Raw genomic sequence first — 66,646 nt, 5'->3', positions numbered from 1 at the left:
GGGTCAGACAAAGAAGTTTCGGGGAGACTGGGGCAGGACGGTGCAGCTGCCGTGTTAGCCAGGAGGTACCCGGGCCCGGCAAAGAGGACCCAGGGATATGCAAGGAGGGGCGGTCACTGGGGCCTGGACTGGGCCAGCAATCTGGGTGGAAAACGGCTCTGGGCGGCCTTCCAGGTTCCACTCCCAGCCCTGACAGGCAAGGGCACCCACAACTTCCTCCTGCCCCCGCTGTCCCCGCCATGACATCCCCTCTCAGTTTCGGTTCTTCATGAGGGGCTGCCAGCTGGAGGAAGGAAGGACCTCGGCGCAGGGCTCAACGCAGCCCTCGGACTCACCCCCACCCCAGCCCGCCTTGCCCGGCCAGGGAGGCACAAGGAAGGGGCGCGTCTCTGCCCCCGCGCCCGGGAGTGCCTGGGAAAGTCAACAGTGACTCAGGGCAGCCGCTGTGCCCTGGTGCAGTGACTATGACAGGGGATCCCCAGGGTGAGGAGCCCTCCTCTCTGGGTCCCCGAGTCTCCTCCCTGTAGGGACCTGCCGACAAGGGCCTATCTGCCTGCTGACTTGGAGCAAAGATAAGGAGCACCCTGACCTCTTCTTCTTCAGATACCTTAGCTGACAGCAGCACCCTAGATCTGGGGCGGGGGAACGGGGTGCGCCAGGGGACGGTGCAGAGAGACTTTCTCACAGAGAAAGACAGGGGCCTGATTTGTGGGAACATGCGTCCCAGTGGCCTGGTCATACATCCACTCAACTCACATTTGCAGACAGACTGTGCTGGTGGTCATGCTAAGGTCATGAACGAGGAAGCCAGCCTGCCTGGGTATGAATCCCAGCTCAGGCACTGACAAGCTGAGTTACTTTGGGCAAGTCGCTTGACGTGCCCAAGCCGCTGTTTCCCCATCTGTGAAATGGGCATAACAACACTGCCTACCTCGTAGAACTGAAATGAGTTGATATATGTAAAGGGTTCCAAGCAAAGAGTTTAAAACAGCCCCTGGCTATTCTAAGCGAGCTCTCCATCTTAATGCCCCATCCTTAGCATCTGGGCACAGCTGGGAACCGGTCTCCAGCTGTCACAGAGCTCCCAGCCAAGGGGAGGGCAGACAGACTATAATAAGGATCTGAGTAAATAAACAAGATAGCCATAGTGCAAGTAATCAGAGGTTTCTGACAGGCAGTGAGGGAAGGGTTGTGGGTGTCAGGGAGAACTGCTCCAAACGGGGGCTACTTGAGCAGACTCTGGAAGAACGAGAAGGCAGAAGCTGCGTGGTCGTCTGCAGAAAGCGTATTCTAGGCAGGGCTAACAGCAAGTGCAAAGGCCCTGAGGCGGGAGCTGACTTGGCATGTCTGGGAATAGAAAGCAGGTGATCGTGCTGGATTCCATCGCAGGGGCTGTCCTGTGTAGTGAGACCTCCGTACTCATCAGCTTCAGGACTTGTCAAACCCTGTACTCGCCAAATTCTGACGAGAAAAAGATGGTTCAGCACTGGGCGCTTGTTTGGTACTCACCAGTTTGGGCACTCACCCTGAATTCCAGAACAAATGAATGATGAGTCCCTGATAGGATGTGTAGCCGGGTCCCTGGCCTCTGCCCCGTAGAGACCAACAGCATATGGTCCCATCTATGGCAACTAGGAATGTGTCCAGACATTGCCAGCGGCTGCAGTTGAGAAGCGCTGGATTAGGGAGAGCAGGGTGGTGCTGAGGCAGCCGTGGGGCCTCGAAAGCCACTTAGGGGAGCTGGATGAGGAGAGGTCCCAGAGGGGTTGGGCTGAGGCTGGGGCTGGTGAGGAGGGGACCTGGCCCCTGCCCTAGCCCTGCCAGGGTGTGGGCCCACCCTGGCTCTGCACCAGCTCCCTCCATGTCTGAGGTCAGCCTCCTTGCCCCTGTCCTCCCCTGCTCTCAGGGCATACCCCGGGACCACTGCCTGGGCTCCCCGGCCCTGAGCTTGGTCTCCTTCAAGTAGACCCCACCCCTAGGATACACATGTAACAGGTCCTCAAAAAACTGCATTAAGGATGGGTGACCTCAGATGACCTGATGGGGACAAAAAACAGACGTGAGGGGGCTTCCCTCAGTTCCCTGTTGGGGAGGGGGACGTGTGAACAGAAAACCCTGTAGACTGACACCCCTCCCCTCCAGGGCCTCCCTGTCCCTGCTCTCTGGCTCGCTCTTTCTCAAACTCAGCCTTTTCCTGGGCCTCTCTTTGCCTCCCCACCCCTGGCCCGACAGCCTCCATCACCCTCTCTCTATCTGTCTGCCCCCACTTCCACCTTGTCCCTCTGTCTCTCCGTCTTTCGCTGTCTCTCCCCTCTCTTCCTTGGTCTCTTCCCCTCCCTTGGTCCCTGGCACTGCCCGCCTCCCCCCACAAGTCTGTCTCTCTCCCCCCGGAGTGGCTCCAGTGGTTTGGACGAGCTCAGCTCTCTTCTGCCCAGATGACCTCACTTCCCACCGCACGCATGCACACATGCACTCGCTGTCACACTCAGGCACACACACACACACACACACAGGTCTCTGGCTGGGTTTCACTCTGAATCTGAAGGGCCCCAGCCCCAGCCCTGGTCCACCTGGCCAGGTCCCTGCGAGCGAGAGAGCAGAAGGCCCAGGCCGGGCTTGCCGCAGGGACGCTGTGCTCTGAATGCACCTGGCCCGCACCCTTCGGGGTCTCTCTCTGCACGGCTGCCCCTTCCCATCAACAGCCCTCCCAGCTCCTCGGCCTGAGGGGGCAGCTCATGGGTCAGGGTCCCTCTTCCCCCTCCTCAGGAAGGATGACCTGTCACCACTGTCCCCCACCCACCTCTCTGCCTTCTGCTAAGGCTGCTGGCCCTGGCCTGAGAGCTACAGACCTCAGGCTCAGCCACCAACACCCTGGGTGACCTTGGGCTCGTGACTCAGTTTCCTCCTCTGTAAGAGGGAATCTGGACGTCAGTCTAGCTGTTCTGCTGGGAGAACAAATGAGCTAATTCAGCCTGGTGCCCGGCATGCAGCAGGCACTTGGCAGTGGCAGGCATGAAGATTTTTGTGGAGAGTCGCCCGCCCGCCTAGCCTCTCCAACCCCCCGGTCTGCACCTTGGGCACCTCAGTAGTTAGCCCCCCACTGACGGCCTGTCTCCAGGAGAACTTCCCGGCAGACTTGGGGGGTCAGAGGGAAGGGGGAGCCAGCCTCCTGCCTTCTAATTTAGATTCCTGGGTTTATGGCAGGAAGCGCAGCGAGGCTGATGCTGTAATTAAGGCGATTCCTGAGGCTGCGGGAGGAGGCAGGGAGAGGAGCCCACCGCAGGGCTGGCCCCCCACTTCTCCCTGCCCCTCTGCCAGGAGGCCCGGCCTCAGACCTACGCAGCAGCTCTGCCTCAGAGGCCCCGCTCCCGCACTCCATTTCACAGCCCAGGAAACCAGAGACAGGCCGTTGCACACCAAGGGTCACTTAGCAAGTGGGGACACATGCCTGAGCCACCCACCCTTGGGGGCCCGTTTGCCAGCTGCAGTCCAGCCCAGAGGTGCGGGGAGAGTCTAGACACGTGGCTTCTTTGTTCTGTCCACCCCTAGACCCCCGGTTCCATCTTCCCTGAGCCCCCCCTCCCCCCGCATTCCTGAGGTGTCTGGGTGGAGTCTGGCCAGGGCTACAGGCAGGAGGGGCAGGTCCCCCGCCCAGGGCCCAGGGGTCAAGACCAGGGCAGCTGGGCCTGAGCACTCTCCTCCAGGTGGCCAGGGCGGGGAGCCTGGGGCTCAGCATTTCTGACCGTCCTTCCCATCCTTGGGGCCTCAGGGCTGGAGCTGAAACCCTCGTTCTGCTCCTCACCGGCTGACCTTGGGTCTGCCCTTTCTGAGCCTCAGCCTTCTCATCTGTCCACAGGGGAAACCTGTCCCCCCGGGAGGCCCCGCCTCCCTGCCCCAGCTGGGATCCGAGTGAGATCCCACCAGAGCCTGAGTGCGCCCTGCACCAGCCCCCACTCTCCTCCCACCACCTGCGCAGCAGGCTCTGCGGCCATGGGTGAGCCGTTGCCCCTCCTGGACGCTGCACCTTCCTCTGTAAAATGAGGGCCTTAAACAGAGTCGGGGCTCAGACTCTGGGGTTTCACATAGGTTCAAAAAATGGGGTAGGTGTGGCTGGGGCTGTGGCTCTGCTCTGCCAAGTGAGGGTGTTTATAAAAACATCCTCGAGCACAAAGGCAGGAGCACAGCCAAGGTGAGGCAGGGCGGGCGCCCTCGGCAGCCTCTCTCCTTCCCAGCCAAGCTGTGACCCCGGGCTGGGCTGTTTGGGGGACGTGTGTGGGTGTGTGCATACGTGTGCATGTGTGTGCACACACGTGCTTATAGCGGGCAGAGGGAGTTGCCGAGGGGCAGGGGTGCACTCCCACCCCATGAAGGGGCGGGGCTACCGAGTAGGCTCCGGGCAGGGCCAGTGCCCCGCTGAGCCACCCTCCCCCTGCACTGACCCTGGAGCAGGGTATCTGGGTCTGGGTTAACAGATACGGATCAGGGTGGGGGCGGAGGGGGTGCCAGGCATTCCTCAAGCTGGGGAGAAAGGGGACTTTGTTGCCTGAAACTGAGCCGCCCCCGGCCTCTCGTGTCCCCCAGGAACTCTGCCAAAGGTAGAGAAACCCACTTAAGCGAGAGTGGGGTGTGCCGAGGCCTCTCCTGATGCTGCTCACCCCCCCACCTAGCTGCCCCCTGTCAGCTGAGCCCTCCGCCCAGCCCAGGGCCTAAACAGGTCTTTGAAAGGCTGCAGATGCCAGCCTGGGAGGGGGCTTGGCTGAGGGCTAAGCCCAAGGACAGACGGTGATTGGGGTGGTGTTAGGACTGGGAGACGCCCTGCCCCCACATCCAGCTGGGGTACGGCGAGGGTGGGCTCTTGGCGAGGAGCAGTATGGCGGCACTCACACCATCCCGTCTAGCCCTCACGACAATCCTGTGAGGGGCTACTGTTAATCCCGTTTTACGGGCCAATAAACAGAGGTTCAGTGAGGGGAGGGCATGCAGGTTAGTGGCCGAGGAGGAACTGCGAATAGGAAGGGCCTTGAGGAGTCCCACCCCCTCCTCCCTTACTGACACCTGGGGGGGGGGCCACCTAGCCATCCCCAAGCTAGGCCTGTCTCTCTGACTGCCTGTCCAGCATGGCCAGGTCTGGGGTTGGCACAGGCCACACCACCTTCCAGGGTTCCAGGGTCAGATGGCCTGTAGCGCACACCAGTGTGGCTCTAGTAAGTGCTCACTGGGCCCCGGCTGGTGTGGCTCAGCGGACTGAGTGCGGGTCTTCGAACCAAAGGGTCACGGGGTTGGTCCCAGTCAGGGTACATGCCCGAGTTGTGGGCCAGGTCCCTAGTTGGGGGCCTGTGGGAGAGTATCTCTCACACATTGGTGTTTCTCTCACTTTCTCCCTCCCTTCCCCTCTAAAAGTAAATAAATCAAATCTTTTTTTTTAAGTACTCATTGATGATGCTGGGTGACAAGTCCTGTCCCTTCTGAGGCCTCAGGTTCCCATCTGTGCCCTGAGGCCTTGCCCCGCCCAGGTCTGTCTTCCAGGGGCTTTTGCCCCCTCTAGTTCCAGCTGGCTCTTCCTCCATCTCCCAGCCCAGGACCCTGGTGTCTCTGGGGGCCTCCCTCCCTCATCTCACAGGCCGACCGTCATGCCAGGACCCAGGAGGAGGTTCTGTTTGTAGCTCCTCCGCGCAGGCTCTGGCCCTGGTCTCAGGGCGACATAGAGTGGGAGGTCTGGGGCCTGGAGCCCCTTTATTTCTGTTGTCCCACTTGCTGGGAGCCCAGAGAGGGGGGCTGGGGACAGGGGACAGCGACTGGTGGCGACAGCAGGGCTTCTGGCCTGACCTAGAGGCCCAGCTGGGGGAGACGGCGGCTCTGGAATGCACAGATTCCTGCTGTCCCTCCCTCTGCCGCCTGCGATTCACTTAACACAGGGTTAAAGCCCGGTGCAGCTTCCTTTGTCCCCAGCCCAAGCTTAATAGGATTGGGCGGGGGTGGGGAACGGGCACTTCCCCCTCCCCTCCAAAGACACAAAAGGGCCCTGTGACATCATGCTGCCCCCTGCTGTGATGTCAGAGGCCACCACAAAGGACCTTTCCAGACAGATGGCTAGGGGTGGGGTGGGTGGGGGCAGGGGTGGGGCGGGTGGGGGGCAGGGCAGGAGCACCTGCGTACTTGGTGAGGGACCAGCCTGCACGGCTCTGGTCTCACAGATGGCCGGCAACACTTTGATGACACTCAGATGATTATCAGTCAACACACACTTTTTCTACAAGGGGACCACACAATTTCGAAGAAAATGAAAGTTGACATTTTCTTTCCCATCCTTCCCTCCCCCTAGTTAAGAACCATTAGGATAAGAATAATGCCCTTAGCTGGCTGGGCAACAGGCCTCTGGGTTCAGGCCCCTCAGCCTCCCTGCACCCTTGACCTTCCCTGCTGCTCGGGCCCTTCCCTCAACGCTGCAGCCACACTGGCCTTCCTTCAGCTTCCAGGCTACGAACACCCTTCATCCTCCCCCATTACCTCATCCGTCAAGTCCTCTCAGACACCACTCCCTCCAGGAAGCCTTCCCTGACCTGCCCCAGACTAAGTTCCTCTTTCTCTGGGTCCCATAGTCCCCATGCTCCTTGAACCATGGCGTTTATATTTTGAGTGATCTCGATGTTTCCACAGGCCTCTCTCCCCGGCGGACGGAAACCTGCGAGGGCCCCTCTGACTTCCCTCACTCCCCACTCTCCCCCTAGCACCAAGCACGGGTCTTTGATTCTGTTGTCAAACGTGGGGACACCCTGGGTGACTGGGGACCCAGGAGCCATGACAAAACAGACCTGTCCTTGCCCTCACTGGACCAGCAGGGGCAGAAGGTGGGGTCAGTGACAGACAGCCACCACGGCCAGCCCGTGAGCCCAGAGCAGCGAAGGGTCAGAGATACACAAAGGACACGCAGCAGGGAGGGGAGCACCTGTAAGGAGGGAGAGGCCGGCACCCTCTGCGCTGGGACACAGGAGCTGAGAGGTGAGAGGAAGCCGGTGGGTCGTGGAGAAACCCCCACCCACCGTGGGCCCTAGAGAGTGCTTAGGCTCAGCTCACTGCCTCTGAAACCCATCAGTGCAGAGGAGGGATCTGGGCTGGGGCCTGGTTCGAATCCTGCCTCTGCCACTTTCTAGCTTCAGAGCTTTGGGGCAAGCCCTTCACTTCTCTATGCCTGCTGCTAGGGTGACCAAATAAAATGTCATCCAGAGAGAGACAGAGTGAAAGGCCTTATTTTTAGAGAGGGAAAGGGAGGGAGAGAAACATCAATGTGTGTGTGGCTGCCTCTCGACGACCCTCCACTGAGGACCTGACCTGCAATCCAGGCATGTGCCCTGAGCGGGAATCAAACCAGCAACCCTTTGGTCCACAGTCTGATGCTCAATCCACTGAGCCACATCAGTCAGGGCCATGGAGTTCTTGAAGAAAGTAATAAGGAGAAGGGAACTGTGCTGCTCAGGGGAGCGAGCTGGACAGACAGACACCTCCAGGGTCGTTCCGCCCTGCTGGATCCGTGTGCTGAAGTGGGAGCATGGGGAGGGGAGCCGGATTTTTCCCAAACAGTTGGCAACAAGGCTGGTTCTTGAGGTTTCTTGGAGGATGAAGCATTTGAGTTGGGTTTGGAAGGGTGAGTATATTTCCTACAGGCAGAAGTAAGGCAGGGTGGTGTGGGCAGGGGTGGGGCTCAGATGAAGAAGTGGCGGCAGGTTTGGGGGTCTGGATGGAATGAGTGCAGTGGGAGGGGTGCGGAGTTTGGGGCAGTCAGCAGGGTGGCCTGAGGGCTTGGGGGTGTAACTGTCTGTGCCCAGATGCTGGGACGGGTCTGCCTGGACCCTGAGGCCTGGTCCTTGAGGACAGGAGCACTCCACTCAGCAGGAGACCTGGTCATGAGCGGCCTGGCTCTGCCAGACCAATGTGGGGAGTGCATCCGTCTGTCCAGGCTGCCAAGGCTGCTGGGGAATGTGATGAGGCTGCTGAAATGGGGCCCAGGCCCAGAGGGAGAGGGCGCCCCCACCCCTGGCAGGGCGGGCTACGGCCACAGCTTCCCAGAAAGCCAGTCTGGTTCTGCCGACAGAGAGAAGGGCTGGGAGGGTTTGGATTGGAGAGCCAGACCCCGCAGGGCTGGAGCGGGGCCTGCTGCCTGGGGCTGCGTGGGAAGAGGGTGTCAGGAGAGGGGAGCAGGCGAAGCCAGGGTGGGGGCAGGAGCCCCTCATGCCAGCCAGGACAGACTGCCTCGAGCCCTCCGTGTTGCTAAGGGGGAAACTGAGACCCAGGGACACAGGGTCCCTCAGCAAAGTCAACAGAAGACAACCGATAAAGCCCTTCTCCCTCTTCCAGCAAAAGGGTCTTCCTGACGCCCTGCCTCCTGAGGACATCCGGGACCCCCAGATGTCACCCCCTAGCTGTGGGATCTTGGTTGGATACCATAACCACACATAGCCCCAGTGTCCCTGTCTGTAAAACAAGGAAAAATCCATGTGTTGAAGGGTCACTGATTCTTCAATATGACATGAGGGTGTCGGGCTTGGCACGCTGTCACACAGTAGGTGTTCAGAAACCCTGGATCCCTTCCCCTTACTTCCTGTGTGGCCCTGGCCAGCCAGCAGGAGGCGGAAGCTGGTGTAGCGCAGACCCCACACCACCGATGTCTACCGACCAATCTGGTTCCATATGCCCCACGGGGCCCTCGGGGCCCCAAACTCTGGCCCCTCTTCCCCTCATTCATTCGTCTGTTGAGCAAACAAACAAGATCATGGAGGGTCTACTGGGTGGGAGACACTGTTCTGGGGAGGGGGCAAGGGGGGTTCACACAACCTCCACTCCTGCAGCACCCACTGCGTGTCAGGCCCTATCCTCCGCCACCAGCCACAGCTGGAAGTGGGGTGTGGCAGAGAGCTTGCCCAGTCCTCTAGGATTTACTAATTAAATAGGAAATCCAAGGCTGGTGCCTGGTGACACAGTTTTGCCACGCGGACTGGAAGCAGAGGAGAAAGATGGTGACTCCCAAACAGGCACCCTCCTAATTGCTGCTTTGGTCTCCTTTGGGGCTTTGTTGGTGCATCAGGAGGGCTGCCAAGGCCCTGCAGCTCAGAGCCTGGAAGGGCCATGCGCTGCAGGCCCCCTTCGCAGCTGAGACGACTGGGGTCCGAGGTGAGGGTTCTGCTTGTGGTGGGAACGAGAGCAGGGCTGGTGTCATAGGGCTGCTCATGACAGGAGAGCCGGGAACTAGGGCAGCCTTGGAGTGGCAGGAGGGCTTGTCCTTGTCAAACGCGGGTACCCAGCCCTATCCACCGAGGTCTGGGGCATGGAGGGCAGGGACAGGCTCTTCTGGGGACACTTCTTTCCCCCTCGCCTGGTGGACTCCTGTTCAACATTGGTCTCAGCTTGGATGGTCCTCTTCCTACAGGAAGCCTGCCTGAGTCTTCCAGGCTGAATCGGGTCTCGGCTCTGGCTCCTGTAGCTCCTCTCCCTCTTAGCCTGAGTCTTGGTGTATTTGCTGTGGCCCCTCCCACCTGCCTGAGTGGCCAGTGGAGACAAGGACCTTCCTTACTCTGTCAGGACCCCGCCCCCCGCAGGGCCCCACCTGGCACAGAACAGGGGGCGTCCACCCGAGGGACGGAGTCAAGCAGCACACCCGCCTCCACCCTCTCCTCCCTCTCCCCAATCTGGGTGCCTGGGTGGTGGGGCGCTGTGGCATCTGGAGACCTGGGGCAGGTTTCCCCCAAACCGGTGCCTCTTAGACTGCATGTACGAGGTGGCCATGGTAAAGAGGGAATGTCCTCACTTGGCATCTGACAGCGGCAGGTGGGCTCTGCGGGACCTGGGACCAAGAGCACCGGGGCTGGTGGCTCTGGCGAGTTACCTAGCCTCTCAGTGCCTCAGTGGTCCAGTCTGAAAAATGGTGATACTGGTGCCCGCCCGCCTTGAAGGGGTGTTGAAAAGATTAAGTGAATAAACGGGCAAAGCACGGAGAACGGTGGGTGGCACCCCGTATACCTTTTCTGAGCGTTTGCTGACACCCGATCTCAAATTCAAGCAACATACTCCTGCTGCTCTGGGTTGGTTTGTTTGTTTTTTCCCCCTCCCGTTAATGTTAACTCGGTTACCATGGTACCGTGGTTACCTGGTACCATGGTGGTGTTGCCAGGCTTCTGCAATGGGAACAAATTTTTTTTCAACCCTTTCTGTGCTTCCTTTCTTCATAAGGGTATCCCTAGGCCAGTCCACAGGCCAAGCCGGGGGGAATTAAGCTCCACCTGCTGGAGTGGAGAACTTGTGTGGATTATTTGGAAGTATTTTCCTGGTCTCCCCATGTATTCGTTTCTTTAGTCATTCTTTGTATCGGTATGGACTCATGTACCTGTCTTTTCTGCTTTGGCTTATAACCTAATTCTGTTATGTGTTGGTCAGTCGGGCCTTGGTCATTTGGGATCTCTTTCAGGTGGGCTCCTGTGTCTGACAACCCCCATCTGCTTATTTTGCAAGCGTTTCCTGTCTCTCTACAGCTATGAAGTGCTCCAGACCCATCTTGTATTTTTCCTGCCTCAGCCCTGGAATCGGCCCTTTCTCTAAGGGGCCCTGGTTTCTTTAATTAGAGAGTGGTGTTTAGGAGCCAAGATCTGGGGCCTGGATGTGCTCATTCCTGCCGGGGTATCCCCGCTCCTCAGCCCCCTAGGGGACAGAGCTGGGTTTGTTTTAACTAAGTTTCCCCTCCTGCCAATTGTGGGGCCTGTTGGAAGCCCCAGACAGCTGCCCACCAGCCTTGGGACGCAGACCCCAGTCTGCAGCCCAGGCCTGTGTGACCTCATGTGCCCCAGCAGGGCCTTCTGTCAACCAGGGCTCTGAGGGAGAGAGCACATGAGGCCACATTCCTCCAGGCTGAGCCACTCCCTGTGTCCACTCCTGCTCTCCAGCGGGGCCACTGGGCGGCTGAGCTGCTTTGGGAAGGGGACTCGGGCCTGGCCTCAGGTGCCGCAGCAGCCCAGGCTGCCGTGGAAATGCCAGCTTGCTCCCTCGAAAACAACGGCTCAGCCACAGTGGTGGCAGCAGACGGCCCAGAAGCAGAGCCGTGGTCTCACACAGGCCAGACAGGGCACGAGCTCGGTCCCAGGAAGGCCCGACTTGGCCACATGCTCAGCGCGCCCAGGTAGCCCAGCGCCACCAGGAGGAAGGCCCCCTGAACCCGTCCCTGTGCTCCCCTACCTTCCCAACCCCAGCCCTGCCCGACACCCACGGGCGCTCAGTGGGCCAGGCCAAGAGTGGCTCCCCATGGAGGTCAGGGGGTCCAGGGGTCCAGGCAGAGTCTCTGGCCAGCCTTGAGACGCCGAGGCAAGCCGAGGGCAGGCCTTCAACTTCGCCAGAAGTCTCTGCTCTCCCCCCACAGGCTGGGAGTCAGGAAGCCTGTCACGTGGGCCTATCTGTACCAGAGACTTGTCTGGAGCACAGGAATCACACCTCTCCCTGCGTCAAATGCTCAGGGGTTCCTCACTGCCCTCCGCTTAAACACTCTGCTCCTGCTCTTGGCCCTGACCGCGTGGCTCAGTTGGTGGGAGCACCATTCCGTATACCAAAGTGTTGCGGGTTCAATTCGGGCCAGGGCACAAACCAGGGTTTTAAGCTTGACCCCTGGTTGGAGTACATAGGAGAGGCAACTGATCAATACTTCTCTCTCACATCGATGTCTCTCCCTCCCTTCCTCTCTCTCTAGAATCAACGAACATATCCTTGGGTGAGGGTTAAAAAAAGAAAAAGCTCTGCTCCCAGATTTGACTTAGAGGCCTCTGGGGTTCTCTTCAGCACCCACATCCCACCCTAATCACGCCAGACTGCTTGTGGGTTCCCTGGCACAACCACGGCTCCACCATTTACTTTGCCTGCATCACGCTCTTTTGCTGCTTCACTGGTTAACCCCTAGTTGTGCCTGAGGTCTGGCCTCTGGGATCCCCTCCTCCAGGAAGCCTTCCTCCTGTGCCTCAGTCCATCCCGGCTCACCTGGGCATGTCCCCCGGTCACTTGTGTGCCACATCTTCCTAGGATGTGAGCAACCTCTGGCATTGTAGAGAAGGCTCAGGGTTTGCAACCGGAACTCCGGCTTCCCCCAGGGCCTCTGGTCCTTCCAGCGGTGTGGCTTACAGCCAAGTCACCCCCATAAATTCGACTTAAAATTTTAACAAAAGCAAGTCACTGCCCATCTCTGAGCCTTGGTGCCCTTTGTGAGAACAGCACCTAATCGGGGTCTCCAGCCCTGCTTTCAATCCCAGCTCCTGTCTCCAACTTGCTGTGAGGCTTCAGGCCAGCCCTGTGGCTAGAGCTGGACTCAGTTTCCCTCTCCTGTAAGCTGGGGCCGCCCACAGAACTCAGCGTGCCGAGGCTCCAACCAGCCAAAACTTGTGAAAGGCTTTCGTCAACCTCAGAGCCCAACCCGGGCAATTGAAGAACGTATTTCACAGCTCCGTGGAGACATGTAGGAGGGGGGCGGGCGGCTCTCACCGATCTGCGCCGCCAAGCCCCCCAGAGCCCACAGATCAAAGGTGACAGGCCTGCTGGCAGCGGGGCCGGGCCTGGCTGGGCCTGCTCCCTGGCTCGCTGCCCACCTCCCACCCACCCCCACTCCCAGGGTTCCATGGCATGTACCTCGCAAAAGAAGTTGTTTAAACACGCAGGGTGGGGGTGAGCCCCGTCACCCCCCACCACTTCCAACACACAAGGCCCATCTACCCCACAGCCCCTCCAAAACTCAAAGCCGAGATCAGTGTGATCTATCTGCAACTTTATTCCAGAGCAGAAATAAGTCATTTCCTAACAATAAATATAAAAAAAGTAATAAATTAAGGTTCGAAAAAATAACCAACAAAACAAAATCATTAACACTGATGGAGTAATGATATTGTCTTATAGCGGCAAGAGATGGATGGACCAGCCCCTAGCCTGGGAATGTCTGACACTGGCTGTCCTCTGTCCCAAGCCCTGGCTGGGCCCCCTGTCACACACACATTCTCTCCACAAAGTACAAAATATATATTTTAAAAACCTCAACACAGCCAAGCATCCCGTGAGGGCCCTGGGGAGGCAGGAATTTGGCCCATGGGGGCCGAGGACAGGGCCTAGGGGTCTGCAGAAGGCACTGGAAGGTGGGGGAACTACTTTGGGTCTCACCCAGCTGAGTTCACTGTCTGTCCTCTTCTCCTGAGAGGGTGGGGCTTGAAGTACCCTGGTCCTGTGGCCACGTCCCAAGACGGCGAAAGGGAAGCCAGGTTGGAAATGTCCCATGCGCACGTCCGGAGGCCTCGGCAGGGCTCCTGCCTGCCACAGGACGCTTCGTACAGGTGGCGCCTGCTAAGTGCTCAGCTGGCTGTCCTTTGTGGGCAAAGAAGGCCCTCAGCCCGGGGTCCCTGAGCATGTCCTCAGTTCAGGCCAGGGTGTCGTCTGAGAGTCCCCTCTGCGCGGAGCAGAGGGCTCGGGGTGGCACCAATGAAAAACAACTAGAAATAAATAAGGTCCCTGGTGGCCAGTCGCAGGGCTGGCAGGGAGGCCACCGTTTCTTCAAGTATTCTTGGCCGAGGGGCGCGCGAGGCCCTGTCGAAGCTCAGATGGGGATCCCCACTGTGTTCACCTGGTCCTTGAGTCCCAGCAGGCTGTAGGCGATGCGCTTCTGGTGGCCGGGCAGCCGCACCCCAATCTTCTTGATGTCACTGTGGGTGGGAAGGAGAGAGGCAGAGTTAGGGGCTGGCGTGGAGAAGCAGGCAGCTGCAGGAGGGTGGCCAAGGAGGGGAGAGGAGGAGGCGGCCTTGGGGACCTGGGGGCGCATGAGCTCCAGTTAGGCAGAAGCCTCCCTATACCTGAACGCTGGCTACTTTGGACAAAATTAAGAAAATGATACAAGTGCTAACTGTGAGCAGTTTTTTTGTTTACATCAAATGGGCAGGATTATCTGTGAGGCAGGTGCTCTTTTCACATTCATTTTTAAAATTCTTTTAGTGTATTTTTCCCCCCATTACTATTTAGTCCCCTTGTAGCCCCCTTCCACACTCATTGTCTCGATTGGAAACCTGAGGCTCAGAGAGGTAAAGTGACTTCCCCAAAGTCACACAGCCAAGAGGTGGGAGAGCTGGGAATCACACCAGCTGTGGACATTGATTGCATTCCCTCTCCCGCCTCGAGTCTGTCCCTGCTGTCCCCAGCTAAGGCTTCCTCCCAGGCAGTTTGCAGGCCATCAACAAGGAAGGGCAGGGACCCTCTAAGGCTGCTGCTCAATGGTCTCTTCCCAGCCCTCAGCTCATTCCACCCACTCCCTCCAGGTACCCATGGACAGCCCCTAACTGACCAAGGTCTCGGGAAATACTTGCTGAGGAACCCTCAAGGTTGGAGCCCTGCTGATCCCTAATAAGAGGGCCTTGCAGGTGTTTTCCCTGCAGCATTCTCAATTTCCTCACCTGCAAAATGGGATAATGGTGCCCACCTGGAGGGTGGGAGGCCCGGAAACTGGTGGCAGAGGGGGAAAGAGGCATGGGTGCCAGATAGAAAGGTGTGCCTGGGAGCGCGCCGTGCCAGGCAGCCCCCCCCCTGTGCTCCCCCATCCCCTCGTAAAACCACCTATGCTTGGGGAGCCCTGGAGCAGGCCGGCTATTGCTCACTCTGGGAGTTTTCTCCTCGGCAGTCCTCACCCAGCAGCCCAAACCCATGAAAACACCCAGGTTTTTATGGGCCATCTTCTGGCTGTAAATGGAGCTAATTATACGGTGCAAGCTCCCACTGGCAATTCCGGAGACATGACTTTCCCACCGGCTCTGGGAGCCCTCGGAGGAGTGCTGAGCAGGGAGGGCACACCTAGGGGGGTGTGGAGGGTGGCCCGGAGGTGGCTTGGGGACCTCCAGGAGGGGCCGGCAGCTCCCACTGCAGCAGGAAGGCCAGGGGTTGGACACCTGGGAGGACTTCCTAACCTCCGCTGCAGGGCTGTTTCACACCTACACAGTTGGGGGTGCTACAAAAGAACTGTTTTCCCCGCCCCTGGAGGTCTCATCTTGGGCTCCCAGAGAAACATCTGCACCCCTGGGGAAAGAGGTCGGAGGATCCTGGGCCAACCTGCAGATTCCCTGGCCTTGACGTTCTGGAGGTAGGGCAGGGGGGGTCTGCATTTTATCGGCCCCCAAAGACCCTGACGCACGGTTTAAGAACCTGTGGGCTACGTGAGCTACAGGAGGGCAACGGCTGAGGCCTGGTCCCCTGGGCCCATCCCTCGGCCCCGTGCCCTCCCGAGGTCTAGGAAAGGCCTGGAGCACAGTAGGCCTTCAAGGAGTGTCTGCTGAGTGAATGAAAGAATGAATCCTTTGCTGAACACTGAGCCACTGCCCAGGCCGCCTCAGGCTGGCATGGTTCACGGAACAGGGTGGGAGCTGAGGTTGCTTCTGAGGCCCGAGGCCCGTCTAGGAGGCAACAGCCCTGAGCCGGGAGGCAGGAGGCCAAATTCTGGGGCTGGACTCCATCAGCACCTTGGGCAGTGCTGTCCTGTCTTTGGGCCTCTGTTTCTTTATAGGTAAATGAGGGGCTTTGATTAGATGCTGCTGAGCCACCTGCCCCAGCCCCATTCTCTCTCAACACAAAGCCCCCCAAGACTCCCCTGCTCATTTCCCAGCCACAGAGACACACCAGCCTCCGCTGCCCACTCAGGGGTCCAGGGCTGTCCCTCTCATCTGCTTCCATCATGGGGGTGAGGAGACACAGGGCTGAGGCCACTGTTTCCAGGACACTTGCAATGCCTGCCCTGGCCCCAGGGAATTCAAAGGCCATATCTCCCCAGGGAGCACCTACTATGTGTCCCCTGGACACAAGGACAGGGGAGTGAGAAGTGGCCTCACTGCCAGATCGTCCATTCACACAGCAAACGTTCCATCAGCGCCAAGCCTGTGCCGAGGGCATGTGGAGCCTGGAAGACCCCTCAGCCTGTGTCCCCCACCCCTTGGAGGACGCTGTAGGCAGTGACCTCAGACACTAGATGGGGTCTTTGTGGAACATTTTCTGGGGTACAAAACCACTGCTTTTACTTGCTCCTTAAAACCATCTAGGCCCCGGCTGGCATGGCTCAGTGGACCGAGTGCCAGACTGTTAACCGAAAGGTCTCTGGTTCGATTCCCAGTCAGGGCACATGCCTGAGATGTGGGCCAGGTCCCCAGTTGGGGGCAAGTGAGAGGCAGCCGATCCCTGTTTCTCTCGAAGCACACCGATGTTTCTCTTCCTTTCTCTCTCTCCCTCCCTTCCCCTCTCTCTACAAAATAAATAAAATCTTAAAAAAAAAAAGACCACTCGAAACCTCTAGTCTGGCTAGAACCTCTGTGACTCCAGAACAAGGCAATGATGCCCAGGCTGACAAAAGGCGGCCCCTGTGGGACCACAGGGGACCAGGCAGTCTGCCCCTTGGGACAGATGTGGGAAGGCCACGGGGCGGGGAAGGACCTTGAGGCCTAACCCCGTACCCCACCGAGAAAGAGCTGAATTCTCCTGAGACCAGCTCAGAGCCTCCCACCAGGGTCCATGGCACGGGCGGACACAGCCTTCAGGTTGAAGTGCTTTGAGATCCCCGTTTATCTCCTTCATTTCAAACGAAGAGGGAGGCCGGGATGGTGTGAGTCACGCAGACCCCAGCTCTGAGCACCAGCAGCTGGGTGGGAGGAGGAGGGAGCGTGGAATGACTTCCTGCCTTTATCCAGGCCTTTTCAAAACACAGCGTGCACGCACACACACAGACTCTATCCATCCAAGATAGCCCCGTCCCAGCTCGTGGGAAAGGAATTGGCCGAAGAGCACCCCGGGCTATTCTGGGAAGCCTTTGAGAGCGTGTGTTTCCTGTAAGCACTTCTTGTGCCCTCAGCCCTGCTCACCCAGAAGAGAAACCGCGCACTGTCCTTGGTGGGAGACCCCCGGAGGGGTGAGGGGGGCTGTTCCAGCTTCCCAGGGGAAAGGAGGGGGGCCCAGGAACCGGGCATTTGCCCACGGGCTGTGGGCAGGAAGCAAGAGAATTGAGAATTGAGCCCCTACTGTGGATCAGGCGTGTGATCTGTATTGTACCCATGCAATCCCCACAGTGGGGAAACGAAAACCAAGGCTCAAAGATGGAGCTGGACTTGACCAAGGTCACCTGCTAGGAAGTGGCAAATGTGGACTTGAACCCAGCAAGCTTGGGACCCTGCAGCTGGCTGGCAAGCAAAGACATCCTGGGGCCTGTCTCCTTCCTCCCCATCTCCATGTCTCCCTCCGGTCAGCTCTGTCCTCTCCTGACACCCATCCCCAGCCACTGCCTGGGATGGGCCATGGTCTGGTCTCAGAGGCCTTGATTAGCAGTTTGGAAGCCCAGCCAAGCGGTCGTCAGAGGCCCTGGAGAATGTTCACGCACAGGCCCAAATCCCAGAACTTCTGGGACCCAGAACTGTGGGAGGCTGGGGTCGTCCCCTGTGTGTGGTTCCCAAAACCTCTCAGCTCCAAGGCCCATTCCCGCCATGACCTTGGACCCTGTACAAGTGCGGCCATGGGGGGACATACCACTATTTTTAGAAGCACAGAAGGCCAAGAGGATGATGTCTCCTCCCCGCTGGGGTGGGAAGACATGTCCTTGCCAAGGCCATGCCGGGAAAGGTCCCCAGTGCTGGAGTTGGGAGGAGAGATGAGCTCCCACAGGGCAGCCTGACAAAGGACAGACCCAGGACTAGACAGGGGTAACTGGCACTTCTTGTCATGCTAGAGCACAGGGCTGACAGCCACGTGGGGAAAGGTGCTGGGGAGAGGCTGACCCAGGCCCTTTCTCCTGGGCATCGCCAGGATGTCCAAGGGCGCTGGCCATTTCTTCTCAGCATCCGGGGGAGGAACGCTGCTCCTAACAGGCTGTGTGACCTTAGGCAAGCTATGTAACCTCTGAGCCTCAGATTCCCCACTTGTGAAATGGGGGGAGTGATAATAGCATGTATTCAGAAGGCAAACAGGGCACTCGATCGGCGATGGCTGTGAAGGGAAGTCATCCTTTTGCCGGATTCCCGTCTGTGAACCGTGGGGCCTAAAGAAGGCCATGTAATCTCGGAGCCTCGGTGTCTCCACTGAGGACCTCCGTGGTCCCTGGGCTCTGGACCCGGACTAACCAGGGCTGGAATCCCTCTCGCCCTTAGTGGCTGCAGGACCCTGGACAGGTCACTGAACTTCTCTGCATCCGATCCTCACCTGCCCGTGGAAAACACTGGCGGGACCTGCCTGCCGAGCTAGTGTGAGGGCTGATTCAAGGGGCTCACACGTGGGGGCCTGCACATGGCCCGCCCCTGGGACATGAGGCTGCTGTTCTGACAATCACTAGTACTTTCCCATTCTGGAAAAAAGATGCCAGAAGAAGAGACAGCCAAGCAGAATAGCCTCTAGAGGAGGCTAGAGAGAGGAGCAGGAGGGTTGTGAAACTGGGGGCAGGGGCGGGGGCACGGGCACAGCCCAACTCACTCGTTGGTCATCTGCACCACCTTCTCGATGGCCGTGTAGCCGGCCGCCAGGAAGTGCTCCGTGTACTGCTGCATCCGGATGGACTCGAGCCACTCGGGCACCGTGCGAAAGGGCACCCCCTCCGAGCCGCTGGTGCTGGGCAGCCGGATGGACACCCTGCAACATGAACCGCCCGCCCTTCGGTCAGGGGCTGAGCACCCAGCCCTCCCTGGGCCCTGAGCCTGCAGCTCCCTAACCTGGGCCGCTCACCCAGCTGCCCTAGGCCTGTTTCCTCACCTGGGCAACAGGAAAGCCAAACCAGGTGGGTTCAGGGAGACAGCCTGGCATATTGGGAGCACTCCGGGTTTGTAGCTTACGCTGCCCCCTGGCCCCCTACTGACAAGACCACTAACTACAAAACAGAGCAACATTAACAAAGACTCAGCTTCCTAGAGGCATGGTCCCAGCCTGGCCACTTGCCGACATGGAAGATACTTAATTGCCTTGCCTCAGTTCTTCATCTACAAAAGGCAGATGACTCTGGGCCTACCTGTAGGTTGTTTAAATGAGTTACAACATGTGAGGGCTGAGCGCCATGCCCGGCACACTCACCACAGTGTTGATGGCTTTAATTAGTGGTACCCAAGGCAGCCCCCATCCCGTCTAAGCAAAGCTCATGCACAATTCCTGAGCCCCTCGCCCATTAGCCCTGGTTGGCCACGACACCAAAGCAGCTCAGGAGTAAAAGGGGGGCTGCCACGGCTGGAGGGCATGGGACTCACCGGGGGTCAAAGTCAGCCAGGGTCTTGAGGGAGTCGGGAGCTCGGATGAGCTTGTCCAGGATGCTGACGATGTCGGCGAACTTGGGGCGGCGGGCCCGCTCCTGCTGCCAGCACTGCATCATGAGCTGGTAGACGGCGGAGGGACAGTCCATGGGCGTGGGCAGCCGGAAGCCGTCGTTGATGGCTTTCATCACCTGGCGGGGGTGGGGGCAGGATGGTCAGGGTGCCTTCCCAGCCACCGACCCCATGCAGGTCCCCGGGGGGGCACCAGTACGCGGAGGTGGGCAGAGGACAGAAGGGGAGCCCCGGAGACAGACAGGATGGGTCTCCTTTCTTGGGCCGACACACAGCCCTCAGAGCCGCGCGAAGGGCAGGTGCGAAGGGGCTGTCTCCAGAGTTCCACGGAGGAAGGGCCTCCTACCTGGATCTCTCCCAGGGCACCCCAGGCAGCAGCCACGCTGGGCGCCCTGCAGCCAGCCTCCCTCTGGTCTCTGAACATCAGTACTACCAACTGCCTCCTTCAGCTAGAGCTCTCCTCGTGTCCCCTGGCTGTCTCACCATGCTTTGTCTCCACAGAGACGTGCCCTCCTCTGGGAAGCCGTCCAGACCTCCAGGCTGGGTGAGGCACCAGGCACGTACACACCCCTAGGTGTCCACACATGCACACACATGTGCATGTACATGAGTGCACACGTGCACACACAGACACACACACATGCACATGCACCACTAACTGGCTCCCTTGTCCTTCTGTTGACTGTAGCCAGACTGGGTCTGGAGCCCCGCACAAGGCCTGGCACACAGTAGGCTCTCAATAAACACCGACTGAACAGACCCATGGATGTTCTATACCAGGTGAAGACTGGTTCCCTAAACTCTCCTCTGCCCTCGGGGTTGGGAATGAGTGAAGAGTTTCTGTTCAGGTCCAGGGCAGGCCTGGGCAGGAAGAGGGGGCTACCTCATGGTTTGACAGCTCCCAGTAGGGCCGCTCGCCGTACGTCATCACCTCCCACATGACAATGCCGTAACTCCACACGTCGCTGGCCGAGGTGAACTTGCGGTAGGAAATGGCCTCCGGGGCTGTCCATCGGATGGGGATCTTGCCGCCCTGCAGGGGACCCAGGCCCGGTCACCACTGTCCCCTCTGCTTGGCCGCAGGACTATTGCAGCCAGATCAGGTTTTGCTGTCAGGGCCCCTCCCCATACTCTCTAAGTNGTGAAGAGTTTCTGTTCAGGTCCAGGGCAGGCCTGGGCAGGAAGAGGGGGCTACCTCATGGTTTGACAGCTCCCAGTAGGGCCGCTCGCCGTACGTCATCACCTCCCACATGACAATGCCGTAACTCCACACGTCGCTGGCCGAGGTGAACTTGCGGTAGGAAATGGCCTCCGGGGCTGTCCATCGGATGGGGATCTTGCCACCCTGCAGGGGACCCAGGCCCAGTCACCACTGTCCCCTCTGCTCGGCCGCAGGACTATTGCAGCCAGATCAGGTTTTGCTGTCAGGGCCCCTCCCCATACTCTCTAAGTTGTTCTTGCCTCCTGAGGTCTACTCCCAAGGTATGTGGGTGCGAGGACCCACGCAGAGCAGGGCCAAGGCTGCTTCACCCTCAAGCCCCCTCCCTCGCCCGGCAGTGACAGCCCTCTGGCACTCACACTGGTGGTGTAGGTGGCCTCAGGGTCGTCCTCCAGCACGCGGGACAAGCCGAAGTCAGACACCTTGCAGACCAGGTTGCTGTTGACGAGGATGTTGCGGGCGGCCAGGTCGCGGTGGACGTAGTTCATGTTGGCCAGGTACTTCATGCCGGCCGCGATGCCCCGCAGCATGCCCACCAGCTGCAGCACGGAGAACTCGCCGTCCTTCTCCTGCCGGGGCACAGGCTTCAGCCACCGCGACCCCGAGCCCAGCGGGGCCCCCCCATCCAGCCTGCCGCCATGGGTCCCGGCCACCCCAGCCCATACCCTTACCCGGAGGAACTTGTCCAGGGCCCCATTCTCCATGTATTCGGTGATGATCATCACGGGCTTGTCTGTGGGGTGGACACAGGTGTAAGGGGACGGCGCCGATGGGGGCACGGGCGCGGCTGTGGCTGTGATGGCGGGAATGGCCACGGGCCAAGCCCCTATTCAGGGACCTTGGGGGGCGGCTTCTCGCCACTCCCGAGGATCAGGCTCTCCCCACCAAGAGCCACCCCCAACCCCAGTCCTGGTGACAAGCCTCACACTTGGAGACGACGCCCTCCAGGCGGATGATGTTGTGGTGGCTGAACTGGCCCATGATGCTGGCCTCGCTGAGGAAGTCCACTCTCTGCTTCTCTGTGTAGCCGGCTTTCAGCGTTTTGATGGCCACTGGCACCTCCTTCTTCCCTGATGCCTTCAGCGTCCCCTTGTACACCTCCCCAAACTCTCCTGCGGGCCGGCATGGGGGGCAGAGTGCCCCGGTCAGCCCGGGCCGGGCACTCCCAACCTGTTCCAGGCCCCTCCGCAGGTGCGCCAAACTTACCCGCTCCGATCACCTTCTGCCGAGTGACACAGGACGGGTGGATCTCGGTGGTGAACTTGAGCACAGCCTGGTTGGGGTCCTCATATGTGTGGGGGTCCACATACGTCTTCAGGGGCTTCAGTTGTTCTGGAAGGGGAATAAGGGCTGGGTCACAGGCAGGTCAGGGAAGGTCCCCGGGAACAGTTGCCCTAAAGGAGGATGAGGCGGCTCCATGACTTGGAGCCAGGAGACTGGGATCAGCCCACGGGACACGGAGCTTCCGGCTCAGGCCCTCTGCGCTGCCCCGGGAGGTTCTGGGAGCGCCCTGGCTGCCAGCTGCCCCTGTCTCTGCCACAGAGCTGAGGAGGCCGGTGGGGACAGCGGGGACAGCGGGGACGGGCACAGAGGGGCTGCATCTCACCTGACTTGGAAAAGTAAACATCCTCCGAGGACTGGCGGGTCCGCAGGCTCTTCCTCCTGAGAACCCCACAGGGACCAAACACACAGGGAGGTCAGCAGCCTGCTCTGGCCCTGAGTGGGGACTGAGTGCACTCAGCACCCTGCCCAGTTGGCAGAGGGCGCGGGGAAGGCTGGGGCGGGGTGGAGAGGAAGTGAGCAGGCGGGCTTGCTCCTTGGGATCTGTGCCCCGGCATGGCCAAAACCAGGGCTTTCCAAATTAGCGCTCTCTGGCGCTTCCTGCCCACGTGTCCGGAGGAAGTGTGGACACACCGTTAGTAACAACAGCAAAGATAATGACCGCCGTGGCCCAGGCCCCTGCAGCATGCCGGGAGCTGGGCCGAGTACTTCATAGGTCCTGGCATCCTCACACCCCCCGAGGCAGGGAGCAGATGCCATCAGCCCATTTTCCAGACAGGAAATTGAGGTCCCCACCCGTCTGTGTCCCACCTGAGCCCAACGAACCTACGGTAGATGAAGATGCCAACTCCTGCCAGTACCAGAACCATGACGATGACCACTGCCACGCCGCCAATCACCGCCATGTTGGCAGATCCTTCTGTGGCTGTTGGGGGAGACCCACTGATGACAAGGGTGCCCCCCACACCGACTCCACACTCCTTAATGCATCCAAGGCCCACTCCAGCGACCCAAGACATGTGCTGAATTCCTTCACTTGTGGTGGTTTGGAAGGGTCTTTATTCCCATTTGACAGACGGGCAAAGAAAGGTCCCCCACCCCCTTCCTGGCATTACAGCAGGCACTCCCACCAGGTGTGCGGGACTCTTTCCACAAGGAAGGATTTGAAGTGGGTCGGCCAGTGCCCATGTCTGGCCTTCCCACAACACTGCCCCAGACGACCGCCCCTGGGCCCCTTCCCCAGGCTGTCAACCCACACAGGCTGCCCCGGAATCAGGCTGACCAGGAGGGAGGGTTTCTAGGTTTTCTGACCCATTTCCTTCCCTCATGACGTTCTAGCTGCCCCACTTCAGGGCCCTGGCCTGGCTCACGCCCCGGTCCTCAACTCACACAGGGTCTGGAACTCGTGCACCTTGCTGCCGGCACCCTGGCCCTCCTGCGTCAGTGCCTGCACTTGGACCAGGTAGGTGGTGTCCGGAGCCAGGTCGTCCAGGGTCACGGAGAAGTCCTCAGTGCGGCGCACGTTGTAACTGTTGGAGTCCCCCTGCGGGTGGCAAGCGGGTGCAGAGGCAGATGAGGGCCGGCAGGGGCCTCGCTCGGCCCACTAGTGGCCACCCTGGATTAGGCCGCCTGTGCTAGCCAACTCAGTGCTCCCCTCACAGAGAAGGAGACTGGGCTCAAAGCAGCCACAGGCAGCAAATGCACGGCCAGGACTCAAACCCCAGTCTGCCTGATCCCCCAAGACCTGGCTTCTCCCCAAACCCCGACTATCTTGTCTGGGAATTCAACAACGCTGAGCCTTCTCTGCCACAAATCTCTGTCGTGCTGGCCGGGGAAGGCTGACTCAGGAAGAGCCCAGACCTCAGTCTCCCCATCTGCAGAATGGAGCTTCCTCGGATGGCTGTCACACTGGGAGCATCTATGTGACCAGCTGGGGCCACCCCTGACCCTCTGTGAATTACCTTCTTGCTGTAGGTGACCTCGTACTTCCACACACGGCTACGCTGTGGCAGGGGGATGGTCCAAGACACGCTCAGCGAGGTGGTGCTGCGGTCCTCCAGCTTCACCTTGGGAGGCTCTGGGCGGGGCAGCAGGTATGGCAGGGGTGTGAGGAGCCGCCCAGGGGTGGGGCCCGAGTGCCCCCAGACCCATCCACAGCCAAGGCTCCTTAGAGCCCGGCCTGGGATTCTTCACTTCCTGCTCCAGAGAACGGAGCCCCAGCCCCAGCCCCCCCCAGACAGCACAGAGGTGCCCTGAGAACGCTTACAAGGGCACGGGTAAGAAAAATAAGATAACAGCCCCCTCCTGCTAGCTCCTTTCTGCAGACTAGGCACTATTCTAAGAGTCTTATACGGAAGAATTTATTGAATCTTCTCAATAGCCCTGTTACCCATCCTCATGGTACAAGTGAGGAAACGGAGGCTCAGAAAGGTTAGGCCCCTTGCCCACAGTCACAGAGCTCGAAGCGACTCCAGAGACTATACTTTTAACTACTTGCCGCTGCCCCTCTCTCTCGGTACACGGCTGAGCCCTGGGTGGCTGTCCTCTCCCCGGAAGCCCCACCTGGGTGACAGCCACCACTTGCAGGTGCTCACCTGTCTGGTTGATGCTGACGCTGGCTGTGCGGATGCTGCGGGTAGCCACCAGGTCTGAGACGCCGTTGCGGGCCTCCACAGCAAAGGTGTAGTTCATGTGGGGCTCCAGGTCGCTGACTGTCACACTGGTGTGGGTCAGCGTGTCCGGTGGCTCGGAGTAGCGCAAGCTGGCCTCACACGGCCTGCACTCGCCAGACTCGGGCAGGCACTGCTCACAGGTGACCTTGTACCTGATGTCTTCACGGCCCCCGTTGTCCAGCGGGGGCGTCCAGCGCAGCTCCACTCTGGCGCCCATGCCCACGGCTGTGAGGTAGCTTGGGGCAGAGGGTGGGCCTACATGGAGGGCAGAGGGCCGAGCTTGAACCCTGGAGCCCCAGGACAGGGCCACCACCAGGCCACGCCCACCGCCAGGCCATGCCTACCCCAGCAGACCTCCCCACCCACCACAGCAGACTCACGTGTGCAGGGCATCGAGAGCAGGTCCTGCGGGGCCCGGAAGTAGCCCTCCTCACACTCACAATAGGTGGCCCCCTCGGGGGACAGCAGGGTGTGTGCTGGGCACTCCAAACAGGGGCTCTCAGATACCTCCGACTTGAAGAATCCAGACGAGCAGGCTGGCAGACACAGAGGGGGACAGCATTCGGTTCAGCCAGTTCCCACCACAAGCGGCCGTTCCGACCCCTGGCCCTGGGACCCCACGCAAGTCACTAAACCTCCCTGGGCCTGCATCCTCACGGGTACAGTGTCTTCTGATGAGAGAACGCATGGCCGGCACCCAGCCAGCACTGGGCACTCAGGAAATGCCTCATCTGCTTGTCCCAAACCTTCACATCCCTCCCCACCGGCTCTTAAAAGAAGCACCGTGGCCTCAAGCTGGGCATTCAAGGCCCACACCTCACCCTTCAGCTTCCAAAAAATCCCATCCCACACCTGGCTCCACACTGGACAGAGCACGCTGCGTCTCCTTTAATCTATGCAGACCAGCCCGACGGGTGCCCACCAGGACTCCCGACGGGTGCTGCCCCGGGCAATAACTGTGTCTTCTTCACTGTTTGTTTTGGTGTCTATCGCCGCCACCCTGATGGACTGGCCAGACACGGCAGCTCAGGACGCCACCCCCAAAGGTGCTCCGCTCACTCCAAGACCCGACCGCCTTCCCATCTTAGGGCCGGCGGACCAGGAAGCAGGAAAGGCCAGGCCCCGAGCGTTTTCTCTGGGTCTGTTTCTAGGACCGAGTCATTTCCGCCACTCACAAAGGCAGCCAGGAAGCAGCTCTTCCCCTCACGGTAGGTCCTGTCCTGGCCCAGCCAGCTAGGGGCTCAGGCACCTGACTCCAGAGGCTTCTTCTTCCCCTGCCCTGTCCTGCCCCCGGCCCAAGCCCCTGCCTGGACCAACAGGCAGGAAGTTGCCCAGACATGAGGCCTACTGTGCAGGGCTATCTGGGACTTGAAGTGGCCAGAGTGCAGTGGGGTCACCTTAGGGACCTCTTCTAGAGCCCTAAATTACCAACACCCTCCCTTGACCTATTCCATGGCAAGAGACCTGGGACACTTCTAACCCCAGTGTCCTATTCCTCAGTCACTCACTGGCCCTCTATTCTGTGCTCGACCCTGTGGCAGGCATGGGCCCTGACCTCAGGGAGCCGGGGCCTGGGGCAACGTCAACCATGAAGGCGTGGGGCACAGGGCTAAGGGGGCAGAATCAGCCTCAGCCAGAGGTCTGAAGAGTCCTAGAGGAGGCGCTTCAGCTGGGGCTTAGGGGCTGGGCAGTTCAGCAGGACAGAAATATTGGGAGGGTTAGGGTGAGAAACAGCAAGACCAAAGAAAGCATGAGTGGCTTCGTGGGCACAAACTGGAGTCAGCGGCAGGCGACAAAGGCCAAGAGGTCTGCAGGAACTGGAATGAGAGAGGCCTTTAATGCGAGGCCAGGGCACTGGGACTTCGTCCTGAGGGCCACGAGGGCCTCTGGAGGCTCAGTAACGGCACAGTCAGATGTGCACTGTCGGGAAAAATCTCAGACGATATCTCCCTCCTGTCCAGTCCCCTATTTGGGTAGGGGATTGGGAGTCAGGGGCAGGACTCAAAGGACACCCAGTTCCTTAAGGTCTTAGACACATGACTTCCTGTTAATGATTCTTCTTATAGGAGGAACATGAGGACCACCCCAACAGTCTCTCTCACCCTCTCTGCTTGGGCCCCAAACCTCAGCACAGGCCCCGAAGCAGCTTGGGCATGCGATGTAGGAAAGGGGGCTTGTCCAGGACAGAGGGGGCCTGGGACCCGACTCCTGCTCTGTGCAGCTTCTGGGCCAAGCACTTGGCATTCACTTAGTCCTCACAATAAGCCCGTTGTACTTGGGCACTGTTACCGCTCACTCTCCTTTGGAGGTGGAGAAACTGATGTTCAGAGAGGCCAAACAACTTGTCCAAGGTCAGCAAGCTCCTAAGACCCAAAATCAAAACCTAAGCCCAGGATGTTGGACTTGGATTCCCTCTTCTTGCGCATGAGCGTCTCAGTTCAGAGCAAAGAGGAATCGATGTTCTGGAACAAGCCCAAAGGGAGAGGAGATGGGGCCTGACCTGCTTCAAGAGCCAGAAATCCAAAGACTGACTTCAGAGCAGCTGGAAAGGGGTGGGGGGCCTCCTAACATAGGTCTTCTCACGCTGGGCACACTATGTCCTATGGGAAGAAAAGAGTGGAACCAGCCCTGGCTGGTGTAGCTCAGTGGATTGAGTGCAGGCTTGTGAACCAAAGGATCACCAGTTCGATTCCCAGTCAGGGCACAAACCTGGGTTGCAGGCCAGGTCCCCAGCAGGGGGTGTGCGTGAGACACAACCACACATTGCTATTTTTCTCCCTCTCTTTCTCCCTCCCTTTCCCTCTCTAAAATAAAAATAATGAAGTCTTTAAAAGATAACAAAAACATAAAAAGGTTTTTAAAAAGAAACAAAGAAAGAAAAGAGTGGAGCCAAACCCAGGGGGGCATTGGTTGGGGTGGCCAAAGCAGCCTCCTTCAAGCCTCAAGATCCTTCAAGTCTCCTATTGCATTTAAGAAATCCATGTGTATTTTGCCTTCATCCTCATAGCTCTTATAATATAAAAATGCTCTCTCCTCTCCCAAATCTTCAAGTAAAAATGAGACTCCAGAAAGCTGAGCCATGTTTATTCCAGGATTCCAATTCCTCCAGATGCTCTGCCCTGTCTGCCAGGGGCCTACCCTCTGGGGAAGTGCTGGCTGCAGGAGGTCCAGTCCCAGCAGGGATGGGTGCTCAGGGGCCTCTAGATTCACAGCCACACCTTCCCAGCCATGGCTCTCAGGCTGGGGAGGGGACCACGAGCCCCCACAGCTCGGGCTTGGTTCTGCTAAAGAGGCTTTAGCCACCTGCAAACCCCACAGTGCCCCCACTCCACACCACGTGGCTACTCCCCAGCCCCACCCAGCCCTGTGCCAAGAGGAGGAAGTGGGGGAAGAGTCGGGTTCTATTCTTTGGCCCCAGAGCCTGGGGGTGGCCCGCCTGTTGCCGGCAGGAAGGAGAGAATTTGGAGAGATTTCCGCTGCGGATGTGCCAGATAATACAGTGAAGAGGCAGCATCAACAGGGCATGTGCTTGCCTGGCGAGAACGTGCTGCCCCCTCCTCCAACCACGGAACTCCAGGGGGCTGTCCCTGGGGCCACGTCAGAATGCGCCAGCTCTCAGGGGCCTCAGAGTTCATGTGCAGGACACCAGCAGGTTTCTGGGTCCTCCTGACTTTGCCTGGCTGGGTTTCTCCACATTCTGGGCAGGTAAGTGGGGACAGGGGTCACACACGGGGTGCTCACACACACTCAGAACCCAGCCACATACACAAGATACTCACAGTCCCTTAAGCCAACCTGCAGACTCCTATGCATCCTTCAATACCCAGCTCGGGGCTCACAGAGCTCCTCTACACGGCCCTCCCAGACTGCCCAATTGCTGGCTGGCTGCCTTCTGCCCCATCAGGGCGTCCATTTCTCAATCTTGTTTAACAAGCAGAAATTGAGCACTTCCTACGCATCTGGCACCACCCTGGGTACCAGGATACCATGGCGAGAGAGACAACACCGTTTCTGCTCCAGGGGAATTCACAGCCTGGTTTTAGGGCTCCATCTGAAATTATTTCTGCACATATTAGAAGCCTCTATGAGACTGGCAGCTCCTGGGGAGCAGAAATGGAGCCCAACAGAGTCTGCGTCCGATTGGCCAAGCACAGGGCCTGGCGTGCAGCAGGTGCTCAGCTAACGATTGGACAGATGAATGAATAAATGAATAAATGTGTGAGTAAAGGGCAGAACCCACGACATGTGCTCCAGGACCAGAGCAGTGAGCAGTGTCCTGGAGCCCAGGGAGACCCCGTGGGGAAGGCACACCAGGACACCCACTTGCCTGGCCCAAGCACCTGGCTTTGGCACACCTGTGGAGACCTTCTCTGGCCCCAGTTACCCAGCAGGCCCCGACCAATCTGAGCAGGGGAACTAGGGCACAGTGGCTGCACCCTGAGTTGCACCCCAGTTTTTCTAGTTCCCAGTGCCAGCCCCTCAGGTGGCAGCGTGGTGTGACTCAGGGACAGGCACTCGCTGGTGTGATGCAAATCCAGCCCCTGGCAGAACTCCTCCCCTCAGGCCCAACCACCTTTCAGGCCAATGGTGGTAAGGTCAGAAGGTCAGAGGGTCATGGTGGCAATTCGCCTGGGGCCAGTCACTTTCCTAAGCCATGTCTAGCTGGTGTGCACCACCTCGGCCCAAGGATGTGGACTTTGTCAATGGTGACCCATAAGTTACCGACCCAGCAAATGAGGGGAACTGATAACTCCAGGCCCTGGGAGCTTCTCACTCCACGGCAGGCCCTTTTGTCCCCACCGAAGCAGGTGTCCCCATGGCCCCGATGGCTGCCAGCACCTTGCCCCTTTCACACATGCCCTGGGGAATTATCTTGGGGCGCATTCCTCCACCAAGCCATGATAAGCGAGGAGGCTCCCCCCAGCCTCCCAGCTTCCTGCTCTCTCCCTACCACCGGCCCTTTATCTTCTGTTTGCTTTCCCTCGCCTCCTTCCTTCCGTTCTGGGGACCCACTCACCTCCGGTAAGGGCGGGAGGGGCCTTCCCAAGGAGCTGCCAACCCCTGACTTTGCCCCCAGTGTGAACTGAGGGTGGCGTAGACAAAGCAGGAAGAGTGTGGGGGGGGGGACTGCCACCCACGGCCCGCCCTCTCCTGCTGGCCAGAGGTAATTCCACAGAGCTGAGGGCTGGTGGCACTCCCCAGGGAGGGGACAAGCCCCAGTGCACACAGTGCCCCCAGCCAGGTCCTGACACAGCAGGGCTCCCGCCACAGCCCAGGGCCCCGCTGCCTAAGAGTCACCTCAACCAGAGCCATCTCCTGCCCAGGGGATGCCTCCTCTGCAGCCACGGACCCTGGGCCAGGCTCGGGCCACTCGGGATACTAGGGATAGGACTCTGCTCCTTGTCACACCTGGTGAGTCACAGGGTCAACAGTCTACCAGAGCAATCCAGGTTCTCAGACGGAGCCACAGCAGAAAGTCACAGGAAGTGGACCCTGCTCATGGAGTCCCAGAGGGGACTCACCACGGTCACACTATTGCATGTAAAAAGACACACACTAGGTGCAAGTGGGGATAGCGCACTGCCCCACTCACGCCAGACCCCAGCTCTTTTGGCCACTGGTCACCACTTTCATTCTCTGGGCCTCAGTTTCCTCATCTGTAAAGTGGGAATAAAGCCCTCAGCCCCACTGGGTTGTTTCTGAAGAGGGGAGAAAACCTTGCTTGTGAAATGCTTAGCACGATACCTGGAATGGGGCGACCCTATGAACCAGGGATGGAGAAACTAATATGGAGAGGGGACATTCCTGAGGTGCTGGGCCCCTTAAGGGAGCAGGAGTCTCCCAGGAGGGAATTCCCAAACCGTTGCCACCCCAACCTCCAGCTCTGGCCTCCCAGCTGCTGGGTTGAGTCTCCGGCCAAAGCCGCTGGCCACCTGCTCACCTGGCCGGCAGTGCCCGTGGCCGAGGCGCCAGCTGGGGGGCCCGCCAGCTCAGCTGCCAATGCCAGCACAGGAAGCGGAGACGAGCAGGGAGACAAAGCAGCCCCAGGGGAGATGACTGTCAGCCTGAGTGACTCCACTGTCCTCCAGGCAGGGACGGGGGACAGGGTGGGGGCGGCTGCAGCGAAGCTGGCTCATTCCTGACATAGCTCACGAGAGCTCTCCCGGGCAGTGTGCCCACCTGTCCGACCCAACACCTGGGAGGTGCCTCCCTTCCGTTGTCTGTTTAACTCTTTCCTGAGCTCCCAGCTTCCTGGGGAAAGACCCCTGAGGAAAAACAAACTCTGGGAATAACCTGCACCAGGTGCTGGGTGACCTTGGGTACCCACGCCCCCTCTCTGGGCATGGCTTGTCCTCCACAGAAGCCCCAGTGGGAGAATCCAGGTCTACGGCCCTGTGGAGGGTCAGGCGGGGGAGGGAAAGACTCTGCACCTCCCTCAATTTCTCCCTCGACATGCTCAGTAACTGCCCACCAATCACCCCACCTCCTGCACCAGGACCTGGCATCCTGGGGCTGCCCTGCAAGCCGGCCGCAGGGCCAAGAGCTGAGTCAGGGATTCCGAAGGAACTGGTCATTTCCCGCCCCACTTCCGGACTCGGCCTCTAGCCTGGACGCCGGCCTGGATTCAAATCCTGATGCAGCCGCATCTTAGCCGGGTGATTCCAGGCAAGTCTCTGAGCCTCTCTGGGGCCTCAGATCCCCGTCTGTTAAATGGGATTGATAACAATCTCCACCTCTCAGGAAGGCGGTGGGAACTTAGCAAGAGCATCCAGGCAAAGCACTCGCCTGGCTTGTGCCTGCCCTTGGAAAACACCTGTTGTGGAAGTTACTGTTATTCTCTCTGCCGGCATCACGGTCGGCAGCGGCTGGGCAAAGGCTGGAGGGGTACAGAGTAGCCGGGCTGGAGGTTCCCAGGCATACGGAGGGCCCCAAAAGCACACAGAAGGGAATTTTGATAGCGGGATCCCAAGGCGGGAAAAACAAGGCAACAGGTGGCTGGCAGTTGAGAGGGTCCCACCAGCAAAGTCCAAGATTTGGCTCTTGGAAGCCGGTCCTCCCTACCGGGGGGGGCTTGCTAGCTCTTCACAAACAAAGCCTGCCAGAGTCCTCCCCACCTCCGGAGGAGGGAAGGCCACTCCCCTCTTCCCGGAGAGGCCCCCCCAACCCCAACCCTCCACTTATCTCTGCAGGGCCTGAATCACCAGCCTGTGGAAAGTTTTCAGCGGCCCCTCACCCCCACCCCTGCATTCCTGTGTGAGGATGTCATGTGGGAGGAGTCCGCTCAACCCACTGGGCTGCCTCAGCACCCCCCTCAAAATCCCACGGTCATTGTCTGAAACTGGGAGTGTGCACTTGAGGTCACCTAAATCGGGTGGAGTTGGGGGGCTGCCTCACTCAGCAGCGGGGAGCTGGGAGGACCACCAGGTGGTAAGAAGGGCAGGGACAGAGACTCCACACCACAGGCTAATGGCCAGAAGGGCTCTGAGGGATCTCATCTGAGGGTTTGTAAACTGTGTTCAGCAAGATGCTGAGGATCTGTCTTAGGAGGCAGGTGTTTTTTAGGAGTCCTGTCAGAAAGGGGTGCAGTCTCCTCCAACACTTCAACCCACTTCATCAGTTGTAGGATCCATGGCTAAGAACCAAGTACAAAGTCAGCAGTTCGACTTGAACTTCGCATTTTATCGACAGGACACCTGAGGCCAGAGATGAAGGGAGATTTACCCAAGGTCGCCCAGCGGGTATGTGCAACAACTGCAGGGACTAACCCCCCAATTTCTCAACGCCCTGCTTATCTCAGCAAAGAAGCTCCCAGAGAAAGGGGATGAGCTGGCCTTCCAAAGGTCGGCCCGCATTCCACAAATGCCCTGCCCCACAGCCCTTTCCAGAAAAAAATCACCCATTGAAAAAACCCCACGTTGCTGTAGAGATTTCCGCTGTCATAGGCCCTGACCGTGCCAAACCACAGCCTCCCCACGTGAGCTCGCCAATGCCCAGGCCCTGTTCCCAGAGGCAGCCTGAGTTCACTGGCCCCCTCTCTGGGCTTGACCTGTCACCAGTAGAAGCCCCTGTGACACAATCTGGGTCTACAGCCCTGGGGAGGGCCCAGGTAGGGGGTAGACCCCGTGTCTACCCTCCACCCTCTCCCCTGCACAGGCAGTTTTCAAAAGCTCCCCAGGTGATTCTTATGTGCGGCCAGGGGGTATGAATCCTGTGTCCCATTTACTTACCTCCATGTACAAAAAAGGAGCTCGAGACTCAGAGAGGTTAAGTGACTTGGCTAAGCTCACACAGCGAGTTACCCGAGATGGGACTGGCCCTGGGCACTGTCCCAGGTGCCCAACAGCGCTGGCACATATGCAGTCCACACTCAAGACGGTCTTGTGGAATGGAACAAAAATAACAACCACACTGAAAGCGCTTACATGTCAGACACTGACCTAATCACTTTACGAGCATTAAGTCATTTAATTATCATAGCAAGTCTACCAGAGGGGCACTATGTCATCTCCATTTCACAGAGGAAAAAACCGAGGCACAGAGTGGTTGAGGAACCGTCTTAAAATCACACAGCTCATTTAGAGCTGGGAGTTGAAGCCAGGCATTCTTGTCTGAGTCCTTGCTCGTAACCTCCATACTAGCCTCAAATCATTCATTTCTCAATTTGTTTATTCTCAGTGAATGAATGAATCCAATCATAAGAGATAAACCTAAAGTCCAGGAAGGCTTCGAGATTTTCACCAAGTGAACCACTGAACGTCTGAGCCCAGACGACCTTACCAAGGTCCCTCAGTCTCAGAGCCAAGAGTAGGGCCTGGGAACACATCCTCCACCCAGCACCCCCTTTCCCCGCTGCCTTTGCACCGTGACTCACCCTGGCAGGCGTCCTCCACTTTCTCGTATCCCGCCTCGCACAGGCACTGACCGATGGGCACCAGCCATTCGCCGTCGACCGCACAGTGCATGCGGGGCTCATCGCCCCCGGGTGGCACCACAGCGTGATGCACACAGGTGCCAGCCACCGTGGCCAGGGAGGGTGCGTCAGAGCCTGCGATGGTCTCAGGGAAGTGGGCCAGGCCCTGCAGCTGCTCAGGACACTTTTTGTAGTAGACTCGGACAGAGAGCAGTGCCACGCAGGCACCGATGTCCTGGAAGGCCAGGTAGAAGCCCTTGCGGGTAAGCGGCCCCACGGAGCGCTCCTCCACATTCAGCTTCACGTGGCGGGCCTCGAAGTCGCTGCTGACTGTGATCTCATCGGGTGCGATGGTGTCGATCTTGGTGAACTGGCGCTTCTGGAAGTTGGTCCCATAGTCTACGTCTGACTCGGCGTAGTAGAGGTTGAAGGTCTCTTTGCAGGAGCTGGCACCCCCCGGAAAACTGTTACAGTCACGCACAGTGAACTTGAGCTCGATGAAGATGCGCTCGGCCTCGCCGCGGTACACCCAGTTGGTGCGGAGCCAGTTATCCTGGTCGCCGGCCACCACGTTGCACACGGAATACATGTAGATGGGCGCGTCGTCCATGATGTTCTGCATCAGGTCCCACTGCATGGGGTGGACGGGTTAGTGTGGGAGGGTGCCCAGGGGCAACCTAAGGCCCAGAGGCACTGCCCGGGCCGCCCAGCTGGGCATCAGGAAGGCCCTCGTCAGTTCTTGCCATCCTCACTCCATACAGAAGGAAACTGCGGCCCTGAGAAGTGCTGCCTCTTGCCCACACGCCCCAGAAGTACTGAGCCAGGAATGGCCCCCCTGGTGTTTCTGACCCCAATGTCATGGTGCCGACCAGAGGGTCACCTCAGACCGCGAGTTGGGGCTGGAGACTGGGGGCCCCGTGTGACCTCAGGTGGGTCACTGAAGCTCACTGTGCCTCAGAGCCCACATCCCCATCCTGGGGACAAGACCTAGCTCACAGAATCGCTGGGAGGGTCGACGACAGAGCATCTACAAATGCTGAGCACACTGCCTGGTGGGGCAGGATGAAAGCCTCCACAGAGGCCCCTGGGAGGAGCAGCAACAGCATTATTACCCACTGTGTGCGTGTGCGTAGGTGACTGAGTGTGAGGGGCAGGGGGAGAGCTTAAGTCAGAAACAGGAGTGATCCCCCATCACATAGGTTTTGGCTTTGGGACAGATGACTGCATCTTTTCCCCTCTCAGAACAAAGCTCAGCCTCCCCCAGGAAGACTTCCCAGGTTGGGCCAAGGTTGGGCCAACTGCCCCTCTCTGGCTCCTAGTCTCAGGTCCCCTTGTTGCAATACTTGGCACCTATGTGGTAACACCTACATTCAGCTCCCATGCTAGAGTCTGAACTCCTTGGGGCAGGGACTGCATCTAATTCATTTCCGTATGCCCAGGGCCTACCTGGAACAGAGCAGGTGCTCAGAAAAGTACTTAATGAATAAATAAGTGAATGAATTTTTGAAAAGCAAAGGGGCAAAGGAGAGAGGCCTGGGCCTCACTGTGTGACAAGCCAAGACCTCAAATGCCTCTGGGCCTCAGTTTCTCACTCTATATAATGACTAGGTTAGATTAAATGGCCTGAGATCCCTCCTAGCTGGACATTCCAGGATCCTGGAAGTTCGCTAGAGCTATACCCCAGGCCTCCTCGGAGCTAAGGTGACCGGGGACGAGCACCTAACTCACACAGATCCGGCCCGCAGTGGGGACTGTCCCAACTAGCCCCCTGGAGATACACTTCTCCCTGGCTAAGGACCCCAGGAGAAACTCAGCAAAGACAAACCCATTATACAGAGGGGGGAACTGAGGCCCAGAGAGCCGCAATATCTTCCTCAAGACCACATGGTTGGGTCATGCAAAGCTGGAGGAAGGACCCCAGCATCTTGCCCTCCGGTCCTGGTCCTAACAGTCCCGAGCCGAGGGTAGAAAACCTGGGCGGGGATGAGGCAAAACCAGCTCAGCCCAAAGCAGGAAGGGGAAGCAACAGCTGGGGAGAGCAGAGAGAGGGGCCCAGCAGGAAGGAATCTGATCCTTTTCCTGGCTTGGGGCTGCGGGCACCTGGGAGGCACTGCTCCCCGTCTCCCCCTCATCCCTTACCTCCTGCACTGGAACCTGGAAGACACATGGGGAGCCTTTAACCCCTTCCCTCCCAAGATGGTTCCCCCGACCATCAGCCTTTGAAGGCATCCAAGGATCTCTGCTCTGCTAGGGCCTCCAGCTGTCTCCCAGCTCTTTCCACCTCTCAGGTCCCTTCCCTACCATCTTTCAACCCCAAGCCCACCTGGGGTGGCTGCCTCTGAGCCTGGTGTGAGAAGCAGGACACTAAGTATGAGCCCTGGCTGAGCTGTCTGAGGTAGGCTGGCCCCATCCTTCCTGGGTCTCAGTGTCCCCATTCCCACACCCTTGCCCGACCCCAAAGCCTTACCCCTTTGCCATATGGGTGTGTGAGCCAGCCGAGTTCCCCTTTAGCTTCAGCGAAGTCCAACAATACAACTGGAAGAGACAGGAGAAGAGGCCAATTAAGTTTGGGGGTATTTCTAGGGGTCAGACCATGGTGGAAAAGGTGAGAGTCCCCCAAGATCCTCAAGAACCTTGCTGGCTTCCTCAGCCCTCAGAGAGAGACCCTACTATATAGGGTCACCATATCCAAGAGACCCACCCCTCAATAAATAGGAAAACAGAGGCCCAGGGAAGGGATAAGACCTAGTCAAAGTCACAGAGCAGGTTGGGTGAGGACTAGGCCTCCTGTCTCCTAGGCCACAGCTCCAGCCACGCCACCTTCCCTGTCAGCCTCCAGCTGGGCACAGCGGGACAGAGCTCAGCCCAGCGGGGGGACAGCAGCTGGGCAGAGAGCTGGGGCCGGCAGGGCTGGGCTGTTAAATAACACCATGCTGCCCCGTCTGCTCCCTGGAACGAGGCCTCTGGGCTGCACTTCACACGCAAGCGGGCTTTGGGTGCCCTCGGGTTCACTCCTGCCCATCCCCTGCCCCCAGCAAGAAAGACCCTCAGCCCTAACTCACACATATGTACACACGTGTCTCCTGGCACTCCAGGGAGGGAGGGCTGTTAGCAGGTGGGAACTGCTCCAAGGAGGGGAGGGGAAGCAGTGGGGGGTGTCTGGAAACCGATCTTCCCACCACAAAAGCCACAGAGCAGGCGGGATAATGCCCTGAACCCACAGGGGCTTTTAGGAGGGGCCCAAAGATACAGCTGGCAAGGTCCCCTCCTCAGGAAAGCCGCTCTCGCTGCCCTGTCCCTCACCCCCTGGCCACTGCTCGGCCAGGGGTGCCTGTGGGACCAGGAATGGAAGCCCTCAGAGGGGATTTCCAGGCCCAGAGGGACCAAGTTTCAGGACAATGCTGTCCCCAGAGAGGCAGCTGGAACCTGAGGCAGGGACTCACTGCCAGGGGCTTCCTTAGATCTAGCAGCTTCCATCCGTCCACCCTGGCTCTCCGCCAGGCTCCGTGGAGGCAGCCAAGTCCCAAAACCCGGGGTACTGCCCCTCCTCCATTCCCAAAACAAGTCCAGGTAGCTACCAACAAGTGCCACCGCCCTGGAGGAGGAGGAGACTGGGGAAGCTGAGGCATGGAACCAAGCACAGTCCCTGGACTCAGAGAGTAAAGCCCTAACTTGGAAAGGGTGAGGGACCAAGTACCCCTTCCTCTGGACCCAATGCGGGCCCAAGAAGCAGCAAGCCTGAAAACCAGAACCCAGGAGAAGGACTCTCGGGTGGGGCTCCAGGCAGGCAGGGAACAGAGTGGGGCCTGATTTGGAGAGGGTGGTGAACGTGGGTCAAGCAAGGGACCTGCCAGGAGTTTCAGAAATCCTCCCCTGACGTGAGGCGCCTGGCTTGCCTGAACGTACGTCCTGGTGTGAGGCACTGCCACCTGACTGCCCACCGGGGCCAGGTCTCTCTAGGAAGGGTCCGGCAGCCCAGACAAGGGGTCGGAAATCCGATGTGGCACCTGCCCCAAGCCCGTGAGGGCTGGGTAGCGGGGCTAGAGGGTGGAGGGGGCAGGGATTTGTTCAGACATGCCCAGAGCCCAAGCTTGGAAAAACTCACTAACTCCTCTAATAAATGGAATGTTCCGGCTACACAGGAAGGAGTCTGGAGGCTCCTGGCTCCGGCTGGGTGGGTCGGAGGACAACGGTGAGCAGTCCTCACCGCCCTGCACACCCCTCCCCAGAGAGGGAGGAAGCTGCCATCTAGGCCCAAGGGAGGGGGCTCACGGCTCCCAGGCTCTGAGGGTTAACCTGACACAGAGGGACCCCCACCACCCCCGCCAGAGGCTCCTCTTCCAGCCCCCAGGCCTGGCTCTAGAAGCCTCGAGTGGACAAGAAGCCTTCACACAGGAAGGAGCCCCCCCACCCCGGGAAATCCCCTTAGAAATCCCTGGTGTCCGATCACCAGGGACAGGAGCCCAGCCCCGAGGGCCCCTCCGCCCTGACTCCCCCTTCGCCCTGACTCCGCACTGCTCTCCTCTCAGCTCTTCAGGGATTGGGGCACCTGCCCCCTGAAAGCGGGGGTTCTGGGGGCCCCTCAGCTACCCCAGAAGGCTTCACCGAGAGGCCTGGGCTGGGCAGGGCTCATCCAGGAGCCCTGGGTCCCTCACCCTGGCCCCAGGAAAGAACTTCTCTGTCTTAAGTTCCATCATCACTGTCGCCCTGGCAGGTGCAAATGCAATACTACGACCCACTTCCTAGTGTCACTTCCCTGACTCCCCATCCCTCTGTAACTGAGACTGGCTAAAGGGGGAGGCTCTCCGTCCGGGGAGCCCTGGCCAGTGTGGCTCAGTTGGCTGGAGCATCATCCCATGAACCTAAAAGTTGGGAGTTCAGTGCCTGGTCAGGGCACATGCCTCAGTTGTGGGTTTGGTTCCTGGTGGGGGCACACACAAGAGGACAACTTATTGTTTCTCTCTCACATCAACGTTTCTCTCCCTGTCTCCCACCTTCCTCTCTCTCTCCCTCCCTTCCTCTGTCCCTAAAAATCAATCAGCATGTCTTCGGGTGATGATAAGCTCTGTGGGGGGAATGAAGAAAAAAGGAGAAAGAGGGGAAAGTAGGCTCTTACAGAATCAAGAAGCCAAGGACTTTCCAGGCCTCCTGAGCACTCTCCAGGCCTTTTCCCATCAGCCACCTCAAGCCAGGAACCCCGGTGCCTCTGCCCAGCTATTCCCGCTGCCGCTCCGGAGAATCCACCATGAAACCACAAGGCGAAGGGCCCTGGGCTCTGGCAGTCCAGGAAGCCAGATGCTCAGCTCTGACCCTCTCTGTGCAGACGGTGCTGACTGGTAAGGGCTTGGGCCTCCCTCAGTTTCCCCTTCTGTAAAGACTCATTGTCTGTTGAGAATCTAACGGGCTCCATCTGAGTCTCCAAATACAGCCTGGCTCCCCTATCCATGGGGAGGGGAGCGAGAAAGAAGAAGGGAACTGAGCAGCAGCCTGGGTTAAGGTGCAAGGGGCATATGCATCCTCTCACCCAAAACCCACCCCTTAGGCAGATCCACCCCACCCAGCCTGAGTCCCGAAGAACATAAAACAGCAGCTGCCAGCTGGGCCATCATTCCCTGCGCCCCCCACCCCCACCCCAAAGGCACACCTCCCTGCTGGAGTTGTTCACAGGGACTGACTCCTGAAGCCTACAAGGAATTGCTGCCCCGTCCCAGGGCTCTGCAATACACACCCTGTCCTCCCCCACCCCATGTAAGTACGGGGCTCGCCATCCAGGCTGGAGAGGGCTCAACCCGGGAACACACGGACAACAAGGCAGCTCCAGGCTTCCAGGCTGCTGGCTGGGGCGGCAGGATAACAATCGCCCAGCGGTGTCAGGCCAGCCTAATCCCCCCGCCCCCACAGGCAGCCTTTGAGAAAGGCCTGTAGTGATTCCAGCTGTCTCTCCCCTTCTCTACAACCGCAGTCCCCCAAGGAAGGGGGAGGCCCCAAAGCTGATGGAGTGGGGGGTACAGAGGGTCACAGAAATCCCTGCCACCCATGCCTCCTGCAAGTTGGGACCAAGAGCCTTGACTGATGTGGGACAGAGGCCGGGACAGAATGCCACCACACACGTCCTCCTCCAAGCATTCCGGCTCTGATTTTACCTCCCAACTTGCAAGAGCCAAGCCTCCAACCTCAGTTTGGGAGGTGGAAAAAGAAGGCCAGGCTCAAGGAAACTTCTCACAGGGCCAGGGCTTCCTCTGCACTCCCCCCTGGTGGAGCCTGGGAAGCCTCCTGCCCAGGCCAGCAGCGAGAACTTGTTCTCACTTTTGGAAACCGAAATCGGCCTCTGCTGGCTGGACAGCAAGATCCTTGGCCACGAGCAGGAGCCCCCACTCTCTGTTGGACCCTAGCTGAGCGGCGAAGCCCTCATCCACACACCAGCCAGCCCAGGGCAAAGTCTGTGGCCCCGTCCGTCCCCAGCACCATCCTGGGAGCTCCGGGGCGGGGGTGAGTGATTCAATCCCCAGGCTCGGGTGCCCGGACACCATGGTGGCCGTGGGGTGATGCCTCCACACCTTGAGAGGCCGCGCCTCCACCTGCTGCATTTCCTCTTTCTGAGTCACCCACTTGCTCAGAACGCTTGACTTTGGGACTTCCTGCCCGCGAACCTGCCCCCAGAACCTGGGAGTGCGGGATGGGAAGAGGGAAAAGTTGCGCGTGAGCAGACTGGCCCGAAACTCCCCTCTACCTCTCGACCCGCACTGGAGGGAAAAGGGGGCGTGGAGAAAATCTCAGGGAGCAGGGACTTCCGCAGTGTGCTCCCTGCCAGCCGAACAGCCCCCTCCCCAAAATGAGGGGCCTCCACTGAAATGCCTTCTACGCAAAAGCGAAGCAAACGCGTTAGTGAATTCAGGTCACCAAAAGGCCGAGTCCGCGCACGGAGAGCCCTCCCGACACCCCATTCTCCAAGAAACCCCCGCACCCCGCCGGGACGCGTTCCTGAAGCCGCCGCCGGAGCTGCAACCACGCGGCCCGAGTCGCGTTCCCTTCTCCGCGGCCTCCGAACTCCCCGCTCCCAGGCCCTTACCCCTTAGACCCCGCGGCCCCTAAAACCCCGGGAGGGGGTCCCAGATTCGTCCCAATCGCAGCCCGCGCGCCGGGACTGAGCGGCGCCAGGTCCGTTTCCAAAGTTGCGCGCGTCGAGGCGCTCAGGGCTCCGGGAGACGCGGAGGTCGGAGAATCCGGCTGCCCTGGCTGTGTCGGGCTGGGGCGTCTGCCGCGCACACACTCACCTTCCTTGCCCTGCGCCACGACGGCGCCCAGCACGCAGCCCCACAGTAGGGAGAGGCAGGCACGGGGCGCCGGACGCTCCATGCCGCGCGCCTTGCTCTTTGCCCGATCTGTGCTCGGCTCCCGCACACCCGCCCGCCGGCCTCGGTGTTCCGCTCCCGCCAGCTGCTCGCGCGCAACTTCTGCACCTCCTGCCCCAAATCCTTAATGGAAGTTGGGTGAGAACCGGCTCGTGTTCATTCATGCCCTGCGCCGACGTCACCGAAGCCACGCCCTCAGGAATGTCTTTAAAGGGGCCGGGCTGGCACCCAGCGAGAAGGGAGGGGAAGTCCCGAGAGGTTTGCGAGAACCGTGAGGTCCTCCGGACTCGCTGGCGCCCCCACTAGGGCTCTCCGACGTTTGAGTGCCTCAAAGTGTCTTAGGTGATCCCTGAGCCGGGACCCTGGCCCCAGACGCCGCGATGGCGATGCTGAGCCTCCCCACTCTCACCCTTTGCCCTCTGGGACCTGGCTGACCGTTGGCCTGGCCTGAGACCTCGGCTAAAATGGGCAGGGTGGCGGGAGGGGCAAGAAGCAGTTGCCTCCTTAGCATGCATAGGAGGGGAGCTGCAAAATAGACCCAGATGCCCTTCTTCCTAGACCTCTGAAGTTGGGGAGAGCACTTCTGCTCAGGGGTCTCTAACAATACAGTAACCGCCCTGGCTGGTGTAGCTCGGTGGATTGAGTGCGGGCCTGTGAAGCAAAGGATCACTGGTTCAATTCCCAGTCAGGGCACATGCCTGGGTTACAGGCCAGTTCCCAGTGGGAAACACAAGAGAGGCAACCACACACTGATGTTTCTCTAACTCTTTTTCTCCTTCCCTTCCCCTCTCTAAAAATAAATAAACAAATAAAAGAATACAGTAACCTTCAGCTCGAACCTGAGTCTTGGTCTCTCGCCTTCTTCCCTGAATTACGTGAGCTGCAGCTTCTCCACCAACTACCAGATCATGGGCTCCAGGCAGTCACGCAGGCACTGACCTGGCCCGCCAGCAGCATGGCCGGTGTCCACATAGGCGCCTGGGGCTTGGGCTCCCAGATCCTTGTGCCCCACTCCACCATGTCCAGGTGTCTAGGGGACTGGGGGACTTGCCCTGGAGATAGCCGGGGGCCTGGCTGGCCTAGGGGGCATCCGGAGCGAGAAGGAGATTAGGCAACGTCCGAATGACAACCTGGCCTCTTACCTGGAGAGGGTGAGGAGCCTTAAGGCTGACAATCGGAGACAAAGACCAGAGACAAAAATCTGGGAACAACTAGAGAAGGAGGGACCCCAGGTGGCAGACTGAGGGTCTTGACTTCAAGACCAAGGTTCTCATGGAGGAGCCACTCTTTGTGAAGAACCACGAGGAGGAAGTAAACGGTCTGCAAAACCAGACTGTAAACTCTGAGCTGACCCTGGAGTTGGATGCCCCCAACTCTCAGGACCTCAGCAAGATCAGAGCAGGCATCTGGGCCCAGTAGACTAGCTGGCTCAGAAGAACTGAGAGGAGCTAGATGAGCACCGGTCCCAGCAGACTGAGGACAGCACCACAGTGGTCACCTCACACAAGGCTGAGCGAGGGTACGTACAGTCCAGTCCTTGGAGATCGACCTGGACCAATGAGAAACCTGCAGGCCAGCTTGGAGAACAGCCTGAAGGAGGTGGAGACGTGCCATGCCACGCAGATGAAGCAGCTCAATGAGGTCCTGCTGCACCTGGAATCAGAGCCCGCCCAGACCCAGGCAGGGCCAGTGCGAGGCCCAGGAGTAAGAGGTCCTGCTGAACATCAAGGTCTGCTGGAAGAAGGGGAGGATGTCCATCTTGGTGGACAACAGCAACTCCATACAGTCCACTCAGACAACCACCACCTGCAGGGCTGCGGCTGACGATTGTCTCTGAGATCAAAGACACCAAAGTTGTGAGGCATTAAGGCAGCAGAAGCAGGGCAACCCTTGGTGGGGCAGGAGGGCAATAAACGGTTCAGAGACCACTGCACATAAAAAAAAATGCAGTAACCTTGGAGCAGCCACGTCTAGAAATGAATCTGACCCGATTATCTCATTTAATTCTCATCTGGGAGGTAGGCATTATTACTTCATCTTATAGAGGAGGAAACAGGAGGTTCTAAGGGCTTCAACAATATGCCCGAAGGTTGCACAGTCCAAAGGTGGAAGAGCTGGGATTTGAACCTGGGTAGTTTCTGCTTCAACCACTGACCCATACAGGGTCAGGGTGGGCAAGGCACTGCGGTGCAGAACACCTACCCCCCGACCCTGGCACAGACAGAATCGGTTGGTCTGTTTGATACTTTGGAGGACACCTGCCTCCTACCTGCCCCTTCAAGGGGCCTCTCCCCAAAGGTTCCTCAGACATGAGCTCACCTTCCCTCCTGACGGAAGCGGCTAGCATTAGTGAACAAACGGGAAATGTCCGCTCACCCGCCTGCCTGGCCACCCACGGCTGTGTTGCCCAATCGCCTTGTGGCCCGTCGGGGAGGAGCAGCCGTGGCAGGCCTGATTTCCCGGGCGAACTCAAGCCCTTCTGCCCGTCTCCTTCTCTCCAGCCCCATCCTCTCCTCCACTGTCCTGGACCCGCTTGCCACCTCAACAGCTCCTCAGGGCCACTCTCGTACCCAGGTCCTCCCTGCCAGATGTGGACTTCTCGGCCTCTTGGCCTTGGCGCCTACCTTTGGGAAGCGGGTCCAGACATCTCCCCTGGAGGGGAGGGTTAATTACAGGTGTTGGGGCAGTGTAATTAAAGCCTTTGACCAGCATGGTTGGAGGAGAGTCTTGGTCTTCTGAGAGTGAGTGTGCAAGCGTCTGTGAGAGTGTGTGTGAACGTGTTAGTGTGTGTGTGGGCGTGTGAGCATGTGTGGACACGAGAGGATTTGCCTGTGTGTGTGAGTGCCACACTCGGCAGTGGTCGAGAACAGAGACCAAGGAGTCAGCCAGTAGTTTTTTTTTAACTATTCTTTTCTTTTAAAAGATTTTTTAAAATTTATCTTTAGAGGGGAAGGGAAGGGAAGAGGGAGAGAAATATCAATGTATGGTTGCCTCTCATGCATCCCCTGCTGGGAACTGGCCTGCAACCCAGGCGTGTGCCCTGACTGGGAATCGAACCGTGATCCCTTGGTTTGCAGGCCAGTGCTCAATCCACCAGCCAGGGCTAGCCTGTAGTTTTTGAACATTTCACTTCTTAGAGTCTCCGTTTGCTCACCTGGAAGATGTAGAAACGCTTCAGAGATCACATAACGTCACGCATGTGAACCACATGGGCCATGACAACAGAATGCACTTGTTAAACCTCAGCTGCTGTTACAGTCACTCAGGGCACAGCCAGAGGAAGTTGTTGTTACAGTCACAGGGGCACAGCCAGAGGAAGTGGCATCTGTGGCGAGAGGGACACAGGGTACGTGCACAGGGCGCCTCAGTGTGTGCGTGCGTGTGTGCGGACACTGTGCTGAGTATGAGACTTCACGTGTATTGTATGTGAGACTCTGCCTGTACCTGTGTGTTACATGCCGTTTGCAGGCTCTGCATGTTGGACGTGTCACTGGAAGATATGGTCCAAGAGGGCAGGGAGTTTGGGCAAAACAGACGGTGTCTGACGCACGGCAAGTGTCCGGCAAACATTTGCCCCACAAACAGACTCACGAGTGAACGGCAGTGTTGGCAAGTTCTGTGTTGGTTGGTCCCGTGTGTGGCATGTGTGGGTTTCCACGGATGGCTGCTCGAGGCTGAACCCATGTGGGCAGGGTGCAGACAAGCCCTGCTGCCTGTGTGGGCTGTGGGGCTGAGAGCGCCGCACGGAGTTGGGGCTGCTCACCTCTGACGTGCAGTGTGGGCAGAGGCCCGAGAGAAGGGGCAGTGTGAGAGGTGGCAGGAGGGCAGCAGGTGGGGTGGCTCCTTTGTCTCTAGTCACTCACCTGGTGACACACTCTCCCCTCTCTTCCTGCTCCAGCTTGGAGTCTTTCCCACCCTGGGTGACCGACTAAGAAGCACAGTTCTTCAGTGAGCCTTATAAAGCGGCACTGAACGGCAGTATTTATAGTGACATAAATAAGCCCTAATGGAGATGGAATTACCCCGTAAAGGCCCCAAAGAGCCCTCAGGGCCCGAGTGCCATTGCAGCTCGCAAGGCTTCTGGTTCAGGCAGGGGGAACCCGGGTGTGTTCAGGTGCCATTGCCCAGCCTCACCTGCTCATCTCCACCAACAGCAGCCCACCAGCCTTTTCTAGGACTGGGCAGGGGGTAAACAGATGACAAAGATAAACGTTCAGACAATAGTTTCACTCACCACGCCATTGGTCTGCGCCTGCCTCTGGCTAAGAGCACCAGAAAAAGTCATTGCAGCCAACACTCAGAAAGTGCTTGCCCTGGGCCAGGCCCGTTCTCGGCACTTCACTGGTCTGACCCCATTAGTTCTCACCGTACCCCTGTGAGGCAGGCAGTCTTACTGCCCCCATACTGCAGAGGTGCACACTTGCTTGTAGAAGTTGGAGCTGGCCCTGGCCAGTGTGGCTCAGTGGGTTGGAACATTGTCCCATAAACCAACACGCTGCCGCAGGTTCGATTCCCGGTCAGGGCACATGCCTAGGTTGCAGGTTAAGTCCTCGGTCCGGTGTTGGGGCACGTACAAGAGGCAACCAATTTGATGTTTCTCTCTCCCTCTTTCTCCCTCCCTTCCTCCCTCTCTAAAGCATGTCCTCCGGTGAGGATTAAAAAATAAATAAATACAAGTGGGAGCTGGATTCTGGCCCACAGTCCAGATCCAGCACACACCCTCACAGGTCCCTCTCTTGTTCGCTGCCTCTCGAAGCACTGAATCCCCCAGAACCCAGAGAACCATCCCCCAGCCTGGAACAACGTGCCCGCTCTCTCGTGCCAGAGTCTTCAAGCCCGCCTAATGTCAGGCTCCCAGGGACCAAGCCCTCCCTTGAACGGAGCCCCCATACTCCACAGCCACTGGACTCTGGTTTCAGCAAGCCAAGCTCTTTCTGATCTTCTGGAGCCTCTGAGCTGTCTATTTCCCCGATGAGACTGTGAGCCCTCCAAGGCAAAGAACGAAGGAAACACCCCTTTGCATTCCCGGCACCAGCTCCAACAGTGCCACGAACACAGGGGCCAAGTTCGATGCTGATGCTCTAAACCGGTTCCCTCCATGTATTTCAATTTGCATTCCTTAAAGGCCTCTTCAGGGCCAAGCCACATTCCCCATTGTAAACTCCCGCAGCCCTGAAAGCAAAAGCTAATAAATACTGTCCCCATTTTTGCAGGTGAAGAACATGAGGCTCAGAGAGGAGAAGCGCCTCGCCTGAAGCTACACAACTAGTACGCAGCAGAGGAAGAACGGAAAGGTAAGTGTGCCTCACCCCAGAGCCCCGTCTTGCCTGCTGTTTTCGGAACACTCCGTGTCTTTATACTGCATCCCTCTGTCCAAGCCGCATCCTCTCCAAGGACGCCCTTCCCACCTCGGCGACTGCCATTCCTTCTTCAAGACCTATCTTGGAGCAGCTCGGGAGAAGGGCAACACTGGAACCCCCCATGCAGGCGACCGCCTGGTCTCTGTTGTGTGAGAAACAGATCTGGTGCGTGGGAATCAATGAATGAACGCAATGGGGGTCCCCCCCCACAGTCCTCCATCCCACCACTTACTCAACTGTGAAGCCTGGGACACGCCTCATTTATCTGTAAAATGGGCATGGTGACGCTCTCCACCCTCCCAGGCTGCCTCTGGGCTTAGGTGAGGTCATATCTGTGAAGCCCTTAGCGCAGCGTCTGGCACACGGTGAGTGTGAGTGCATCTTAGCTATTGTTACCTTCACCATCGAAAGTCATTTCTGCAAAGCGAGCTGTTGTCCCTGGAACAACCCTGCGCGCTCACCCTGTCCTACAGCGACTTCCTCACTGTCCCTCCCCCTTGGGCAGAGAGCTCCTTGAGGGACAGAGCCCCGGTTTTGGGGGTTTTCTTTTTAAGATTTTATTTATTTACTTAGAGAGAAGGAAAGGGAGGGGGAAAGAGAGGGTAAAACCAATGTGTGGGAGATACATCAATCCCTTGCCTCTCTGCAGGCCCCCAGCTGGGGCTTGGCCTGCAACCCTGGCTCCGGCCCTGACCCGGAACCAGACTCGCCACCTTTTCGTTTGCAGGCAGGCACCCAATCCACTGAGCCACACCAGCCAGGTGCAGACTCCTGGTCTTATTCCATCTTGCCCTCCAGTATGCTCAGTAAATGTTTGGGGGCTGCACACTCATGGCGGTATTAGGGCCCCGTCTTTTTCTTTCGAAAGAACACATTCCCGAATGGCAGCTGCAAAGCGAAACTCCATGTTCCGCTTTTCAGGTGAGTTTTTGGGGTGAACGTGCCTGAGCAGTTTTGCTCAACTCCCCTCCCCCAGTGAGGCGGTTTGAGGTCGGGGGAGGAGAAACTTCAATGTGGGCTCCCGCACTGGGAGGGGGGGCAGTGTGGGAGGAAGCCGCCCCCGCATAATTGTGGGGCTTCCCCCACCCCCAGAGCTGGGTTAGAGGCTGTGCCGCTTCCTTTGGGGCTTGGTGAGACTTCCTGGGACCCTTTGAAGTGGCTTCCGGATAAATCCTGCCCGCAGGGCCTGGGTACGAGGCGGAGCCTCTGAGAGGGGCGGGGCCTCAGCCTGAGCCTGTCGCGGGGGCACTGCCTTCCGCCCACCTCCCACCTCCCACCTCCCACGTGGCTTTACAACCTCGTCCTCTGGCCCCTGGATCCCGGCCATCACCCCTCATTCTTCATGGTTTTCCCTTCCCCATCTGGCCACATCCTCCTATCCTTCCAAACTCAGAAACCCCCCACTCCCCAAAGCCTTCCCTAACGACCCCGACCATGGCCTTTCTCCCTCCTGAGTGCCGCTGTTTAACCAGGTTTTTTAAAAAACCGAAGTGCCCCACTTCTTGAGCCCCGGTTGTGAGCCAGGCCTTGAGCTAAGGGCTCTGCAGAACCACCTCGCCTCGTGCACACGAGCACCCTGAGAAGAAGGGACTCTACCCTCATTTTAAAGATGAGAACTTTGACGTTCAGGGAAGCCCATCACTTGCTCAAGGCCAGAAGCCTAAAGGGCCAGAAGTATCTCCAAAACCTTGCTCTGACCCCCAATCCCCTAGCCGCCCTTTACCGTGCATGGGGAACTCGTCTATAAGCACGTCTCCTGAAAGGGAATCTTGGGAGATAAAGTCCGACCTCGGTATTTTATGAAGGAGGAAACGGCCCCCAGCAGGGGGAGGGCTTGCTGGAGGTCACAGAGGCTCCCGCCTTCTCCCTCTGCGGCCTTCTTCTCGGGTGATCGCTTATCTTGTCCCCAATGCAGCCCCCAAAGGCTGTCTGCTGCGTGGAGGGTGCTTGTCACCGGTCAAGTAAGTGAATCTAGAACGCACAGACAGACAGCCTGCGCCAGGGCTTCTGCACTAACTGTTGCTCCAGTCCCATCACCCGCTACCCACCTATTTTCAGGGCTGGCCCCTCCCCTCACTCAGAACCCTGCTTGAAGTTCAACTCATCTGTGATACTTGACGTGATCACCCACCCCTGGACTCCCCACCTCCCTTCCCTGCAGTCTTTGTCTCCATTGCATGGGCTGCCACATTCTACATATTATTGCTTATTGTCTATTGTCTGCCTGTTCCTCCCCTGTCAGTGTGTAAGCTCCGAGAGGGTCGGGTTGCCTGGGGGTCCTTGCTCATGTGGCGCTTCCCCCAACACTGTGGCACTGAGCTCTGTTGAATGGGTGAGCAAACAGTGTGGGGGCTTCCCAGCAGAGTGGTACTGAGAACTCACCCAGTGTGACCTGGGCTAGTTACTTCTCCTCCCTCTATCCCTTTCCTCATTGGTAAATTGGGGGATAAGAGTGGCTCCCCATCTTAGAGAGGTGTGAACATGGCACAGGTTACTATATGCCAAGCACCCGGCTCAGCCACACCCAGAAGCCCACTATGAACTTCAGGACAACTAGGGGACCAGCGGGAGATTCCCGCTGCTGCAAGAGGTGAGCGGGCCAGAGCCCAGGGGCCCCAGTGGCCTCACCTGTGTTCTGGGATTCTCTGCTGAGGCCCTGGGGTGCTCTGACCTGCCAGGTGCTTTTCCTGCATTGCCTCATTTCATCCTCACCACGGGCCCTGTGAGTGGCATGTTCCCCATTTCACAGACAAGGGAACTGAGGCTTAGGCAGGTGCAGGGGCTGCTTAGTGCCACACAAGTAAGTACAGAGCCAGACACTGAGCCCCAGCTCGCCAGACTCGATGCCACCCTGCGGTACTCAGCTAACGGCATGACCTCCCACCCTTGTGTCCACCCCAGTCCCCTCCCCGCTCTGCGTTCTGACTGTCTAACCTGACAAGCAGAGTTCCCTGGTCAGATGTGGCGAGGAGGATGGGACTGTAGGTGACCAGGGGCTGAGGGGACACCTCTGGCATCCCAGGGCCATCACTTACTGTGAGAGCCAGGGAAGGAGCTTCACCTCTCACTCAGGGCTTCTGTTTTCTCCCCAGTGGAGTGGGGATCAAAATAACGCCATACCCACCTTGTTGGGGGCGGGGCGGCCAGGACGGTGTGAAAAACCATTGGCTCACTGCCTGGCACATGGCAAATCCTCTGCAAATGTCAGCTGTGATTATTTTTATCACCAAAACCATATTCAGGGGCCCGGGCTGGCACTGTACCTGCCAGGTACCACCCTGCTTCCTGTGTCCTGCTTCCTGTGTCCTGATGGGGGCCCAGGAGGAAGGGGGAACGGTAGGGAAGCTGCTCTGTTTGTTTTCTGAGACCCTCCGGGTGTGACCCAGCCCCTTCCCTCCCTGGTAGCACTGATGGGCAGGCAAGGCCCCAGTCACCTAGCAGGTCCAGGCCCAGGTCCCTTCAAGCCAGGCTCCCTGGATAAACCCACCAGGACTCATCCAGCCCCCAGGGAAGGGCAGGGACCACACACTCCAGGCTCCTATTTCCTTCGCATCACCAGCCGTGTTCTCACAGGCTGACACACACCAGGGAGTGCCGAGGACACAACCCTGCCCCAGCGCCACACATATCTGCATATACACCCACACACATGCACACACACACACCCCTTTCCTGCACGCAGATCTCAGGGGCTCTGTGGGGACCACCTCAGCACAGGAGGAGGGCTCCTATGCCCTCATACCCCTGTCACTCCTTCCTGTCCTGTGTCCCTCCATGTGTCTATCCATCTCTATCAGCCAATCAATCAGCTCCAGTGGGGCCCAGGTCACTGCTTCCCAGCTCCCCCTCCCCCTCCACCCACCCATCCACAGTCTGTCTGTCTGTCTGCAGTCAGCTCAGTCCTATGCCTCATCTCTGCACAGTCTCTCCAGCAAGACCCGTCCCCCCTCTCTCAGCAGGGTCTCATCACTCCTCCCTACCCACCTATCCCCCCACCTCATCTGTCTCCCTCATCTGTCAGTCTGTCTGTCCATCTATCCACGCTACTTCCTTCCTCCCCTGTCTGCCTGGCCTCTCTCAGCCCTCTCTGGGTCCCATCCATCATTTTCAAGACAGCCTTGCCCAGCCAGGTAGTCACCTCCTGGCAGCTCCCAGCTGTCTGTCTGTCAGTCTGTCCACCAGCCCATCCATCCATCCGTCTGCCATCCCATCCATCATGCCACTGCCACTTGTCCATACTTGCCACCACTCACCTATTCTCTGCCTGGGCCCCCTGCAGCCCCCCTCAGACAGCCCCGGGTAGGGGTGTGTGTGTATGGACACACCTGTTCACATCTGTAGGTATCTCCGTGAACTCTGACACACATGCACTCGACCCTGTGCAGAGCTCCAGGGACCAGGGACTTGGACACAGCCCCACCGTGAGGAGCTGGTGTGTGGGAGTGGGGTGTGTGTGTGAACTCGGGAGCGTGGTGGGGGTGAGGGGTCTGGGGAAAAGTTTGGCTATTTTTCTGTGTATTCTCCGTGTCTGCACTTTAACCACGTTCATCAGTGATCCACTCAAAAGTAAAGATGCAATTTGGAAAAAAATCCAGCCTCTATTCTTATCTCCTGATTCCTTAAGAGGGCCTTGACCAAAGGCCTCCACGGTTGGGACGCAAGCACCCCTAGCCCTGGAAGTCCCTGCCTGAGGCCATCCACCCCCTCCCCCTCCTGGTCTTGCTGCTGAGAGCGCCACACAGTGAGAGACCAAGAGATGGAAACTCGGGGGAAACCAGAAAAGTGCCTGAAAGAGCCGGCCGCGTTGAGAGGAAAAAACCTGGAGGAGGCCGTAGGGAGGGGAAGGCGGCGGGAGACAATGGGGTCGGCGGGGTGTGGAACTCCAGCGCCCTGCGGCGGCCGGCGACCTCGGGCTAGGCCAGAGGACGGGGTGAATTAATGGGGCGGTGGGCAGCGCTCTGTGGAGGCTTGGGCAGGCGGGGGAGGGGGCATGAGGCCAGGCCCCTGCCCCGATAACTCCCTGGGCTCGCACCTCGGCTCCGGAGGCTTCCGGCCCTGCAGGTGCTGCCTTTGAGGGTCGCCGCGTGCGGTTTACTGCCGGGCCCAGCCCTTCCCTGCTGCTAGGAACCGCCTCTGCGCCTCGTAAAAGAGGTGGGGGCCTGGGGAAGGGTGGCCCCTGTCTCCATGGAAACGGGGGCAACTCTGGGGACCACGATAGGGGACCGGGACATCCTGGTGCAGTGGGCGGGTGACACTTTGTAGACATTCTGCTTGTTCCCCTGAGGCCCCAGCCTCCCCTCCTTCCCAAGCCCCATTAACTGCCCCCGCCGCCCCCCCTCCTTAAAAATCATTTCCTCCAGAAAGCCTTCAGCCACTACCACCCGGCCTGGAGGCCTCAAGGGTGCCTCATAACAGTAATAATTAATAATAATCACAGCTGCATTCTGAGCTCTATCTCCGTGCCAGGCACCGGACTACCTGCCTCACGGCCATTATCCCATCCATCATCATTTGTCCTCGTACCAATCCCGGGAGCGAGGTGGGCGAGGAAACTCATGCCGGCGGACAAGCCACTCATGGCCTCCAGCTGGCAGACAACCCCCTTCTTCTGGTCTCAGTTTCCCATCTGAGACACCAAAGGTCGCGCCTGGGGCCTCCACCAATGGGCTGCAGGAGCTGGGCCACAGGCGTGTCTGGGTGTGTGCTGAGCAAGCCCAGCTTTGAAGGTCCTCCGGCAGAATGTACAGCTCCAGTGTACCCCAGAGCCTGTGCTGCACCCCCACCCCCACACTGTGAGTCCCATCCCTGTGATCCTGAGTGGGTCTCCCCACGCCCAGCCCCTGATGACTCCAAACCAACTCTAAGGAGCCTCCTGCTGCACCCCTCCCCCCACTAGATGCCCCTGGGGAGGAGGGGTTGTGCCTCTCCTGTTACACGGGGCCCCCCTAAGGGTAAGTACATCTCTGACACCTCCCCAGGTCTGTGGTCACCAGAAATTCAAAGCCCCAAGTGGCTGACCACGCGGGTCCATGGACAAGCACATTCTGGGTGTCCACCCCACCCCTCACCCTGACCCTGAGATCTGGGGTCCCTGTGACTGGGCTCCTGGTGAAGAAATGCAGGCTCTGCTATGGAAACAGACGGCCTCACCCCAGAACCCGAGACCCTTCCCCAACACAGGCTCAGAAGGGGACAAAGGGGCTCAGGGGCCATCTCCTAAGGAGCAGCCACACGGAACCATCAACCTTCTGCTTAGTGGCCGTGCCCAGCGCCTCCACAATGTGGACAGCAGCCCAGTGAGCTGGCTGTGGTCACGCCCGTTTTCTAGAGGGGAAACTGAGTCTCACTGAAGGACAGTCACTTGATTATGGTCACCCTGCGCCGTAAGTGGCCACCCCATTCTTTTCCCCAGCACCCAGTTGCCTGCCCCTGTCCATCTCCCAGCACACCCCATTCCAACCTGAAACTGGCTGTTGCCTCGTCACCTCCAGTGCTGGGTGAGAGAAGGAAGGAAACAGGGTTTGGGTTTGCTCTGTGTTGTTTTCGGTCTGAGGCCCCAGTGCCCAGGCCAAGGCCCGAGTACAACGGGTTTGTTGAATACACCGGATAGGTGACACCCGTCACCTTCCACACTCCGGGAAGGGAGGGGCTGCCTCGCAGGTCAACCCAGCCAGGGTTTATGGAGCGCCTGCCTGCCGCGTCCTGAGCATGTTATATACTTTGCATCCCTTCATGAAGACCAGCATGTAGAATCAACCCCCTGTCCCATGGCCTTCCTGTGTCTATTCATGTACCCATTTTACAGATGAGGAAACTGAGGCTCAGGCCAGCGTTGGCAGTTCAAGCCGGATCTACAGGTCTTTCGCACACATCTTCCTCCTTGCCAAACTGGCATTTCCCTAGGAGAGAGGTTGAGGTCTGCACCAAGGCTGCCTGGGACCTGGCTGACTTGGGGGTCCACCCCAGAAACAGAAAGCTGCTGGTAGAGCAGTGAGGGCTCCCTTTGGGGTCCTGGGCACCCTGCCACAGCCCCCCAACTTTACATACACATGTGCATGCACTTCCGTGAAGGTTTGTGAGCAGGGACGTGTGGGCATGCTGCATGGGGGTGGGGAGCAGGGCTGCACAGACTACGTGAGTGCCCAGGCGAGTGGGTAGGAATGCACGTGTGCCCGTGTCTCCATTCCCAGGGGAAGGGGATGGAGTGGGGGAGGGAGGTGCTGGCACATGCAGATATTGTATACCCAGGTGTGCATCTATTATGATCCTCATAAGATCCTCAGAACCTGGGGCTTAGGGAGGCGAAGGGACTTGCTCAAAACCATACAACTAGCGTGTCTGTCTGTGTGTGTGCAGGTGTGTGTCTCTGCGCCTGGGTCTGTGTGTGTTGGAGAGCTGTGGGCAGGGCGGGGTGGGGAGGGATGGGGTGAGGAGGGAGGGCTGGGGCTCGGAGCCTGTAATAGACCCTCCCTGTCTCGCCGGGCCTGGAGGAGCGGGTGGTAATAACTGTTTTTGCACAGAGGATCTGCCTCATGTCACAGCCTGAAACGTACCTCTGGACCAGTCTGACACAGACCCCCACCTCGCCCCAGCCACAGCCTGACCCCAGGCTGATCCCCGGGGTGTGTGTAAGGGGGGAAACAGGGGTGTCTCTGGACCCTGCCCTGCTTTCCTCATCTCCAAACCGGCCTGACCAGGCTCCGCAGGGGAAGGGCTGGGTGGCTCAGCAGTCCTGCCAGTTAGCATCACACCTCCACCCTCAGACTGGAGCTCCCGCCTGAGGAAAGGGGATTGTAGCTCCCCCAGCAGACTGGGTTCTCTCCCACCGTAGAGATATTCCCAGGGCAGAGACCAGGACTTCCACCATCAGACTGGGGCGTCCCCCAGCCCATCAGCACTTCGGGATACGTCTCAGAGGAAGTCCCATAGACGCCTCTCTCAGCCCCGACCCCTCAAATCACTGTCCAGTCCCCTCGCCATAAACCTGCCAGGGGAGCCTGCGCAGTGGAACAAAGCAGCCTGGGAGTCAATGCCCCCTGCTCCTCTCCCACCCCACCCTGGCCCAGCCGTCTCCCACAGACTTCGACCACCCTTCTTTCTCTTATCAAAACGCCACCACAATTAACCATCGAAACTTCTGGCCTTCTGACCCCAACATCCGACCCTGCCCACCCCTCTGCCCCACCCTGGCACCCAGGGCCCACAACCCATCAATTTGGTTCCCAGGAAAGCTGGGTGTGGGGGCAGAACTGGCGCTGCAAGACCATCATCTAAGACCCCTCCAGCCCCCACCCTGGCTGGCACAGTGCCTCCACCGCCAGCCACTCTTGTCTCCCCTGACGAGAGCCCCTCTGTGCCCTCTGGATGCCAGAACAGGGTGGGGCGGGGTGAACGTGGTGCCCGGGGACGGTATCCATAAAGATAAAGGGCTCTGACGGCAAGGAGACCAAAGTCTGGCCAGAGGGTGAGACCCGTTCGAGGGAGGTGGCTTGTCCCTGATGAAGAGCAAACAGCACTGAGGAGGAAGTTGGGGGCCCCTCATCTTCCCAGCCTTCTCAGGGCTTGGAGAGCCCCTCAGATGAGCACTGCACAGTGGGGAAACTGAGGCCAGGGGAGAGGCTAGTCCAGGCTCGCACAGCCAGGCAGGTGGAACAGGAAGTCCCTTCTGCCCTGGGAACAGTGAACAAGGGCCTGAGTCACAGGTCGGTCGGTGCCCTTTCCTCACTAAGGACTCGGTGCCCTTCAGGTTCCCCACTTGGACAGCGAAGGAGAACGATAGCGAGCCAGTTTTATTACAGCAGATAAGAGAACTGCACAAAGCAGCCGGCAGAGCGCCTGGCGCAGAGGCGACGGGCGGTTGCCTCCTGTCTGGTCCGAAGTCCTCAAGCTGGGCCTGAGCTCCTGGCCCCCAACTTCTTTCCCGGCAGGAGGGGCGGTGGGGAGGAGTCTCACCTCCCCCCCCCCCGCGGACCCCCTCCCTGCTGTGACTTCCCCCACTCTCAGCCTGTGTCTCCAGGTGCAACCCCAAGGCATGCCCCCTCCCCCTCAAGGGAAGTGGAGCTTCCCCTCCATGGCCACCACCTTCCTGGTGATAGTGATTCGCTGGGAGTGACCCGCTGCCCAGCCTGCTGACTCAGCGCCTGGGGCTGGGGCTTGCATAGCAACAGGCACAGGCCCTGGGCAAACAGAGCCCTGGGCAGCCGCACCCCCACCACAGGAATGCCGCTGGATTCCCGGGGGGGCAGCGGCACTGGGCCTGCCACTGGGGGTGGGGCAGGTAGGCACCTTCCTTCGCCACCTTGGCTCCAGCAGTGAGGTGTGCTCCGACCAGGTCCCGGGCCCCACCGCCAGCCTGCTGGGGTCCGGCCCACAGCCAGGGCCTGGCATCCCGTGGGAGGGGTGCGAGCCAGAGTGAAGCCAGGAGGCTCTGAGATCTTTACAAGCTGCCTGACCTTGGGCAAAGCTCTGAGCATCAGTTTCCTCATCTGTCAAGGGGCAGGGGGTTGGGGGCACGGGAATAACAGCAGCGTTCTGGTGGAGCGGCCGTGAGGACCAGATGAAAGCTCCCAGGGCTTGATCTCACCGTAAGGATTGAGGGATGGGGATCCTCAAGGATCAAGCCCACACCCTGTGACAGAATGAGGGAGGTGTTTGGGCTCTGTGGCCCAGAGAGGGATTTGTATCTCTCTGAGGCCACACAGCAAGGCCAAACCCCAGGGCCGTCTGCCCATCACACCACTCCCACAGCCAGCGTTAGTGAGACCCACAGTCCCTTCTCTCCTGGGCCAGTCTGAGTCCCAGAGCTGGGCAGACCTTCAGGCCCCACTCCAAACACTGCCCAGGGGCAGACCTGGCTGCAGGAGGCTTAAGGTGGGGGGACCCCTGCCCTTCCTCTGCTCTGGGACCAGACTGGCAACTGCCCAGGGCAGGCCCAGCCGAGTACCTCCAGCACTCAGCCCCTAGCATCTGGCAGTCGGGTGGAAGCTTCCCGTAGGAGACCCACTCCCCTCTGCACCTGCCTCTACCTCCTGGTGTCTCATCCTCCCCTCTGTCTGCCTTTGTCCTTTTCTCTGTCTCTGGAAGAGGCCACAGGACAGGGTGGGTGTCTTAGGCACAAAGGGACCCTGTTTGATGAAAAAAAGCCCTGACTGGGAGCTGGGTCGCCTGGATTTGCACACTGGTTCTGCCTCTGACTTGCTGTGTGACCTTGGGCAAGTCCCTTCTCCTCTCTGGCCTTCCATTTCCCATCATCCCATCAGTCTAAATGAGGATTACACAAGATCAGAAAATGCCCAGCACACAGTAGGGAGTTCCGTGCGAGTGCCCCAGCTCCCCCGGCTTCCCCCAGCCTCTCTCACTGTCTCCTTTAATCCCCCCAGATCTGCCCGCCTTTGATATTCCTGTCGGTGGCTGAGCCGGGCTCTGAATAGGAAGCTGAGGGCTCGCAGGCAGGCTTGGGGGACGCGAGCAGGAGCAGAGCCTGCCAGGCCTGCCTTTGGGAGGGAACTGTGGGCCCCTCACCATTCACCGCTAAGCCCGGATCCGGACGCCTTTGTGCCAAGAACAAAACCCAGAGGATCAGCTGTTCTCAGACCTGCCTCTCTCAGCTCCGGAAGGGACAGGAGCCTGGGCCTGAGGGTAGACTCTGCCCTCCCCAGGGCCCCTGGGGTGGCTGTACACCCCAGGAGCTCCCCAGCACCCCAGAGTGTGGGGGCTGTGATGGGTGAGCAACTCTGGGTTAAAATCCCATGTTTCTCATCGTGAGTCTCAGGTGAGGGTGCTCACTGCTCTAAGCCTCGATGTCGTGGTCTGTAAAGTGGACATCATAGTGGCCCGACTGCAGGGAGCCCGAGGATGGCATGGGACCAGCTCTCCTGGGCAAGGCAGTGCCTGGGGCCCAGGGGTACTCCACAGGCTGCTGTTCCACTACCTTCATTCTTGCCTGGATATGTGGGGTTTAGGGCGGGTCAAATACACGGCCTGAGTGTAACATATAGGTGGGGGTGTGTGAGTGTGACATGGGAGCTCTGAGCAAGCCTGGCCAGGTGTTCCGGGAGTCAGCTCATGACCAGCCCCCGCCTCCTCTTCCTCCCGGAACGCCCTCCCCAATCCCCAGGGCACATGGTCCCTCTCTAGGGACCTAGCATGCACCCCTAGAGAGGAAGGGTGGACGGGTGGAGCCTCTGGGGAATTCTGGACCCCTGCTGGTCAGGCCCCCAGGGAAAGCTTCCCTTCCCAGGCCCTCTTCCCCACCCCGGTCCTTTGCCAGCCCTCAGCCCCAAGCCTCGTGGGGCTGTTTGCTGTCAGCCAAGTGGCCACAAGGCTTGGCAGGGGCTGACCTATGGGGGCATGTGGGAGAGGCCTCAGGGTGTCTCTCCTGGGACCCTCAGGGACAGGCTCTGTGTCAGAGGTGACCGAGAGCAGGCCCAGGCAGCCATCACTTGAGTCTCCCAGGCGGATGGCCAGGAGGCCTGCGGTCCCACTCCGCCTGGGGCTGGGCTCCGGCCAACCGTCAGCAGCGGAGATGATTTGGTGGGTTCTCTTTTAAGCAAAAAAGAACTTTGAGTGGAAACATGTGTCTCATCTCCCTCTGCAGCTCTCCCTCCCTTTCTCTCGCCATTTTATTTTCAAATATTTCTCTTTTTCTTGGTGCCTCTTTCTCGGTTTGTTTTCCTCTGTCTTGCTCTATTTCTGCCTCTCTCTCTCTCTTCCTCTCCATCTCCGTCTGGTCTCCATCTCTTTCTCTCCAGCTTCCCGGGGTCAGGAGCGGTACCATACTCGTCGCTTGCATGTGGCCCAGGCCCCTGCCGTTCCACCCTCCTTGCAGATGACATCTCCAGTAGGTGTCATGGCCCCAGACAGGGGTTCCGCCCCAAGGAGGGCTACTTGTCCCCTCCAAGGTTCGGGGTGTCAAAGCAGCTTGGGCTCCAGGACGCTGCGCCTCCACCCTCCTGCCTCCCTCCTTCTAAGCCCCACCTTCCCCCAGGTCCATCCCTCTTGTGTTTCTTTTTATACCAAGCATGTATAAATAATTCTATAGCTTAAAACAAGTTTTCAACCACCGATCTGGTCCGAGCCACCCATTCTGCAGCCGAGAGACTGGTGCCAAGGGGAACCACGCAGAGAATTAGGGGGAAAGCCGGCAGATCCCGGTCCCCAGTGCAGGCACCTTCACCTGCATCTCAGGAAGGGGAGTGTCCCACCCCCAGGTTCACGGTCCCACGAGTTCTCAGTCCTGGGTGTTGCAGAGGGTGGTCAGCTTCCGGGGAGTGACAGGCTGTCCCTGACATGGTCACCAGCATGCGAGGTGCCCAGGAGAAGTGGCAGGTTTGGGCTGGTCATCCTTCCCTCCAGGACAGCCCTGTTGTCGGGTCCCTACCTTCCAGCCCCTTCTAATGCTGAGCAGGGAGCACAGAAAGGACACTGGCCATCCAGGCACTGGGTCCAGGTCTCGGCTCGGCCTCCAGCTTGCCCCTTGCTGGCCTCAGTTTCCCCACCTTTGTAGCAGAAGGCTTGTCTTTGCCACTGAGCACCTTTCTCCCGAGCATTTTATCGTGTCCTTGTCCGTAGAACCCCTGGCCGGAGTGCAGTCTCCCCTCCCAGCGTGGGAGTGACCCTTTCAGCACGAGCAGCTCCCCTTAATTTCCAGAATCACTCGCTGCCCCCAGGGTACAAGCATTTTGGATGTCACTGCTGAGAGGAGAGATGCAGAGTGGGGGATGTCACGGTGATCTGATACCCCTTTGTCTAAGGTGTGCCCCTGGGGTGCCCAGGGGCCTGCCAGCACGCAGGTAGGAGGAGGAGGGGTAGAAATGGGGGTCCCAGGGGGTCCCTGCCTGGGTGGCAGAGGGGAATTTCTCCCCTCTTCTATGCTGCTAGAAGTTAAGCCAGGTAAATGAGGGGGATTAGCCAGACTGGGGCAGGTGAGCCTGTCTTTCCAGGTTTGGGCAAACTCTGTCATCACCACTGAGCTGTTTTGCCCTCCCCCTGCCCCGCCTAGCAGTTCGGCTTTGGGAAGTGGCCGGAAGGGAGGACAGGGGGCTGCCTAGTCACCTCCTCCAGGGACCCCAGGAATCCTTGGGCCAGGGGTCAGGAAGGAAAGATAAGCCTGAGTGTGTGCAGAGCCCGTTCCGGGCTGGCTCAGGGGCAATGGGTGGTTACAGCTGCGTGCACATTGGGAGGCAGGTTTCATTCATACCTTGAAATCATTGGAGAGAGGAAGTATTTACACCAGAGCAATTGGCAAGTGAAACAAACCTGGGTGTTTTTTGTTTTCTTTCAGAGAGCGAGTTGTTAAACATTTACCAGCTCACCACTGGCTGGAGGCCACAGCTTTTAGAGCGTCTCAAAAAGGTCCCCAGTTTAGAAAGTTGAAGAGCTTAGCAAGACTGCTCCCTTGTCTCAAGGCCTGTGACAGATCTGAGCCTGTCTGACTTCAAAGCCAAAGGAATTCCTCCCTTTCCTCCTGACACCAAGGGTTAGCTTCTCTCTTTCTACTCCACCATGAACACTTCCTGTCCAGGGTGAGAACTGTCCTGGCTGTCCCTTTGGGGCAGGGATTAAAGGTCCTGCAGGGTTCAGAGTGCTGGGCCAGCATGCCCTGCCCTGGGACACTGTGATCAATTCCATAAATATTTACCGAGCACCTCATTTAACCTCCCTGAGCCTGTCTCTTCCGCTGCAAAACGAGGCCCTTCCACGTGACAGCATCCGTACAGCCAGCCCGCCAGTCAGCCGTGTCTTCGCTCTCCTGCGCCAGGCGACCCCCGCTCACAGTCCTGGCCTGCCACCGGCTTCCCGTGTCCCCTTGGGCCTCAGCCTTCCCATTGCTACACTGGCATCATCTGTGAGGGTTCCTTGCAATTTCTCACCCCGTTTCAGGAGGGGCTGGATCCCAAGGAAGGCTGTTGGGGAAGAAATGGTTGTCATGGTAACCAGCATAGCTGGGGACACAAAGGATCAGCAGTGGCTCACACCCTGGACGTAAAACACGCCTGCGTGACTCACGCCAGCAGGGTCCCTATTTCTGTTTACTTGAATGCGGAGTCCAAAGAGCAAGGAGGTGTGGGACATTCGGGCCAGACTTCCTGATGGGTTAATAATACAGTCACGGCTAATATTTGTTGAGCACTTACTTTGCGCCAGGACCTGTACTAAGCACCTGCTTTATCCCACTTAATCTTTACAACAAATTCACAAGGGATAACAGCCATTCCTCTAGATAAGGAAGCTAAAGCCCTGAGCAGGAAGGGACTTGACCAAGGTGCTTATTCATTCAGAAAATATTTATTGATGGGAAGTGATTGTCCCAGGGATAGTTTCGGTCGGCATGATGAGAAGTTTTGCAGATAGCGGTGACGGCTGCAGGACGATATAAATGGACTCAACGCCACTGCGCTGACTACTTCGACGCGGTTAAATGGTCAATGTGATATGTATCTCACCGCAATAAAACATCCATTGAAAAAGCCTTTACCGGTGTCCCAGGCGCTGGGCTGGGTGCTGTGGAAAGCAGTGAAAAAGCAGACAACCCTCCCTACCTTCAGGGATGGGGCTGCGGTCCCAGCACAGTGCTGACCGAGAGAACTTTCTGTGGGTGGAATGCAAACAGCCGGGTGATGTTTCCTATCTGCTCTGGGCCATACCGTGACCATTAGCCACATGGGGCTCCTGCGAGCTTGAACGGTGGCTGGTGGCACTGAGGAACTGACTCCAACTTTACTTCATTTTGATGAATTTAAATTTAAATAGCCACCAGCCCTGGCTAATGCGGCGGCTCAGTGGATTGAGTGCCAGCCTGTGAATCAAAAGGCCACTGGTTCGATTCCCAGGCAGGACACATGCCTGGGTCGCAGGCCAGGTCCCCAGGAGGGAGCGTGCAAGAGGCCACCACGCACTGATGTTTCTCTCCCTCTCTTTCTCCCTCCCCTTCCCCTCTCTCTCTCAAAGTAAATAAATAAAACCTGGGGAATAAATGAACAGCCCCCAGAGGCTAGTGCCCGCTGAACTGGACAGTGCAGGTCCAGTTAGTCACATGACAGGGTGGTGGCAGAGCTGGGCTGGACCCCGAGCTGGTCCCCCCTGGTGTTGCTCACCCCAGCTTTTCCCCGCTGCGGTTCCGCAATCGGGGCCGCCTGCACCAGGATGGCCAGGGCTGCGTGCTCACAGTCCAGATTCCCCGGGCCCCGCTGCAGACCAGACACACAAGGAGGGGGCCCTGGGGTCTGTATCTTTGTCAGGGTCCCCGACAAAGGTGGGCTGGTGCAGAGAGGTCCAGTTGGAGACTCATCGCCCTCCTCGTTCGAGACTGCCAGCTGGGAGGAGCTTGATTAGGTCCAATGTGTGATGCTGGGCCTCCTGGGCCCAGACAAGGCCTGCTGAAGGGGCTGTGCCCTGCTCAGCACTTCCCTGCCCCAGGCTAACCCGGCCTTGGAGGAATCCTGGCTCCCAGCCTGTGCTTCCTTACCACTGTTCCCCAAAGAGCACAAGAAGATGGCCTTGTCATACTCCAGGCAGAGGGGCTGGGGAGGGCTCCTGAGTCCCCTGTGTCATCTCCCACCCATCCCTGGGGCTCCCTAGTCTATCAGCTCCAGGCTCTGGCCCTAGCGGATGGGCAGCGGGAGAGAGAGGCTTGGCCTGGTGCCCCACCCTGCAGACCAGCCTGGCCAAGCAGGGGAGGAAGGAAGCAAAGGCAGGCCAGGGGCCCAGCAGGGACAGGGGTGGTGGTGACGAAGGCCTCAGGAATTTGAAAACAAACATGTAGCCAGCGAAGGAAGAGGCTGCTGTCGGTGGCTGAGCCAGGACGGGCGCAGTTCCCTCCCTCCGGGGCACGGGGCCTGCAGGAGTGAGTCCCAGCCCTCCTCACCACGGGCCCCAGTGCCCAGGCAGTTTCCACTCCGCTAAGCAGATGGGAAGGCCTTTGGGGGCTGTGGCTCTGCCCAGGCAGCAGAACATCCTGCCTAGAGTGAGGCGAGGAAGCTGCAGAGAGCAGGGAGCTTGGGGAGTACCCGGGAGGAGGCCGAGCAGCAACAAGGTGCCTCATCAAGCATTTATTGAGCACCAACAGTATACCAAGAATTCAGAGGCAGAAACATTTCCCAGCTGGTAGGGGACGCAGGCCCAGGGGAAGGTGATACTAAGGGAAGCCCAGGAACATGTGGGCTCTCTGCAGAGGAAGTCAGAGAAGGCTCCCTGGGCAAGGTGGCCCCTGAGCTGAGCCCTAAAGCGCAAATTTTGCCAGGGCAGAAGAGAAGCTCATTAACCTCACCGCTCGATCTCCCGGAACCAACGCTCAGTGAGTTGATGAGCAAGCCAGTGGGAAGGAAGGAAGGAAGGAAGGAAGGATCAATTGGAAAATGTGACGTCTGAAGCCTCAAGGTCCAGACTGAGAAGTCCATCTCCCCGCCCTCCCCGACCCTCAGCTGTGAGCTCCCTCCTCGGCATTGGGGTGACGCTCCCTGTTTGATACCCGGAGCCTGAAGCCGACCTGCACGGTTCTGGTGCCGACTCAGGCACTTATCAGCCGTGTGACTTTGGGCCCGTTACTTAAGTTCTCTGCACCTGGGAGTGGGGGTCCATTCTCTGTAAAATGGAGGTAATAATGCTGCCTGTTCATAAAGTATTTTGTGAAGACGGAGTGAGTCCCGGTGAGTGCTTAGAACGGTGTCGGACACGCAGTCTTCGAGAGCCGCGGAAGTGATAGCACTACCTCCCCCGCGAGTTATTCACTCTCGTGTTCATTCGCTGATTCGTGCCCCTGTTCAGTCCCCCACTCACGCACCCCTCCCTCTGCCCTAGCCATTTCTTGGGCAGCCCCTCTGCCTGGGCCCTCTCCTCCCTCTCCTCCATGCCTTCGGAGCCCCCTTCGCTAGCTCGGGAAGGTACCCACCTGCTGCTAATTACTGTGACAACTTCACTAATTCCTCCCAAAGCCAAAACAAACAAGAAGAAGCTGTCTGAAGCAGGGTTGACACTAAGAACCAGGGTGTAGGCACGGGGCCTCCGGCACAAGCCCCGTGACCGGGGGTCATTACCCAGAGCTGCCTCAGAGAGGGCCAGGCTTCCCAGTCTGGGGGTGCCAGCAGAAGCCCTCCCCAGAGTGGCCTTGCCCACACCCCTCTCTGACAGGCTGGATTCTTCCAAGTCCCAACCTTGCCTGGACAGTGGCCCCTGCAGGGCCCACTTCCTACCCACCCCTCAGATTCCTTAAGGCCAAGAGCCCCAGACCCCAGAGCCGGGACTTAAGCCAGCGTTGCCCAAGCTGGGAGCCCAGAACTGGCGGAGGTGAGAACTCTGAAGCTCAGTCCCATTGCACAATTAGAGCTGCGTGTTGAGCATAACGATTGCGTGCTGATTAATGTTAGATGGGCGAGCAGAAGATTCCACGGCTTCCTTCTTCCCCACGGGCCCCGGGAGAACAGGTCATGCAGGGGAAGAGTCTATGAAACCACTTCCTGGACACCTCCCACAGGCCAGGGCACCTTGCTGGGCACTTTCGATCCTTTTAACAGCGTGTCAAGTGGAGGTGATAACTTGAATCTCATCAATGATGGGGAAACCGTAGCTCAGAGAAGTCAAGGGACTTGCCCAAGGCCACACAGCCAGTTAAGTGTGGTTCTGAAATTGACACCCAGCTCTTTAATGCCTGGAGAGAGGCTGGGTTTGGGCATGAGGTGATGTTTGGGCCAGAGGGTGGGGCGAGAGAGGAGAGGCAATGCAGGGCGGGTAACGGGAGCCTGGCCAGGTCCGGGGCTCCTGGGCAGGCCCCGCTGGGTCCTGGATGCAGCAGACTCACCCTGTAGAGCTGCCAGGGCGATACCAGCTTGATCTGCCAACTCAGCGATTGCATTGGTTTTCCTGGAAAACAGCAGGCGAGGCGGGGGAGTCCAAGAGGGAGTCACCTGTTTGGAGAAAGGGGGCGTGGGCCCTCCAACCTGCCCTGCAACTCCTCCCCCAGCCCGTCCCCATGGACTTGCCTGCAGGTGCTTGGGCCAGCCCCTGCTGCGTGTTCAGACCCCCAAACCACTGGGTGCAGCTGCAGAGCTGACTGTGGAGTGGAGTCCCGGGTGTCACTGGGCCCCTAGTGACCAGTGCTGCCGGCCGCCTCCTCAGCCAGGCAGTACAGCCTCCCAGGACACGTCCACACCTGCCTTCTGCAGCGCCTCGTTCTGCCCCACCCTGAAGGGGGCAGGTGTGGACGGGCACTGAGGTAAGGTGGATATGACACCTTTTGGTATCACTCTTCTTTGGAAGATGCCATGGGTCACAGCGTTAGGGACACTGAAGACCTCTACCGTGTCACGTTTGAGGCATCTCACTGCCCCACAGGGGATGTCACATGGGATCAGAAGAGGGGTGGGTCAGGAGCACCCCAATCCACAGATGGGAGGGGAGCAGGGGGTCCCCCCCGCTCAAGGGCATTTGTCACACCCTGGAGGGGATCATAGAATCATCCCCACGGGAGGCAGGAGGGGACAGAGGGAGGGAGGGCAGAGGCACCGGGAGGGCCGGGCGGACAGCCTGTAGGCATCTCCGTTCCCCTCTCGGAGCATCAGCACTGTGCTGGTAAACAATTAGCAGCCGGCTCTAGGGCTCTAGTGCCGGGCGAGGTCGAGGACGCACCGCCTGGGGCTGACTTCTGTAGTGTAAACACTCCTAACTCGGCCAATTTCCAGCACCAACTTGACATTGGTGAATGCAGGGCCGGGAAGAGCAGCTCCTGAGAGCCGCTCTGAGTGAGCTCTGGAGGGCACGGGCCCTCGGCTCCCCATCGAAGCCTGCCCAGCCTGCAGGGCTGCTGCGAGGCCAAGGGGCCAGGGAGGCGGTCGTTACAGCACAGGGCCTCAGAGAGCGGCTGGGGCTCCCCAGTCAAGCAGGCCAGGGTTCAAGGAGGCCCTGCCTCTCACTTGCTTTGAGACCACAGGCAGGTCCGTTCCCTTCTCTGAGCTTGGGTTTCCTCCTTTGTAAGATCTGGATGATACAACGGGAACCTGCTGAGAGGGTTGTTACAGGTTAAGGAGGCCATGGATGCGGATGGTGGGGCAGGCAAAGTTTAGTACCCTGGTGACTTTCATGGGGGGTGTCTCCGGAGTCTCTGGGGACAAACATCTCTTAGCCTCAGGAACCCACCCTTCCCCCTCACCCCGCTTCAGGGCAGTCTCAGAAGGAAGGGGTGCCAGGTCCAGTTCGGACACCCTCCACACCTGAATTCAGTAAACCCAAAGCACCCCTGAGTGCCACAGCCCATGCCAGGGCCCTCGAAAATGTCAGAGAGCACTGTCCTCGAGGTGCCAGCTGTCCAGTGGGAACACAGAGATGGTGACATGCCTGTGGTGCTGCTACCCCGGAGGCCAGGGTGATGGGGGCAGGAAGGGGGCTGCTGACCCACTGCTGGGTCATCGGGGAGATTCCTGGAGGAGGGGCCAGTGACCAACTCCCGTCTTCTTTGTCAGAACTTTTCCTCTCAGGGCTGAGGTCAGAGCTGTGGCCGTAATCCCATTTCCCTGATTCCGTGCCCTCCCTTGCTCCCGCCCCGCCTGCTGCCCTGTGTCCCCACCCACCTGCACAGCTAAGCTTCAGGCCGTCTCAACACTCTGGAATGTGAGAAGCAGGTAGGGCAACACCCTCAGGACCCCTGGGTCCCAGCCCTGGGTTCTGCTGCCCCCTGGTGGCAGAACTGGGAAGGATACCACTGCCACGGGGCTGGGGGGTGGGAGCCAGTTAATGAAGAGCAGTCACCACAGAAAATAAAATGATGACATTCATCACAATTAATCTGTAACGTACCTTCTCCGTCAATCAACAGCTGCACCGAGTAGACTGAAATCAGATGGGGACTTAAGTCCTGACTCAGTTTCCAACTGGTTATGTGACCTCAGGCAAGTCATGTCCCCTCTTTGAGCTCAGACTCCTCATCTGTAGGATGGGTGACAGTTGCCCTGACCCAGGTGCTTCTAGCATCGCCCCATACACGAAAAGGTTGTGGGTTCGATTCCCAATCAGGACCCACACCTAGATTGTGGGTTCGATCCCTGGTCAGGGCGCGTATGGGAGGTAAAGATCAACGCTTCTCTCTCTCTCTCTTTCCTTTACTCCCCTCTCTAAAAAAATCAACAGACATATTCTCGGAGAGGATTTAAAGAGTTGTTTTTTAGGATTAAAGGACCTAGCGCTTGGCACATAGGTTGAACTGAAGACAATAACACCACCATTGTTCTTGTAACCCTTGCCAGTCAGCCCTATACCACTTCCCCTTTGCACAGTGCGTCTTGCAAAGTCCTTTCCCAGGGCGTCACATCCTTGGAACTGCATTATTATTCCCATTTAACAGGTGAGGAAATTGAGGCTCAGAAAGGGAAGTAACTTTCCCAGAACCCCTGGCTTGTGAGTGGTAAAACAGGACTACAAGCCGGGTCTGCCCGACTGATTCCCAGCTTTGGAAGCTCTAGTGCATCTGAGAACTTCCCATGTCTTCACTGCCTCGTTTAAATGAGCAGGCACAGCCTCGCCCCTTTCAGCCTCTTCCTCCACCTT

General features: G+C 58.7%; 1 protein-coding gene across 2 annotated transcripts; it reads right to left on the bottom strand.

Annotated features, from left to right (window-relative positions):
• Nucleotides 1-12,767: 12,767 nt before the first annotated feature.
• EPHA2 (EPH receptor A2) lies at nt 12,768-40,917 on the bottom strand. Of its 2 annotated transcripts, none has more exons than XM_037045130.1 (17): nt 40,677-40,917; nt 35,870-35,937; nt 33,364-34,033; nt 24,872-25,027; nt 24,414-24,746; nt 23,781-23,896; nt 23,209-23,362; nt 22,645-22,744; nt 22,145-22,200; nt 21,745-21,870; nt 21,465-21,650; nt 21,210-21,271; nt 20,898-21,107; nt 20,515-20,664; nt 19,245-19,438; nt 18,484-18,639; nt 12,768-13,706 (listed from the first exon to the last, which is right to left on the bottom strand). In XM_037045130.1, exons 1-17 carry the CDS (start codon nt 40,756-40,758, stop codon nt 13,601-13,603), a joined length of 2,925 nt encoding a protein of 974 aa, XP_036901025.1. In that variant the 5' UTR covers nt 40,759-40,917; the 3' UTR covers nt 12,768-13,600. The 2 variants fall into 2 exon arrangements, with proteins under 2 accessions (XP_036901025.1, XP_036901026.1); XM_037045131.1 differs by lacking the exon at nt 20,515-20,664 and adding an exon at nt 20,203-20,352.
• Nucleotides 40,918-66,646: the final 25,729 nt, after the last annotated feature.

Source organism: Sturnira hondurensis, unplaced genomic scaffold (assembly GCF_014824575.4).
Source record: "Sturnira hondurensis isolate 20B ecotype Veracruz unplaced genomic scaffold, ASM1482457v3 Scaffold0004257, whole genome shotgun sequence".
NCBI classification, from domain to species: Eukaryota; Metazoa; Chordata; class Mammalia; order Chiroptera; family Phyllostomidae; genus Sturnira; species Sturnira hondurensis.
This window is presented reverse-complemented; position numbering and strand designations above follow the sequence as displayed.

Excerpts from the sequence above, each read along its gene's own strand:
- EPHA2 (XM_037045130.1), bottom strand. The coding sequence starts at position 40,758 with ATGGAGCGTCCGGCGCCCCGTGCCTGCCTCTCCCTACTGTGGGGCTGC. Across the intron at positions 24,747-24,871 it reads GCTCTCGATGCCCTGCACAC|GCCCACCCTCTGCCCCAAGC; the intron begins GTGAGTCTGCTG and ends CCCTCCATGTAG. Across the intron at positions 13,707-18,483 it reads GTGGTGCAGATGACCAACGA|TGACATCAAGAAGATTGGGG; the intron begins GTGAGTTGGGCT and ends TCCCACCCACAG.